At 52.8% G+C, this 68,064-nt stretch overlaps 5 protein-coding genes and 1 long non-coding RNA gene across 27 annotated transcripts in view; 4 read left to right on the top strand and 2 right to left on the bottom strand.

Moving 5' to 3' along the window:
- Asphd2 (aspartate beta-hydroxylase domain containing 2) overlaps window positions 1-9,644 on the top strand; it is an 11,017-nt gene extending 1,373 nt beyond the window's left edge. For 4 of the 14 annotated variants that reach the window (NM_028386.2, XM_030254840.1, NM_001357013.1 and 1 more), the window contains 5 exons: window positions 1-213; window positions 415-538; window positions 1,743-2,840; window positions 7,126-7,239; window positions 8,137-9,644. The exon at window positions 1-213 is cut by the window's left edge. In NM_028386.2, coding sequence (NP_082662.1) covers window positions 2,033-2,840; window positions 7,126-7,239; window positions 8,137-8,246 — 1,032 coding nt within the window. In that variant the 5' untranslated portion in view covers window positions 1-213; window positions 415-538; window positions 1,743-2,032 and the 3' untranslated portion in view covers window positions 8,247-9,644. Of the gene's footprint in view, window positions 2,841-7,125; window positions 7,240-8,136 lie in introns of all 14 variants that reach the window. The other 10 variants (XM_030254841.1, XM_011249572.3, NM_001357011.1 and 7 more) reach the window with 7 other exon arrangements.
- Window positions 9,645-15,573: 5,929 nt separating this feature from the next.
- Window positions 15,574-51,015, bottom strand: Hps4 (HPS4, biogenesis of lysosomal organelles complex 3 subunit 2). Of its 6 annotated transcripts, none has more exons than NM_001359853.1 (14): window positions 50,835-50,903; window positions 48,950-49,954; window positions 47,314-47,404; window positions 44,570-44,713; window positions 30,782-30,889; window positions 30,336-30,452; window positions 29,383-29,477; window positions 27,027-27,099; window positions 25,026-25,062; window positions 24,447-24,543; window positions 23,254-24,052; window positions 18,986-19,118; window positions 18,537-18,645; window positions 15,574-16,039 (listed from the first exon to the last, which is right to left on the bottom strand). In NM_001359853.1, the coding sequence occupies exons 2-14, from the start codon at window positions 48,988-48,990 to the stop codon at window positions 15,868-15,870; spliced, it is 2,016 nt and encodes a 671-aa protein (NP_001346782.1). In that variant the 5' UTR covers window positions 48,991-49,954; window positions 50,835-50,903; the 3' UTR covers window positions 15,574-15,867. The 6 variants fall into 6 exon arrangements, with proteins under 6 accessions (NP_001346782.1, NP_619587.3, XP_006534895.1 ...); NM_138646.3 differs by having other exon boundaries at window positions 48,950-49,457; XM_006534832.4 differs by having other exon boundaries at window positions 15,585-16,039; window positions 48,950-49,457; window positions 50,876-51,015.
- Gm20636 lies at window positions 18,641-19,629 on the top strand. The gene is made up of 2 exons (XR_880592.3): window positions 18,641-19,167; window positions 19,280-19,629. It is a non-coding gene; the product is annotated as a predicted gene 20636 (long non-coding RNA).
- Gm6583 (predicted gene 6583) lies at window positions 37,965-40,225 on the top strand. The gene has a single exon (NM_001039228.4). It carries the CDS (start codon window positions 38,162-38,164, stop codon window positions 39,569-39,571), a length of 1,410 nt encoding a protein of 469 aa, NP_001034317.2. The 5' UTR covers window positions 37,965-38,161; the 3' UTR covers window positions 39,572-40,225.
- Srrd (SRR1 domain containing) lies at window positions 50,958-56,607 on the top strand. 4 transcript variants are annotated; one of them, NR_153106.1, is made up of 7 exons: window positions 50,958-51,123; window positions 52,862-52,902; window positions 53,875-54,101; window positions 54,181-54,279; window positions 55,431-55,680; window positions 55,951-55,996; window positions 56,257-56,607. NR_153106.1 is itself a non-coding variant. In NM_001359388.1 (7 exons), exons 1-7 carry the CDS (start codon window positions 50,975-50,977, stop codon window positions 56,590-56,592), a joined length of 1,053 nt encoding a protein of 350 aa, NP_001346317.1. In that variant the 5' UTR covers window positions 50,958-50,974; the 3' UTR covers window positions 56,593-56,607. The 4 variants fall into 4 exon arrangements, 2 of the variants coding, with proteins under 2 accessions (NP_001346317.1, NP_081599.2); NR_153105.1 differs by having other exon boundaries at window positions 55,951-56,022; NM_001359388.1 differs by having other exon boundaries at window positions 55,526-55,680.
- On the bottom strand, window positions 55,925-67,629 carry Tfip11 (tuftelin interacting protein 11). Its single transcript, NM_018783.4, has 14 exons — window positions 67,525-67,629; window positions 66,328-66,513; window positions 65,816-66,036; window positions 64,479-64,632; window positions 64,095-64,251; window positions 62,780-62,907; window positions 61,978-62,130; window positions 60,507-61,034; window positions 60,317-60,423; window positions 59,513-59,681; window positions 58,895-59,138; window positions 58,283-58,425; window positions 57,818-57,983; window positions 55,925-57,012 (listed from the first exon to the last, which is right to left on the bottom strand). The coding sequence occupies exons 3-14, from the start codon at window positions 66,025-66,027 to the stop codon at window positions 56,657-56,659; spliced, it is 2,517 nt and encodes an 838-aa protein (NP_061253.2). The 5' UTR covers window positions 66,028-66,036; window positions 66,328-66,513; window positions 67,525-67,629; the 3' UTR covers window positions 55,925-56,656.
- Window positions 67,630-68,064: the final 435 nt, after the last annotated feature.

Here is a 68,064-nt window from a genome sequence, read left to right as displayed (position 1 = left end):
CCGGCTGATCTTTGAGATCTGAGGTTCGGGGCTGCATGATGCCCGTTCCTGATGGGAACTGATCTGTGAAGAGAGCCAGAAGTGTGTGTGTCTACCTATTATCCTGATGCCACACACTCTACCAAAACCAGAGTTTGTTCTCTTGTCACAAATCAGCTCTGGACTTGTGTGTCCCTCCCTGGGCGAAGGGGCCGCCAGCCTCCTGGAACTCAAGTGAGTGGCAGGTCCCAGCTCCTTCTCTTAGTGCTGGATTTGGTCATGTGGAGAGGTTAGGCTCTCTCCTTGCTGAATGTTTACTGCTCTGTCTAAGGGAGGGCTCTTGTTTGCTTTGTCCGGAGCAAGCAAGGCTGTTCTGAGGAGGGGAAGGGCTGGCAGTGGAGAGGTATCCTATCCATCTGCTTTTGACATGAGCAGGTTGGTGGGAACTCGGTTTCTTGAGTCAGTTATTACCACTGACTGGGGCTCAGGACATCCGAAGAAACCTGGCTGATGAAAGCAGTTTTGGAGTTACAGTTTCCTCAGAGTCTATGAACACCAGGTGAGAGTCTCACATAGAATCTTGGGAACCCTGGGCTTTCTCAAAGAGCAGGTGCCAAAAAAGGCACCTTTCTGGGGCTTTTCCCCTTTTTCCTAAAGAGGAAACCGTCAGGGCTGATGGTATCACCCATGGAGGAGGGTGGGTGTTAAGCTTAACACCGGCTCAGCAGCTCGAGAAGAAGCTGACTTCTCCTCTCCCTGTTCCTGTACTTTTCCTAGAAGCCTAAGAGTTCCATGAATATTCAGTGTGCGTGTTTTTGACTTCCTAAACATTATAGTCAAGTGATGCTTTATTCAGCCGACACCAGGATGGTGCCAGTAGGTGAGGCATGAGCACCAGCAGTTTTCCTTGACTCCAGGAGTGGACATCACTCTCAGTCAGGTTGCTTCGGCTTTGCCTTCTGCTTGGGGTGGGAGCCTTGGGACACCCTCCACCTTTGGTTTGCCTGTTGATCACACATCATGGATTTATTGTGACATTATCCCCAGCCAGCTGATAGATGAAAACACTGGACCTTTGAGAGTGGAAGTGCCCTGCAGAGGCAGGTGTGCACACCTGGTCTAGCCTGTGTCTAGTTAGGCTGTGTAACTTCTCTGCTATGCTGCATACTTCCAAGACCTGGCTGGTCCAGGCGGTGGGGGACATGTCTTGTTATTGTCTCCTTTCTCTCCAAGGAGAGGAGGGAGGAGCACTAAAGTGCTCCCAGTGGTGCTCCCCCAGGTGATGGAGTACTTTTAGGAGAACATAGACCTGACTGTTTGCACCACTTTGGAAAATGGAGCATTGTAGAGAAACTGGGGGACGCTCTTAGGGGGCACAATCAGGCTTGCATCGTGTTTACAGTGATTTGGGATCCACGTCCCATAAGCAGGATGGCTGGCAAAGCAATGCCAGCTGCTCTCAGAGGTGGGACACTGAATCAGGGGCTTGGAAGGCTTTCCCTTCCATAACCCCGTGGGCCAAGGCCACTAGGTCACCTCGCAGCTGAGTGGCAGAAAGAGCCCTGCCCCTGCCACAGAGGTCACTTCAGGGCACCTGCCTGCTTTTCTGACAGTGATATTAGCCCAACTTACAGATTGCTTGGGAAGAGGAGGGGGATGTGATAGCCCTCTGCTGTTTGAGGCTGGATCTCCATCTTCCCGGAACTGCTAGGCCTTTTCTAGTCTATAACATTCACGTTGCTGCTCTCTGGTCTCCATCCCAGGTTTGGACGTCATGAAAACCCTTTCACGGTGACTGATTGCATTTGCTAATGGGACATAAGGCAGCGCCCTCCACCCCACTGCGGTGACTTTTCCTAGTGGGCCCAGTTGGCAGGCCTCACTGTTCATCAATGGAGCCCTTGGCAGGAACCGAGGGACAGTGGCAGCCATGCCTCCCCCTGCCACCGCGGCTCCTTCTGCCTCCTGCTAACCTGCATGCCGTGGGTGCCCTGGAGACGCCCAGAGGACTGACCATCTGAGCCAGCTTGCCTCAAGCACGGAGTCCCTCAAGATGTGGCTGGAGTGGTTGGTGGCCTGGAGCTGGTCTCTGGATGGCCTGAGGGACTGCATTGCCACCGGTATCCAGTCAGTGCGGGACTGCGATGGCACAGCCGTCATCACCGTGGCCTGCCTGCTCATCCTGTTTGTGTGGTACTGTTACCACGTGGGCCGCGAGCAGCCCCGCCCCCACGTGTCTGTCAACTCCCTCCTGCAGGGCGTGGATGCCAACGGGCTGCAGAATGGGTCCATGTACTGCCAGTCACCAGAGTGTGCGCGCTGCACACACCACGAAGGCCTCAACCAGAAGCTCTACCACAACCTGCAGGAATACGCCAAGCGGTACTCATGGTCCGGCATGGGCCGCATTCACAAGGGCATCCGGGAGCAGGGCCGCTACCTCAGCAGCCAGCCCTCCATCCAGAAGCCCGAGGTCTTCTTCCTGCCTGACCTCCCCACTACGCCCTACTTCTCCCGGGATGCCCAGAAGCACGATGTGGAGCTGTTGGAGCGGAACTTCCAGGCGATCCTCTGCGAGTTCGAGACTCTCTACAAAGCCTTCTCTAACTGCAGCCTCCCTCAAGGGTGGAAAGTGAACAGCACCCCCAGTGGGGAGTGGTTCACCTTTGACTTTGTCAGCCAGGGCGTTTGTGTCCCCAGGAACTGCAGGAAGTGCCCGCGGACTTACCGCTTGCTCGGCAGCCTCCGGACCTGTATTGGGAACAATGTTTTCGGGAACGCCTGCATCTCAGTGCTGAGCCCTGGGACTGTGATCACGGAGCACTACGGACCCACAAACATCCGCATCCGATGCCACCTAGGTATGTGGAGGGGCGGAGTCCCAGCATGCACAGTCACAGAAGCCTTGAGTTAAAAGGAGCCTTTGCCTCTCGGGTGCTTTGATCAAATACCGAAGGCATTCAGCTGGGTGCAGTGCCGGCTCACACCTGCAGTCCAGACACTTAAGAGGCTGAGGCAGAAGGGTCAAGGCTTGAAGGGCTAGCCTGCACTATTTGTGTGTACTTGTATGCATGCATGTGCTGAGGCCAGAGGTCAGCCTTGAGTACTGTTCCTCAGGAGCTGGCTGCTGTGTTTTGATAGACTTTCAGTGGGACCTGGCGCTCACTGGTCAGGTTAAACTAGCTGATCTCAAGCCCAAGGGGCCTCTATCTCTCTGTCACTGACTCCCTAGCCCTGTGACCACAGTGTGTGCTGCAGTGGCTAGCCGGTTCACATACCAAATCTTCAATTGTACGAAAAGCACTTTACAAAACTGAGCCATATCACCAACCCTAGGGAAAAAAATTTTTTTTTTTTTTTGGACCAGGCAGTGGTGGCCCACGCCGTTAATCCCAGCACTTGGGAGGCAGAGGCAGGCAGATTTCTGAGTTCCAGGCCAGCCTGGTCTACAGAGTGAGTTCCAGGACAGTCAGGGCCACACAGAGAAACCCTGTCTCGGAAAAAAACAAAAAAACAAAACAAAACAAAAACCAAAAAACAAAAGAACGTTTTCTTGGGGGTGGTCCGTAAGTAAGGGTTAGAGTAGAATGTGAACCTTGTTTCTTTGTATCCTCTCAAACTTTGGTTCCTTCTCCTATGGTTTTGGAGATGGAGCCTGGACATCATGCATGCTCTCTGCCATAGGACCTCACACCAACCTAACCCTAGCTTCTGGCAGGAAAAGCTCTATCTGAAAGAACTTTGGAGGGGGAAGTGGTAACAGTGTTCTTAGTCTTTCCTGTCCATTAACATGAGCTGCTGGCCACGTGTGGCTGCCTAGGGCTTGGGCTGTGGTCAGTACAACAGCTGACCTAAAGCACTTGACTTAAGTTTGTGTATCCAGGTATGTCTGGTGGCTGCTGTGCTCTGTGGTGGCTATCACAGACCTCATGGGGCTTCTGGTAATGACCGAGGTCCCTGATGCTACCCAGGAGGCTGAGAGATATTTAAACTTTCTGAGTCACATGGATAAATGGTGCCCAGGATTCTGGTCCCTCTATTCAAACCTCAGGAGTCTTGCGCACTGTGTGCGTGGTATGGAGATTGAGTCTCAAGTTGAGCTGCCTCGGTACTACTACACTGAGCAGGCTGCCCCCCTGACCACCCCATCCTGCCAGCCCCTCTCTGAGCTTCCATTTCCCAATAGAAAGTGAGGCCAGAGACCTGGTGGCAGAAGCTCTCCCTTGGGTGTGTCTCAGAGTGGTCACCAGAGCTATTAGCAAGGAAGCAGACTTTTTCACAAGTGCATGGCACCTTCTTCCTGGTGAAGAAAGCTAGCGACAGGGGCCATGCACAGCCTCACTGGAGAACGCGCTGGAGCACAGCATGCTGAGCTAGGCGGCAGCTGTAAGAGGCGGCGCTGACTGGTTTCAGAAGGTGGGGGAAGCGGAGGATGAATGTCCTGTGCAGGCTGTGGTGGGGTTCCCTAGTGTGTTTTGCAGGGAGCCTGTGCCAGTTGCTAAGCCCCCCACCCACTCTCTGCCCAGCAGTTCTGCTCCCTCTGCTTTCTGGGTGAGGAGACGTGGGTGCTGAGAAGCAACCATGTCAGAGGGTGGTGGCTGCTGCAGAGGGGATATGACAGGCAGGCAGGACAGGGTGGAAGCTCAGAGCTGGAGTCTAGATCCGTGGGCAGCTGGGGACGCTGGGCAGGGTCTGAGTCTCCATTGCCTCTCTGCAAAATGGACTCCCGGCACCAGTGCTGTGGAGAAGTTTGGGGACACAACTCACTAAGTGGACATCTGGCAAAGTGCCTGACAGTCTCGCCCTGAGTGTGGCAGTAACTCTCACAACTACACGATGCTGTGTAAGGCACAAGCTCTGCCCCAGGAAACAGTGGAACAGAGGATCTAGAGGCCAGCAGGTCTGGAATCAGTCCCTCACCCATCCTCCAGGGTCAGGCCTTGGAGCCTAAGTAAGTATGCATGTGGAGTTCTTGGCAGGTGGAGGCCATCACTACTACCAGGGAGACTCTGATCCACATGATGGCTTTGGTTAATAAAACTGTGGTTGTAAACAAAGCTGGAGGGATCAGGTAGGACAGACCAGGAGGGAGCCAACACAGACTCAGGCCAGGCTGCAGCTCCAGGGCTAGCTGTTGGCAATGGGAGTAAAGATGTTCTTTTGAAAGGTGTTGCTTTGTGGGAGCTTTTGATTTACAGGGCACTGGGATGAACCCGAGTCTCCCGCATGCTGGGCGAGCGCTGAAGCACTGAACTGCAGCCTCAGCTACCATGCTGTTCAAAGGCTTTGGGATGCGGAGGAGGGGAAGGCCTTGGAGTTGATGTGGTAGTGATCCAGGTTGTTGAGTAGGCAGGCCGGGAGCAGGACATCTGGGCTTGGACTACGATGTTCATATCGGATGTGCACATGCCATATATGACGCCTGTGCGTGCTTGTACACACCCTGTATACACCCTGTAGTCTTGATCATTCCCTCAGGCCATCTAGTAACTTGAAGGAACCACCACCTCTAGAAGGTAATTTGATGATGTCATTGCACAGTGGAGGGGGGAAGGAAAGCATCCAGAACATTCTCTGCTCAGAGTTGGGGAGGGAAGCATCAGGCTTTGGAGCCTTTGCACTCGGGGTCTCAGCAGAGCCCCTCAGTGGGTCTCTGATGCCCCTTGGATGCAGCAGAAAATTGTCCTTAAAAAAAAAAAAAAGCCAGGCATGGTAGCCCATGCCTTTAATCCCAGCACTTGGGAGGCAGAGGCAGGCGGATTTCTGAGTTCGAGGCCAGCCTGGTCTACAGAGTGAGTTCCAGGACAGCCAGGGCTACACAGAGAAACCCTGTCTCAAAAAAACAAAAACAAACAAACAAACAAACCCCTGCAAAAACCTTTCCATGGATGAAGCCGGTTTGAACTCAGCATCCCTGGATTCCCATGGGTCCCAGGTATCAAAAGTTTTTGACATCATGAGAACCTCAAGCTATTAACGTAAGCAAAAGGGTCTAGGACCCAGGCCAGATGGAACCAGCAGAGGAATTTTGTTAAGGACCTTGGTGGCAGCCAACCCAGCCTTACCAGTCCCCTGTCCCTAGAAAAACTGACCTATCTGTTGGGATGTGGGAACAGTCCCCCGTGCTAGTAGCTCTCGTCGAACAGAAAGGGGCTGGGGAGATGGCTCAGTGGGTGAGGTACTTGCCTTACAAGCCCTGGAGCCCACAGAGGACGGATGGAATCACCTTGTGTTAAGTAGTCCTTAAGTGCTTGCTCACATGTGGCATCTGCACACCCCACATAAGACCGACAAGTTCAGAAAGAACAGAAACAGCTGCGTGGCGGTGCCTGTACTCAGGATGCTCAGGTAGGAGAATTTGAGAGTTCAAGGCTAGCCTGGGCAACACAGTGAGACTCCGCCCACCCCACCCCACCCAGCCCCGCTGCACAAACAAAATAATGCCCAGAGATGTACTTCTCATGGCTCTGAGGCTGGAGATCCAAGGTGGAGAGCCCTGTGAGGCTGAGGCTGTGCCGGTTGCTAGGTGGGTGTCTTAGTCAGGGTTACTATTCCTGTGATGAGCAAAAAAGCAACTCTGGGAGGAAAGGGTTTATTCAGTTTACACTTCCTCATTGCTGTTCATCACTGAAAGAAGTCAAGACAGGAACTCAAGCAGGGCAGGAACCTGGAGGCAGGAGCTGATGCAGAGGCCATAGAGGGGTGCTGCTTACAGGTTTGCTCAGCCTGCTTTCTTATAGAACCCAGGACCATCTGCCCAGCCCACCCTCAGTGTGCTGGCCCCACTCACAATGGTGCTACCATGTCAAACCCTAATTAAGGGAATGTTCTAAGCATGGATCTTAAGGAGACATTTTCTCAAATGAGGCTCCCTCCCTTCAGATGACTCTAGCTAGTGTGTCAGGTTGACAAAAGTTGCCCAGCACAGTGGGTGTGGCACCCTCTACTTCCCAAGGATCCCTAGCACCATCACCTCAGACTAATCTTAGTCTCAGGGTGGTCCCAGATGACGCACAGTGTGGACTCCAGGGGAGTGTGTGGAAGACTGAAGCTTGTGTGTGCTCCCCAGAGCAGCCCAGCTCCATCTTCTAGCAACCTTGAAACCTGGCCGTCTTCACCCTCAATCTTGTGGTTTTTTTTCCCAAGGTTTGAAGACTCCCAATGGCTGCGAGCTGGTGGTGGGGGGCGAGCCCCAGTGCTGGGCAGAAGGCCGATGCTTACTCTTTGATGACTCGTTCCTGCACACTGCGTTCCATGAAGGTAGGCGTGGCCTCCCCCGGAGCTTGCTTACCTGCTTGCCTTGTAGTTATTAGATTTTTTAAAAAGAAGGTTTAGAGTACCAGACAAAATTTACCAGGAAGTCCCAAGGCTCCTGTGTCACCTTCCCATGTACAGTAGTATCTCCACGTGGGTATTAAGGTGACAGTCACCGTCAGCCATCATGACCTAACAGCCATCATCACCAGGGTCACTCTCAGTGTCAGATGTTCTGTGGGTTGGGAGAACAGCATCCAGACTGTGTCTACTCTTGACAGTCTCACTACCCTTCGTCCAGGTGGGCATGGTGCAGGAGGAGCTGAGAGTTCTACATCTTTATCTGAAGGACACTATAAGAAGACTGGCTTCCAGGCAGCTAAGAGTACAGTCTTAGAACCCACTCCCACCCCACAGTGACACACCTACTCCAACAAGGCCATACCTACTCCAATAAGGCCACATCTACTTCAACAAGGCCACACCTACTCCAATAAGGCCGCATCTACTTCAGCAAGGCCACACCTACTCCAACAGGGCCACATCTACCCCAACAAAGCCACACCTACTCCAACAGGGCCACACCTACTCCAACAGGGTCATATCTCCTCCAACAAGGCCACACCTACTCCAACAGGGCCACCTCCCCTAACAGCCACTCCAACAAGGCCACACCCACTTCAACAAGGCCACACCTCCAAATAGTGCCACTCCCTGGGCCAAGCATTTTCAAACCACCAGTTTCCTTCACTTACCTTGTTCCAAGGCATGGGAGGCCTCGTGAACATATGAACATTCACCCTATGGGAAGGGATGGTCTTCCCATGCTCGCTGGCCCTACAGCTTAGGCCACATTGAGTTGTGCCAGGGTTAACCTGACCCCTTGACGCTCCTCCTCCCCAGGTTCCGCTGAGGATGGCCCACGGGTGGTCTTCATGGTAGACCTCTGGCACCCCAACGTGGCAGCTGCTGAACGTCAGGCCCTGGATTTCATCTTTGCTCCGGGACGATGAGGACATTGCCTGGGCTGGAGCCAGGCTGAGTGGATGGGTGGACTGTGGGATTGCCCACCCTGACTGTGCCCTGATCCATGCTGGAAGCATGAATGGCTTCCTGCCACTGTGGGGCGTCTTTCCTTTGGTTACTGGGAACTTCCTAGGTTTCTTTCCCCTTCTGGCTAATTGCTGGGACTTCTGGCCTACTAGTGTGTCCCTTTGGCTGTGACCAGAGGCTCTGTGCCTCTCCTGTCCGTGTCACTTTGCTACCTGGTGTCCTGTCCATGTTCTGGAATAGAGTAACCAAATGACTGTTTTGTCTAAATGTAATCATCCTAAATTTCTGTAGCTGTCTCAAGAGAGAGCAAAAACAAACAAACAAAACCAAAACAAAGCACCACAGACCAGAAGCCATTGAGCCAGACAGCTTGGCCTCTGATGCTGGGGTTCCTCACTGTCCCAGAGCAGGAAACAGCCTGCAGCCTGCCTGTACACCTGGTTGGTTTCATTATGGGCTTACCAGACACCCTCGGGGTGGTTGTGTAAGTCAACGCCCAGGGAATCCATCATTATTGCTGATAGACCCCAAAATCTATCAGAGCCCTGCTGGTGGCGACCTGGGCCTTTTCTTTAACCACAGCTTCCTCCAGAGCTGAAGGCTAGTGAGGGCTCTCAGGTCAGCCACAGAACAGGGATCCACTTAGCTCACTGCCTACTGCCGAGCCCGGCCTGACAGACGCTGCCGCTGTGGTTTCGAGTCCACAAGATTGGCAGGAAGCATGCTGGGCTGAACCTCTACCACCGACCATGTGACCGTAGTGCCTGTCCATCATGCTTTGCAGTCTGTTACCTAAGGGTTGACATTGATTATATCTGTGTGCAAACCTTCACACGCTAGACTCAGAGACAGCCAAGAGTTATGGCCATGTCTGTCAACCCGATAACCGGAGCCCATGGGTGTCTCTGACACCAGAGACAGCTGACTCTTCAGTCACCAGAGAAGACACACACAGTTCTTTTCCCAAAGTGAAGGCCAACCAGAGGCCCTGGGTCCAGCTGATAGGAGAGCGCAGTCAGCCAGGCACTCTCAGGGATGCGCTGGGAGTGGTGGCCCCATGGGCATGGTCCAGAGCAGGACAGAGTGGACAGCTTTTGGTACAAGTTTGATGTTAGGTCCAAATGCAAAACCAGTCACCTTTAGAAGGTAATTTGATGATGTCAGTCCACAATGGGGTTAGGGTGGGGGGAAGCACCCAGAACATTTCTCTGCTCAGAGTTGAGGATGGAAGCATCAGGCTTTGGAGTTTTTGCACTCGGGGTCTCAGCAGAGTCCCCTGAAGTGCATGATCCACACCTATCCTGACTGTCCCCACCACACACCAAGGACAGGGAGTAAATAAAGAGCTTTGCTGACAAGTGATGTGGTCAAGTAGCTTGTGAGAGAAGGCAGCGAGAACTGATGGGCTGGTGTGGGGCTGTGGCTTTTGGTTCCCGAGTGGCATCCCAGAGATGGTTGAGGCCATGGTCAACAGTGGGTGCGGACAAATGGCTGTCCTAACAGAGAGGAGCAGGATGTAGCTCAGAGTGGAGCACTGGCCTAGCAGGCCTGAGGTCCTGGGTTCCATGCCCACCAGGTACAGTATGGAAACATGGGTAGGAACAAGAAGCAGGTCTCTGTGATTTTAAGTCAGCTCAAATGCTTAAAATGGGCAATATTTATATTGTAAGAAGAACAGCCTGGTAGTGGTGGCACACGCCTTTAATCCCAGCAGAGGGAGGCAGAGGCAGGTGGATTTCTGACTTCAAGGCCAGCCTGATCTACAGAGTGAGTTCCAGGACGGCTAGGGCTACACAGAGAAACCCTGTCTCAAAAAACAAACAAAAAAGAATTACAAATTCTTACATTTTCCTGAAGAAAAAAAGTCTTCAGGAAAAGCGGACACAGGCTCAGCTCCTTGGAGTTTACTCCCCTGCCACTCACTACTGGAAAGCCATGTCCCCTCTCCTGGTCTCAGTTGGTTCCCTGCAGATAGGACCTGTCACAGAACAAACAGGTACTGGGCAGGTGTGGGTTGCCTCTGCATAGCAAAGCCACAAATCACCAAGAAGGGACGGAGGGACAGACTCCTGGGCCCCAGGCTACTTGTGTTTGTTTGCAGTGCTGGGGATGGAACTTGGGGTCTTACACATGCTAGCAATGAGCCAGCCTCACATAGAACCCTATCAGCTCACTGTAAGCCCATGGGTTTCAGGTCTGGCAAATCTCGACTTGAGGGCTGGACCCCTGACCCTGTCCAACCAACCAACCAGTCTCCTGAATTTCCATCCTGTTAAGTCAGGGTTGGGTGCAGCACCCAAGTCCTTATGCTGGGACCACTGAGCAAGAGACAGCTAAGAAGCCCATTCTGAAACCACAGGAGGCTGGCTGACCCCACTTGTGGAGTCTATCCACATCCTGACGCAGCCCTGCAGCCCTGCTTGAAGCCAGACCTGCCTGTTGATCGTTAGGCTCCATGGGCAAAGAGTCTGCACTGATTCCGGAGCCAAGTTTGAGTGGTGCTTTCTGTCCTGAGCCACCAGGGAGTCCCAACCCACTCAGTCTTGTCCTTGGCACGGGTCTCCTGCTTGCTTCATAAGCTTAGCCTGGCTTTTCCATCAGGCGGTATGATGTCAGCATTCCGAGGACAAGAGGGCCTGTGAGAGTACACACACACACACACACACACACACACACACACACACACAAGCCTGTTAATTCGAGTAAGCTTGCACACACACACACACACACACACACACACACACACACACACACACGCCTGTTAATGCGAGTAGGCTTGGGGCCGAGGCATTCCTAAGGCTTCCCCACTCTGCTGCAGGCACCACTGCCTGCCGGCTTCCCTGGCATTTACTCCTCAGCCGACTGCTGCTCACCAGATGTAAACACAGCAAACAAGGACAGAAATGAGGCCACGTAGAGCCACTGACAGATGGCCGTGGACACACTCAAGCTGACTGCGGTGCTAGGTGGTAGGAGGTGTACATATGGGACCGGTCACTTCCCTCCACGTTCCCAGGTGACTTCTGGTCACCTCCCTCCTACCTCTCTCCCTAAACCCACTTCCCACATGGGAGCTGACCCCCAAGTTCATGGTGACAGCTTAGGGAGTTTTTCTTTGGTTTGCTGCATGCATGCTCGGCAAACATTACTGTTGAGTTACACCCACTGATAGGAATCTGGGCAGCCAGTTCATCATTCAGCTACCTCCTAGTCCCTTGCTAGCACATCCTAGGCCAGTGCTCTTCCACTGTGCCTCCTCCCTCTACAGCCCCCCAGCTTCTAGGGAGGGGCTCTACCACTGAGCCACACCATCAGAGTGAAAACACAGAATGAGAGAGCGCGCGCGCAAGAGAGAGAGAGAGAGAGAGAGAGAGAGAGAGAGAGAGAGAGAGAGCGAGCTCCGTAATGCAGCTATGCTGGGGTGCCTGCCCTTTGTTTTTCTCCTCAGCAAAGACTCGCATAGCTTCCTGTGATGTGATACAATGTAGCCATCCAGAGGCAGCCTAAGGCACAAGGAGAGCTACACCACAGGGACTCTCCGGTTCAGATATGGATGTCCTGCTGGAGCCTGTGCTCTGCCAGTCTCCTAAGGTGTAGACACGGACCCTTGTTACTGAGGGCCCCAAACAGCTGATGTCCTAGACACTCCCAGAATGCCCTTTTCTGGGGTGCTGGGAGGGTCAGCATTTTCTAGGTTTTAGCAAGAGGACAAAGACACTGAGCAAGCTGAGCTGGAGTGGTGATGGGAGGATGGAGAGACATAAGACACGGTAACAGCTTCTAGCTGTCTCTGGTGATAAGTGCTGTAATGGGAGCCCAGGCTGACGCTGGCACCAGCTTGGAAGCTGGGGAGCGGGGTGGATGCAGTGCCTCCATGGGTCTCTGGCCAGAGCTCTGAGCCATTACCTTGGCATGTTGGGCCTGGCTGTGGGGAGGTGGGACAGAGAGGGACGGCCACTCAGCAGTTCTCAAGCCACCTCATGCCAGAATTCAAAGACACATAGGAGGAACACAGGGCAGTTCTCTCCTCACAGAGGATGGGGGTTGGGGTGGGGGGTGCCACTCTCCTCACGGGAGCCAGCCGTTGAGGACTGGGAGGTGTGTGTACTGGGCAGAAGGCAGATGTGGACTGTGAGTGTCCCGGGGCATGACTCCCCTGAGCTGCACCTCAAGATGGGGGTTACCTGTCATCTATCAAGTAGACTGGCTCCTTTGTCTACTACCAGGTCCATCCACTTACGGTGCATCCTCTCTGAGCTGTGGGCCACAGGTCCTCCCCCAGCGACGGCCAGCCACAGCCTTTGAGAAGCCCAACACCACTGTTCTCCCTGCGTCCCACCCCCTCGGAAGTGGTGACCTTCCAGCCAAGGACAGGCAGAGCCTCTCATGCTGAGGCTCCCTTGATAGACTGGCACCCCAGCGTCCTCACCAGGCCTGCCTCTCCCACGAGCTACCGAGCCCCTCTTCACACTCGGCATCCCCACTGTAGGTGTAGCAGAAACCGGCATCACCTGTGACATGACTGCACGTTGGCTTGGATGTCCATAGTTCCCCTTTACAGCTCTGGAGGGCAGGAGTCCATCTAGGCCCCTTCACCGCTTCCTGGAACCCAGTGACCACAGGCTTCCCCTTGTCTCAGAAGCACCAAGGACAGCACTCAGGACCTGCCTGGACACCACAGGCACCACAGGACTGTGCACACATGCCACTTGGAAGTGATGCGACTGGATTGTTTCCCAGGCAGCCCAGGTCGTTTCCCCAGTGGGAATGACGGACAGATGAATCTCTCCTGGGAACGTGGGTCCCACAGTTCAGAGTGGGGCAAGGAATGGCCCCAGAAAGGCTTGGTAACTTCTATCTATTCTCCTGTTGTTCCTGCTGTGGATGGTGTGTGGACTATGAAGCTGAGGATAGAGCTCTCCTTAAGACACTGCCCCCAGCACTGCCTTGGAGGGCCTGGTGCTCACCCAGTACAATGAGAGTCTGCCACAGATGGGTCTGTGGGAACATCCCACTTTTAGAAGGTAATTTTGAAGATGTGGGCTTGGGGCTATGCACAAACCATCCCATAAGGCCAGGCACCTAGGATGCTGGAGCAGGAAGCAGGGGGTGGATGCTCTTTCCCAGAGCCTCCAGGTCAGTCACTGCTTGCAGAGACTGCAGGAGCAGTATCTGTCATACTCCCATGACAGAGCATGACGAACACCTGCCTGCCTCAGTTCAGGACCTGAATTCCTGTGTTAGCCCTGGGGTCAGATGTGAGGGGCTCTACAGACCTGAGGGGAGTAACTCCCGAGGTTCTTTCTGGTGTAAGTGGCAAACAGCTTACACATAAAGCCATAAAATTATCATCATCATCACTGTCAATGGCAAGCAGTTCTCTGCTTCAGCTAACAGGAAGTCTGTCCATCTGGCTGTGATCAGGAATGGGGAGGGAGGAGTCTTTACATGAATAACCTCCCGACATTACCCATCCACACCCCAGAGAGGCATCCTAGGACCAGGGAATCCCTCCTACCTGAGATCCTGACCCACCATTGAAGGCAAAGAACAGAGCCATGGCCTTCTGTGACAACCTCTTAAAGCTGCACAAGCAGGGGGCACTGAGGCAGGGCAGGAGGCAGTTGGATGTCTGGGGCACTGTGGGTAGAAGCCACTGTGGGAGAGGGGACTTCTAGTGGAGACCAGGGAAGAACCCTTGAGTGTATCCTTCACTTCAACACACCAGCTTCACCTGCAGCTGCTGGCAGAGCTATCTGGAGCCTGACAGGGACTGGCAGATCCCCTCCCAGCAAGGTTCACAGGCTGCTGGCTGAGGCTACAGTTCCTCAGGGGGCCTTCCCATCGGGCTGTGTGTCCACTCTCCCCAAATAGCAGGCCAAGGGAGGTGTGTTACTGGTAGCTGAGGCCAGAGCCTAACCTCGGAGCTAAACCCCCAGTCCTTTCCTATTCTGAGGTATGGCCTCAGTAAAAACCATGGCTGGCAGTGAGCTCACACAGTAGTGCCAGCATCTCTGAACATGCGTCTTCCTGCCTCGCCTCAGAGCTGGGATTACAGTTGTGTACACCCAGATGGCTAAGCAGATGAGAGCAAGCATATGACACAAGTGTGAGGACCCAGGTTCTGATCCCAGCACCACATAAAGAGCTCAACCCACATGCACACGCCTGCAACTCTGGCACTCAGCACCCAGGTTGGTAAGACTGTGTCTCAAAGGAAAAAGGTGGGGAATGACAGAACATATATGTTCTTCACAAAAATGTCACACACACACACACACACACACACACTCTGGAAATGTCCATGCTACAGAGGGACTGTGTTCCTGATCTATGGAAAAGCTCCTGGGTCTTCCCACCCAATGGCGCTCAGGCCACACACCATCTCGTTACAACTGGAAAAGAACCAGCTAATGGGAGGCACTCAGCTGCCCACAGCGCTGGTTCTTAGAATGCATTGTTTTGAGTGGAAAACACGGCTGGGTTCAAAGTAGCCCTGCCAAGGTGGGTGGGAGAGGTTATGGTCTACAGACAGCTCTGTGTCACACAGGGGCAGGGGGAGGCCCGGCCTGGTGGCATTCCTTGAAATAGCTTTCTGGAAGGATCCTCAAACCCAGGTAGTTAGTACCACCATGGAGCAGGAAAATTCCATGCCTCTGCTCTCATGAGTCCCAAGTTGCAACATACCATAAGCTGTCCGCTCACCAAGGTTAGCACCAGGACTTGGCGCCAGTTAGCAGACGGGAGAGTGTGCTGTGCAGAGCAGCCCTTGTCAGAACAAGCTGGAAATTCATCATGAGGTTTCTTGAGAGCTGGCAACAAACTTGGGAGTGAGTTTCTTTCCAGAAGAACTGGTCAGGGGTGGAGATCAATATGCCCGTGCCTGGCTGGAAGCAGGATCCTCCTGGCAGGGAGATCGACCTCTGACCAGCCTCTGGAGGTGGGGGCGGGGGGAGGGTTCCTTAGGGAGAGGAAGAGACTAGAGGTCACTGTGGCTTATGTCTCTGCAGACAGACACACTGGTGTGTACAGTCCATGGGGAAAACATACAGCCAGCCCTACAGACCCCATGAGTTCTGTACCCATGAGGCCAGGGAATATGGGAAAAGAAATCACATCTTGTCACTATGCACAGTCTCAACAAGATATTACAGACCCTCCCTGCACAGCAGGCTGGTGGGACTGGTGCTGAGGTGAGTTCAGTGTATAGGTCTGTGTGGATGGGCACACTCCATGTCAAGTGTCCACAGTGACCTTCAGTCTGTTGCAGAAATAAATGCTAGCTGATCACTCAGAACTCACTTTGGTCATTTTATTTTTGAGCCTTTGGGAATCTGCTTCATAAACCTGGAACTGGGCACCATACGGTTACAAAGCACCATGGGTATCTCAAGTAAACGGTCAGCAGTGAATCCTGCCGCTGCATTCCTGAGCCTGCAGCCTGCTCTGCACCGCCCTCAAGGCTTCCACAGGACAGGACCTGAGCCCACTCAGTTCTTGCAGCTGCCACTGAGGAGCAAGGGCCCGCTCAACCGTTAGCATTGGGGACATGGCCCTCGTGATATGCAAGCTGCACCCAGCTCACAGCAGGTTTACCCCGTGCTTCAGCAGCTTCTGCTTGGCTTTGCCTGCGAGGCTGAAGGCGCAATCCTGAGGGTTTGGGAAGCCAGAGCTGCGGGCAGTGGGTGCCAGCTGCTGGAAGTAGGTCTCCTGGGCTGGGCTGCTGCAGGCGTACACGGCTGTGGAGGCGTTCCTGTTGGGGAGGAAACAGGACAACAGCTCAGGGGGCCTGTGGGCCCTGGCTGGCCACTCCAACACCCCTAATGCCTGCCATGGCTCTGACTATCGATTTGAACTTCAGGCCCAGGGAACAACTGTCCTGTCTTTTCAGCTCTGGGTCTGAGGTGGCTACAGCCAGGTTCTGAAGACCCAGTTACTGAGCAAATGAACCCTGAGGCTCTGTCAACACAACCACTGCAGCAGAGCCAGAGCCCTGCTCCTGCCCTTCACTCCTCTCAGCAGGAGGGACTGTCCCACCCACCAGCCAAGGAGCCTGGGGCTTGTCAGAGAGCAGGAAGCCTGGGCCCACAGGCTGACAGAGGGATGGTGTGCTGCACAGAGGAGGACCTGTGATGGGGATTCAAGAAGGTAGGTGTTGGGTAACCAAGGAAACCCCAGCTGCATCTTGGTAGCAGAGCTCCTGACAGGATGCTGCTCATCTGCACCACATCCTTGAAGCCACACTGCTCAGACACTGGGACAGAGGGCACTCACTGTCCCATGCCACACACGCATACTACCTAAGGGTCTGCACTCCCATACCAGTATCATTTGCACTGCAGATTAGATCCCCCCCCACACACACACACCCCTGTGCTCTTTCCCTAAAACATATAGAATAAATACCCTAAAGGGGAGATTTGGGGAGAAAAAGGGTTATCTTACTCCATGAATATGCCACCAATCCCGTAAAGTTTATAAGAATGCCTTTAAAAATCCACAACATGGGGCCAAAGGGATGCTTGACAACCTCAGTCCCACCCCTGAAACCCTCATGATAGAAGAAGGGCCCCGACTCCCGCAAGTTGTCCTATGACCTTCATTCTGTGGTGCACATGCTAACATATGTACACATACATGTGCACACGTCACACACAGACACGTGGACACACATGCAAACATGCACACACAGATATGTATACATACATCACACACACATGCACATCTCACACACATGCACACATATCACATGTACACTTAAAACTCCACAATCAGCATCCACCATGGTGCTCCCCCACTTTCAGGAGAGTCCGCCCCAACTTCTCTTTTCCATGTAAACTTCATCTTAAACTGTGTCTCAGCTGCAGAAACCCAGGAGAGGTCCTCACCTGCTAACATCCACCTGGTCACCTCTGGCCTCTACACTCTTCCTGCCTCAAGCCCACCAAGACTCAGTTTCCCTAATTCTATTTAATAAGGCTCCTTCCCTCAGCTGTCTCCTGCTGGATAAGGAGGAAAACCCTCCAGGCCTTGTGCACCAGCAGGACCTGGCTGGCATAGGGGATCTTAGCTCCTGTGAGACATTTGGAAGGTTACTCTCGAAGCTCAAAGGGAAACAGGCCAGTCACACCTGTGTGGCAATGCCAGCCCTCCTGCTGGCAAGCAGGCGGCTCCTGGTTTTATTAGAGTCCACAGGGGTCTGTGTGCTAAGGAGCTATGCCCCCATCACTGTGTTAAGAAGCCACCCAGCACATGCCCTGGGCTCTAACCCACACTGAACCCTCTTGGCTCTAGGAAGCTAGTGGGGGCAGATGTCAACACACAGTTGCTGCCGCCTCCCACGCCACAGCCACACCCCCAGCACACCAGATCTCAGAGCAGTGGCTGCAGGTGCAAGTCACGCTTAGGCTGCCAGCTAGAGGGGACAGGCTGTGCTATCAGCAGCAGATGACACCAGGGCAGACAGCTGGTATCAGTGTGGTGGGTGGGCTCTGTGTGCTCCCACTGACTCCAGACCCACAGTTCTCACCCAGCTACTGAGACCTGTGGGGGAAGGGTGCGTACCACAGAGCCATGGAGGCCTGGGGTCAGACCCTGGCCTTCTGCTCTGTGAGACAGTGACCTGGGATGTCACTGTCCCCACGTGTGCTCACATTCCTCACTCCGAAAGGAGTGAAGAGTCCTTTCATGGCCAGTTCCGAGAGCCACAGGCCACAGAGGGGCAGAGGAAATTCTTCCAGCTGTCTCATGTGCCTGACTTTCCACCAGCTCCAGAAAGCACAGAGAGAAAGGACACAGCTTGTCTAACCATCCAGTTTCAGAGACAGTCCCCAGACAGTGCCAGATACCTAAAGATGAGGTAGCATGACAACAGGGGAGGAAATGGGACCTGTGTCGTCTGCGTCAGCCACAGGTAATGGAAACCGAGACCCTGGAATGCCGCCACAAAAAAGACGCAGGTGGGCTCTGGGGGTGATGGGCAGTGGAGAAATGCCTGATTCTCAAGTTTCTGCACAGTGAGTTTTGCTTGTGATTAGAACCCTGTAATGTTGTCTGGCCCACCCTCAGGAAAGGTGTGGCCCTGTGCTCTGTGACAGGCAGGACTTAGGGTACTGCTGTTGTCGTAATCTGACCCAGGCACGCATGGAAGGCAGGCCTTCAAAGGGACCAACCACATTGGCCACCAGGCCGGAAGTAACCCAGTGAGTGGAATGGTGTGGGGCTGCTGGAAGTAGGGCTCAGAGGCTCACCTGATGGTCATCTCGTACAGCATAGGCAGCAGGGCAAAGTCGGAGTGCATGAGGTTGACGGCCTGCAGAAACCGGCGGTCCTGGGGAGCAGTCACTAGGGGCAGGTTGGCTTCAGAGGGAGACAGAGGTGGTGAGTGGGAGCCCTGCCTGACTCCTTGTGCTCAGACCTGAGTCTGGGGTCAGTGAGGCTGAAGCTCGAGTGTGGGCCCTAAGTCCAGATGCCCGCCCTTCTGCTGCCTCTGGGAGAAAGCAAGCGCTGCCGGCCCCACTGCAAGCCACACCAGCCCCTCCCTGGGGCCCGCCTTACCAAAGGTTCCAACTCGGGAAACAGCAACAGGAGTATTTTTCAGGGACCTCATGGGCCACTGCCTAGCGGAGCCCAGAGGGTCGTGTGCTGCAGTATTGCCGTGACTGGGGCCAGGTTCTCCCTCCACCCACGTGTCCCTTACCTGAGAGCACGCTCTGGATGCGGTCATAATGAAGGAAGTTGTATGTGCTGCTGGTGAGGCTAGCCTCGTCTCTGGGCAGCGTCTCCTTCAGGTGGACTTCCAGCCCATTCAGCGACGCCAGGCTGCTGTGGTACTGCAGAGGGGCCAGGAGTGGGTCACAGGTCGGCACACTTAGTTGAAAGGTAAGTACCCAAACAAAGCCTGAAAGGCCACCAGACCTAGCAAACACAGCCAGGCGGTGTCTCCTAAAGCACCAAGGTGCACTCATCTGCTGCTTCTCTTTGTTTGAGACAGGACTTCCCTAGGTGGAGCTGACTGGCTTGGAACTCACTACGAAGACCAGGCCGGTCTAACTGTGCAAAGCCTTCTGCCTCTGCCTCCTGACTGCTTGGATTATAGGTGTGCACCACCCTGCCCCAGCCCCATCTCTTCATGTGTTATGTGGTGTACATGCAGCTCAGAGGAGGACATCAGACCCCTTGACAGACCCCCTGCTGTTACAGGCAGCTGTGAGCTGTCCACTGCACTCAGGGCCTGGGAACATCAGCAAGCGCTCTGAACCCCTGAGCCATCTCTCCAACTCTGGGATTGTCTGCTTTAGCAATAAAGGTGGCCTGGTGTTCCAGTGTTTCCCAACACCAGCAGGGCCTGGGTGATGTGCACTGTGAGTTGATCTTGGAGACTGAGGAATGCTGGTCCTGTGGCCTGTGCTCAGGACTCTGGGAGGGACGTGCGCCGAGAAAGGCTGTAGGAATGGGCCCACACACTCTCGGGGCTCTAGCAGTCAAGTCGTGTGTGAACAGAATTCAGAGAGTGAGCCAATGGGCGAACACAGTCAGTGCCAGGCACTTGAGCCACTGGCTTCCCCTGAGAGTGCACAGCTGAGAAAGCAGGTGCAGGCAGAGCAACCTCTGCCGCTGATGGTCAAGAACTCGGCAATACTGGGTTAGCAGACATAAATAAGACTAGGTTTGAAAGTTGTATACGTCTGAGGGTAGGGGAGACACTGGGACACCCAGGGGAGCTCACCATGCAGCCACACAGCACCTTCTGGACCCCAGGGACCTGATTAACAGCCACCCTTCCTCAAGGTGCTGACAAGAGAGAGAATGCTGGACCAGAGAGTGAGCCAACTGTATCCTGTTCTCTCTAACATCCTACCTAGCTTGCAGTCAAGGTAGAGTTGCTTAACCACAGACCGGCACAAGGCCTGACATGTGGAGGAGGCTTCTCGCTGATGACCAGGTGCTGCTGCCATAGGTACAACAGGTGACCTGTGTGTATACAGCTTAGCAACTGCTATGGTCTTTACTGTGACACGTGACTCGTCTACGGGGTGGTCGTGGAAGGCCACAGCCTCTCTCACCACTTACACACTGCCTAGTTTTGAACCACAAAGGCTGCAGAGTTTGCAAAGCTGAGAATGTCTGCCTTTGGAGTCCATGAATAAAGAGCTGGATATGCAGCGTGATCTCGGAATGGCCTGAGGATGTAGGCATCTGACTTAAGTCCACACTGCATCTGGGGGGCAGGGGAGCGCTATTGGCCATGTGTGCCTGTGTGAATGCAGCCCACATGGTTGAGATAGGAAGCTTTTCCACTGAGTATCTCACCAGGAGCTCCTACCTTGACTTCAAGTGGGCATTGCCTCCAACCCAACCCTGATGCCCCCATGCTTGGCCGAATGCGGCAGAAATCCATAGGTTCCCTGCAACTGAAGGCCTATGGAACTATCTCGGGTGCAGAGCTGAAAGCCAGGCCCAGAGACGCTAAGCCCCTGGTGGGATCCCCCTGCACTTCCCCGAGCTTGACAGCACAGCTCCAAGGCTCAATTCTTTTCCCGATCACCCCCTGGGCTGCCTCCTGCAGACCCTGAGAGATCCATGGGGATTCGGCCTCTTCAAAGGGCTGTGCCACCATCCGCCATCCTGTGGGGCCACTCTGCAGAGACTCTGTCTGCCTTTCAGAAAGCAGCAGGAAAGCTGCAGAGAGGCCAGGTGAAGTTCTCTACTTAAGACAGGGACGATAACAAAAGTTCTCCTATAGAGCTGACTTGGGGTCTGTGGTTCAAATCCATCCTCTCATATAAGCTCACTGCTCAGCTCTTAGCTCCCTACTCTCGAAACCACTGCTAACTCTTGTCTTCCCTGCATCCCATTTCCTGGCCCTGACCAGCAACAAGCCTCCTGCACAGGCAAGCTGGAGGCTGTGGTCAGAACCATGCAGCTGGCCTTGACAGACACCTCCTACAGGGGAGGCTGCAGAGGGCTGGACACACTCCTCTCCCCTTTCAACCTCTCAGCAAGGACAGATTAGCCTGGGGACAGAGGTGAGGGCTGGGTGGTGAGAGGCACTCTGGACTTGAGGTCTCCACTTCATAAGGCTGTCTTCCTCCCATCCCAGGACAGGAGTTGTAGGGCCTGCCTCCCAGGACACATCAACCACAGCAAGCCAGCTTAGCAAATGACTATGCAGACTGCCCCTCTCCAAAGCAGCCTGGGCTGGGGCTCTTCGTTGGGGGCAGAGGCAAAGAGAGGGGCATTCTGTCTGTTTTGCTGCATCCAACACCAGGCCTTCAAAGCACCACTCCTGGGGTCCGGCGTGGTGAGATCTGAGGGGAAGGCAAGGCCCGGGGCTGCCCTGTGTGAAGCGGCAGCAGGACCCTCTGCTATGCTCAAGCAGAGGTGGACACAGCCTCGCTATCACAGATGCAGGAAATGGGGACACACAGAGAAAGCCTCTGCTCTGGGCTGCGGGCAGGGTCTGAGGAGGAGAAGATGCCGGGCGGGTGGGTGCCCTGTCCTGGCTCCAAGGTGACTGGCTCCTCAGTGAAGGGCCACATGGCCTGCATGCTGATGAGACCGCCTCAGAATGATGTGGGTTTAAGAAGAAAAACAAGCGGAGCCCCACAATGCCACTTGCCCTGCAGCAACTGTTCTCCCTGCCAACCACTGTGAGGCAGTTACCATGGCAACTCTATCGCCAGCTTGGGCCCAGACCCTAGAGCTCAGCTTACTGCTCAGGAAGATGGCTATTCAAAAGGAGCCCTGTAGAGATGTTTTTTGAGAATTCTGGAATTTTGGGTTAAAAAACAAAACAAAACCAAAACACAGAAATATTATAAGAATGTGCCTAGGTGCAGGGTGTGGGTGTGGGGCTGCTTCGGAGGGTCCACAGCAACTGACGGTCACTTGCTTCATGTTGTAGCAGAAGCATGCTTTTGTCAGCTGCAGATAGTTTCCGTGACTGTGTGACTTTTGGAATTCTGGCACTTTTCAGGGAGTACAGAAATGTGAAGGCCCTGAGAGGCAGGGTGAGTGGGTGGTTGTTGGTTATTTAGTTAGGAAGATGGGTTGTAGTTTGCTAGTAGCTGTGGTCAAAGAAAGAAATTAGATTCAGGAATCAATCTGTCTGTCTGTCTGTCTCTCTCTCTCTCTCTCTCTCTCTCTCTCTGTCTCTGTCTCTGTCTCTCCCCCACCATTCTCTCTCTCTCTCTCCTTGTTTCTCTCCTATCCAGTGTGAGGCAGTAAAACCAGGGGTAAGGGTGGGGGTGGAGGGAAAGGGTGGGAAAAAAAGAACCCAGAAAGTAGCAAAGATCAGCTACAGAGCCCTCCAGGGCCAGTTTGGATTTCAAACGTACTCTGGGAAGGAGCACCAAGTCGCCATGTGAGGCTGGGTCTGAGGAAGCTCAGGGTTCCTGCGGACCCCCACCCCAGGCTGCCATGTGCCTCAGAAGACAGATGCCTGGCTATAGTGCCCATGCTGCCTCAGCAGGAGCAGGGCAGCTTGGCCTTGCCTGCATGGCCTCGCTACCTCAGAATGAGAAGCTGACTGCTGCCTCAGGCCACTGAAAAGGAAACACGGCACCAAGGGAGAGCTGTGTGCAGGTCACTCACACCAGCTCTACCTTCTCCAATGGCTGTGCTCCATCAGACGATAGGAAGCAGGAAAGGAAAAGCACAGAGCCTGTCAGCCTCTGCTACAGTGATGTGACGCACGTGTGCTACAGTGATGTCATCCATGTGTGCTACAGTGATGTCATCCATGTGTGCTACAGTGATGTCATGCATGTGTGGCTACTGCAATGTGATATATGTGTACTACTATGATGTGGTGCACATGTGCTACAGTGACAACACTCATGTGTGCTACAGTGATGTGACACACGTGTAGCTTACACACCTTACAACACCTCACGGAAGTGGGCACTAGCTGGTCCACATTCCTAGGGGGAAAGTGAGGGTACAGAGGAGCCAGGGGACACTCACCACCTCCTCGATGGCTGCAGTGTCGCTGAGAAGAGTCTCTTCGGCCAGCAGGGACAGCACCAGTCCGTTCACACTGTGGGTGTAGAGGTTCATGGGCACGAGCCCTGCGTGGCGTCCAGATGGGGATGGCTTGAAGCCAGTTCTGTCTGCAGAGGGGCTGGGGCCCGGAGAGTCAGGTGAGCGGGAACTGCGTGGCAGGGCTGAGTGGCTCTCCTGGGCTCCATTCCCGTATGGCTCCACACTGGGCTCTACACCCACAGGATGCTGGGGAGGAAGTGCCACAGGCATGCTGCTGGGGAGAGGGTCTGTGCCAGGAACCTGGGTTTGGCCATTGGTGAGGGGCAGGTCTGCGAGCTGTCCTAGCCTTCCACTCTCAGGGAGCCTCTCAAGAGGGCAAGGGTGCAGGCAGCTGCAAATGGCTGTGTCTTCAGGTAGAGTGGGGGCACTGTGGCTGCTGTGGAGAGTCTCCAGATCACCCAGGGCAGGCAAAGGTGGGAAGGCTTCCTGAGCCTCAGAAACGTGCATTTCAGACGAGTCCAGTTCCTCCCGGGAGAGACACAGCTCCTTCTGCAGCCTGCTGCTGAGGCCGGAGCCCTGGCCACAGGCAGTGGTGCACAGTCCCGTGGGCCCAGCACACTCCTGCTCAAGCCTAGGCAAGCGTTCATCTGCCCCGCTGCCACTCGGACATGCTCCATCATGCGGCGTGGGCTCCGGGATGGCAGCTGATGCCCAGGCATCTTCTGCCTGGGTGGGGCTGCTTTGATCCCAGGGAGGGTATTGAACTGAACTTCCCTGGAGTCTGGCAAACAAAAGAGATGTCATGTCAGCAGCAGCCTGTGGGACAAAGGCCTTTATGGGGGCTCTGACCCTCTGAAAGACACAGGCATCAATGAAAAGTAAATGTCTGTGCCCAGACAGCTCAAGTTGCTGTAAGGTTAGACAGGGAAAGTAAAGAGACAACGGGTGGTCCTAGGGCTGGTCACAGTGAGGCCAGGATTGCCGACCAGAGGTGGCCAAGGCCACACAGTAAGTCACCCATACCTCAAGGGTCTCCTGAGAGTCTGGCTCCACACTGGGTCTCACACTATGCTTGCTGTATGCCCTGATGCCAGGACACCGCTGATCAACAAGACATCGGAGGAGACAAGGGAGGGTGGCACACTGTGAGAAGCCCCTGGGAACACCAAACCTACCGAGTTTCATGCTCTACTGGGAACTCGTGGAGGCTGGCAACTTCCTCCTCACTCAGAAAAACAGAGGTGATCTGCACATCCGGGGGCAACGCTGCTCCTGCAGAGAGAAGCAGCATGTGCAACCCGGGGATGAGGCTGGCCCTGGCGCGCACGCCACACCCGAGGCAGGCAGTAGCCCCCAGCCCAGAGCTGCGGTGCAGATGCAGTCCAGTGAGGGCGAGGGAGACATCAGACAATGAATCACAAGAAAAGGTTTCCAGCTTGCTAAGGACTCGACCAAATGGGGCTTCAGAATGAGGCCAGAGCCCCTCGGGCTGCCACTTCATCCTGAAGAGATGGTGGACACCAGCTTTCTTCCTCTCTCTCCATCACTACAGGCCGGACACGGACTAAGCAATGTCACAGGATGGAGTCACAGTGGGACATGCCCAAACCATGTCCTTAAACCTCAGGGTGCTACAGGGCAGCTGTCCTAGACCCTGCTGTCTGATGTGGAGGAAACCCACACAGGAGCTGGCTGAGTCCTCTCTGGCCCACCCAGCATGAAGGCAGCACACCCCTGCCCACCACAGCACGCACCTGTTTCCTGTGGGGCAGCTCCTGCTCCAGGCAGCCTCTGAAACAAGCATATACACAGGTTGGCACCAGACGCCACGCTCGCTCTCTTGACAACCATCAAGAATTCATGGTGCCATCTGCTCTCAGGACTCAGCCAAGCGCAGGGAGCTGGAATGACCCTGGCCCGAGAGCCCAGCAGATGGAGCAGGGCCACTGTCTCCTGAGAGGCCAGGAGGAGGCACGGGCTAGGTCTACTCAGGCTTCTTGGCAGCAGCTCGGAACTAATAAGTGTCTCCCACGAGAGACCCACGTGAGGATTCCCACTCCAGTCCACCGTGGGGAACCCACTCTAGAGCACAGTCATAGAGTCTGGGAACACAGTGGCAAAGCTCAAGTGGCCCTGGGCTCCAGTCCCCGCAACAGCGAATAAACAAACAAACTTAAGTTATCTCTCACTCTACAGCTAACAGTCCAGTAACACTTGGGAACTTCCCCTTTAAGTGAGTGTCTTTTACTACTTTGAGAAAATTAGTAAAATTTAATTTCAATTTAAAACAGAATAACCAATTGCACTCATTGTAAAATCTCTGGCTAAGACTAAAATTCTCTGAGGAAGTCTGTGGCAGCTCATGCAAACCAACCACCCTCAGCCACAGACTAGAAACCAGTAGTTCCCCTGCACAGGTGAAAAAACGTTCCCACTCCAGGGGCCACGAACCTCTGTCCCAACCACAGATCGGTGCTTTGCACTGGACAGCAGCAGCCCACGGCAGCATTAGGACCCAGAGTCCGTAGCATCCTCAGGCAGCCACATCCCACATGTTTTCCCCTTTACCAGTAGGATGGGAGCCTTGTCCTCCCTCAGTGTGGATTCCCAGAGGCTGAGTCACCGGAGACAGACAAGAGCGTCCTTAAAGTTCCAAACTGCCAACCACAACCACGGAGGCGGCCCTGCAGACCCACCACCCACAGGGAGCCAGCGCCCTTCCGGGCTCTACATGGCGGCTCACTCTCTGGGCAGGAGAGAGGTCAGTGGACCATTTGAAACACAAACCCACAAGCAAGACAAGCGTGAGGCTCAGCCTAGGATCCCAGCATCAGGGAGATGATGCAGAGGGATCCGCAATTCAACCCTCTGTGTAGACCAGGCTACCTAGTGAGACCCCGTCTCCAAAACCCAACAAACAAAATAATGAAGAGTGAGAAAGAGAGAGGGAGGGAGGGAGGGAGGGAAGAGAGACAGGCAGGCAGGCAGGCAGGCAGGCAAGATGGCAACCATGGTGAGAACTGTGGCACCTGTGCTGTTGTTGTCTGGGGTTTTTCCTCCCTTCCCAAAACAGGGTCTCACTGTCTAGCTCTGGCTGTCCTGGAACTTGCTTTGTAGACCAAACTCACAAAGATCCACCTGCCTCTGCCTTTGGAGTCCTGCTGGGATTGAAGGCCTGCTCCACTATGCCACCTGGCTGCGGGCAATTTCATTCTCAACGGTTGTGTGTGCTCTTCATACAAACACACTGACTGCACATGAACTCAATGTTTTCCTGGGCTCATCTGCTCTTTCTTCCTTCCTTCCTCCCTCCCTCCCTCTCTCTTCCTTTTTCCAGTTTTTGAAACAGAGTCACGGCAGGAAGCCCGGGGTGGTTATCTCAGCTTCCCAGGCTGGCATGGGAAGCTACAGTGCCATGGCCAGCAGTCTCCCTGCCTACAGTGCCATAGCTGCAGTCTCCCTGCCTACAGCGCCATGGCCAGCAGTCTTCCTGCCTGCTTAAGGATATATTCTTTACATGTGCTCACTGCCGTCAAGGCTATGCTGATGGAAACCAAGTGCACACAGCTCCGCTTGGCTAGAAAGAGCCAGTGCCCAAGCCCACCACACTGGGCAAGTGCCATACCAACAGATGAAGAGTTGTGACAGAAGCTGTGAACACGTGCCCTAGGCCTGTCCGCCATGTGGAGCCTGCCCTGCACGGTAGATGGCAGGTGTCTGCTCAGCCTCCCACCAGGCTGCAGGCCATACTGTACCTGGTCTGCAGGTACAGTCTGATGAAGCAGGACCTTAGCAGTGAGGGAAGGCAGGAGCTGGGAATTCACAATCCTGGGGGTAAGACACAGAGGAGACAAGAAGGCCATGAGAAGACATGTTGGGACCTCTCCGCTCCAGAGATGCCAGTGTCCCTGGATGTGGAGGGTCTTGGGGTGTGGTTGGCAGGGAGTTCGTCTGGTGGACTCTTGGTGAGTCTTCTGTTCTGCAGGCCCCAGTGAGAGCCAAACATTAGCACTCTAACCAGGCGGGGATGAGCTGCCATGTGGCTGCTCTTCACAGAGATGGGAGGCATGTTAAAAAAGCACAACCACGCCACCTGTGTGCACTCAGAGCACAGGGACGAGCACCCACCATGTCTGTCAGAGGGAGGGGCTCCTCTCTGAGCTCTGGGCCAGCCCAGGCTGGGTGGACGGACAGTAAGACTGTCAGAACCCGACAGGAGCAAAGCACCTGCACTGCACGTGAGTCCTGAGAGCTTTGCCCCACAGACAGCAGAGGGAGTCAGCATGGGGATCTGTACAGAAGTGCAGTGTGGAACATCTTGCCAGGGGGTGGCCATGGCAGATGAAAGCCAGGTATAGAGGAGCCTCTACTTTCAGCAGTTGGTACACAGAGGGGTTTGGACATGCTTTTAATCTCAGCACTCGGGGGGGCAGTCTATCTCCGTGAGTTCTAAGCCACCTTGGACTACATAAATAATTTCAAGGCAGATGTACTGGCTGGTTTCATGTGTCAACTTGACACAGCTGGAGTTATCACAGAGAAAGGAGCTTCAGGTGAGGAAATGCCTCCATGATATTGGATATTTTAAAAGGACTGAACTTTTAATATGTAAAAACTGGGACTTCTAAATGTTATTTAGATCCCGGGGATGAATAAGAAAGTAAGGGTTGGGTAGGGGATTGGGGGGGGTGGGTATGGGGGACTTTTGGGGATAGCATTGGAAATGTAAACGAGGAAAATACCTAATTAAAAAATTAATTAATTAATTAATTAAAAGAAAAAAAAAGAAAGTAAGGGTTGAGGCTTACTAGTGATGTGTTTGTGCGTCAAGTTGACAAGGGGTCAATTGTACTGGCCGGTTTTGTGTGTCAAACTTGACACAAGCTGGAGTTATCACAGAGAAGCTGGAGTTATCACAGAGAAAGGAGCTTCAGGTGAGGAAATACCTCCATGAAATCCAGTTGTAAGGCATTGTCTCAATTAGTGATCAAGGGGTGGGGGGCATTGTGTGTGGTGCCATCTCTGGGCTGGTAGTCTTGGGTTCTAAAAGAGAGCAAGCTGAGCAAGCCAGGGGAAGCAAGCCAGTAAATAACATCCCTCCATGGCCTCTGCATCAGTTCCTGCTTCCTGACCTGCTTGAGTTCCAGTCCTGACTTCATTTGGTGATGAACAGCAATGTGGAAACATAAGCTGAATAAACCCTTTCCTCCCCAACTTGCTTCTTGGTCGTGATGTTTGTGCAGGATAGAAACCCTGACTAAGACAGCAGCCATGGCTATATGGTGAGAAACTGTCTCAAAACAAAGTGTGTAAGTGTGTGTGTGTGTGTGTGTGTGTGTGTGTGTGTACAAGCATGCATGCACAGGCAAGTGCTATGGCATGTGTGGAGGTCGGAGGACGACTTGGGGGAATCAGTTTTCTCCTTCTGCCATGTGGGTCTCAGAATGGAACTTAGGTCACCCGCCAGTCTTGGTAGCAAGCACCTTTACTCACTGAGCCACCTTGTCTGTCCACAAACTCTCTCTGATGCCATCTATGTCGAAGTGACATACAAATTCATACCAAGGATAACGGGGGAAGAGGAAATGGATGATGCTTATGAGGGTCTGTGCTTCGCTCTCCACACCTGCCCACGCCTTTCATTCTCCAACGAGGGTCTCCACATCCTAGGAGGGACTGGGCCCAAGCTACTTGTCCAGGATGGCAGAGCAGAGAGGAAGGGAACCCAGGGCTTGACCAGTTCTAGCCCCACCTCTGGAGAGCACTGGCCGAGGTCCGATCTGCCTTGGCAGTGAGTACGGATGCTCCGTGAGGAGAGGCTGTCAGGCCCTGGGGCTGTGTGGAAGGAGGGCTGGAAGGGGAGCTCACGCAGCACTTAGCACAGCCTCTGCTGGCTGTGGCTCCAGCAGGCTCTGCACTGCAGTCTACCCACTGACACTCTACACCCAGACTGAACATCTCTAAGTGCATCCAGTTGATGCACACCCTGGGCCAGCCTACATGACCTGGTCTTTGAACTGCAGACACTGACATGGAACTAGAGGGGGGAGGGAGGAGGGAGCTCAGCAGGCAAAGGGGTTGGGGGTGGGGGGAAGGTGGAGCACTACTCACAGTCCTTTATAGAGGATGCAGCCAGCTAGCACATGAGGTGAGCGTTGGCAGGTCTGTAAGATGAGAGCTGCCTTCAGCAGCAGCAGGGGCTCCACCTGGGGAAGACAAGACGCGTGAGCATGTTTACAAGTGCTTGGGGCAGCTGTAAAGCAGGCTTCAGAGCCACAGAGGGGATTACAGCCCAAGGCAGCCCGTGGTTCTTGTAAGGAATTAACTGCCCAGCCAGGAAGATCACATGAGCCTGTCCAGGACTGCCCAGACACAGCAGCCTCCCGCCTGGCCGCCAGCACCGATGAGAACCAGGTGGCCAGGACAATGTAAGAGAGGCAGACATAGGCAGAGTGATGTCACTCCCACCGTTGTCCCCACCCCATGCGCAGCACCCTGAGCTCTGGGGATGTTGAGTCCCAGCCACTTTCTTCAGCTTCGAGAGAAAAGGTCAGAGCTGAGACACAGGCCAGCCACACAGCAGACAGCGCTCACTGGGTCAGTGCGAGTGGGAGATGGATTGGTTCAGAAAGAGAGCTTCCCGCCTCTCTCAGATGCAAAGGAGTTCAAAAGGGAGCCAGGCACATTGCTGGAGTCACCAAGGCTCATGCAGTTTGTATGGAGAGAGCAGGAGCCCTCAGGCTTTTGGAGCCAACCCTTCAGAGGCAATGATGACACCTTACACTCTGAGAGTTTGCTTGGTCCCTGTCAGTGCAGCCTCACTGGCCTTCAGTGGTCCAGGAGGGCCCTGACCCATCAGGAGACAGCAAGGCTCTGGGAGGCAGCCCGCTTCACCCACGGCAGCATGGAGACTGCTCAGCTGCTGGAAAGCATACGCCTCTCACTCCCCTAGCTGACACAGGTGACACAGATGTTCTGAAGCTCCCCACACCCATGCCACCCACACCCACACCCACACCCACAGCCCCAAGGCTGGCAGTGAGCAGGAGCGCCTGCAGCCTTACTTTGGTGCGGTCCAGGTTCCACAGGGCATTGAAGATCCTGTGCGATTCGCTGGTGCTCCTGAGGACTTGTGTGATGGAGGTATCCCACTGCAAGCTCAGCTCCTCCTGAGGATGGCTCTGAGAGAAAGGCAGAGGAAGTTGGTGCCTGAGACCAGGACACAGGCTCTAGGTTATGGTGGCATTTCTGCAGGGGGCTTCCTGGGTCTGTCTCATCCTGTCCCTGTCTGACCAGCCCTGTTACAGAAGCACAGAATATACTGGTGAAAGGTGAACCAACCCAGGGAGGAGGGGAGAGCAGACAAACGGGCACACAGGCATCCCTAAGGGGCTCTAGGTGTGCCAGGTGACATGGAACCATGGAACACACAGAGACAGGCCCAAGGAAGGCCCAGTCCAGCAGTGCTGATCTTGAAGGGCCCAATACCCCTGACCCTCTGCACTCTTACCTTGTAGGCCAGGGAGACAGGGCCCATGTAGAAATGAAAAAATCCAATGAGCTGATCCAGAAACTGCCTGCAGCTGGCATCAGAGATCTCCACACCACACCCCAGAGCCTGCAGAGGGAGACCAAGCAGTTCTTGTGGCTTTTCTCTGAGGCCAGAATCAGCATCCAGGTTGTCTTTGGCACCTGCCACAGGCCATTGAGGTCACTTCCTAGCTGGGCATGATAGCCTAAGCTCGAAGTCCTAGCAGCTGGAAGACTGAGATATGATGATCAGCCTGAGCTACAGAGGGAATTCTAGGTCAGTCTAAGCTACAGTGAGATCTTCTAGAGAGTTTCTCAGTAGGGGCCTGAAGCATGGCTTCTCGGTGGAGTGTTTACCTAACACGTGTGAGGTCTTTGTTGGCAAAGAACAATCACATTGTGTGAACCAGAGAGGACGAGTCCCTAGATCAGTGGACTTGGTCTCAAGGTAGAAATAGGGAAAGACCTTCAGAAATCTACAATGAAAGGGAACTGAGCAGGAACCCAGAGAGGTAGCAAACACACTGAGCTGCATAGGTCACAGGTGAGGATCAGGGTAAGAGAAGCCACTTCCAACAGGTGAGCAGACAAAATCCAGCAAGTCCTGCCTCCAAAACAAGCCCACAGCCCTCACAAGGGAGAGAGGGATTCCTCAGGACAAGTCAGTGGCAGAGGGAAATCCTACCTTCTACAGCAATTAGAACCCTGCACCTCAGAGGGCAGCTCCTTAAGACCCAGGGCATATACAGAGGGGTGAAGCAGCAGACAAGCTAAGGGGGTGAAAACCTCCATCCTTCAGAGAAGATACTTAGGCTCAGGAAGGAAACAACACAGTTTCAGGAAGTCCCTGAAGCTGAACAGATTCACTAGGCCCTTCTCTCCCCAAGAGGATATAAGTGGTAAGGACTGCTAAGAATCACTCTGAGCAGCCCAGCTGCCTGGAAGAGGCTTGTATCAACTGAGGCACCAGGAAAGGACTCTCTTCAATCTGCTGAGCTGCCTGCAGGCTGTGCAGTGTGCCAGCTTCCTGGCTTTGTGAGCTGCCACCCGTGCTGGCTGGGATTTAGTGAGGTAGCCATCTTTGAGTTATTTCTGCTCCTGTTAGAACACCATCCTGTCAAGAGCTTTCAAGGAGAAGCTAAAAACTAACAGGTGATCTTCCTAAGATGGTTCCACCATGGACTATAAAGTTAATGACGAGTTTGCTTCTCTAGGCAAAGCTGAGATTACATTTTAGGAAAGATTCCTGCTATTAATACACTTTTCCGGGGGCTGGAGAGATGGCTCAGGGGTTAAGAGCACTGACTGATCTTCCAGAGGTTCTGAGTTCAAATCCTAGCCAACCACATGATGCCACACAACCATCTTTAATGAGATCTGATGCCCTCTTCTGGTGTGTCTGAAGACAGCTATGGTGTACTTATAATAATAATAATAATAATAATAATAATAATATTTTAAGCTGGGTGGTGGTGGCGCACACCTTTAATCCCAGTGCTTGGGAGGCAGAGGCAGGCGGATTTCTGAGTTCGAGGCCAGCCTGGTCTACAAAATGAGTTCCAGGACAGCCAGGGCTACACAGAGAAATCCTGTCTCGAAAAACAAAACAAAACAAAACACCCACCAAAAACAAATATGCTTTTTCTGTTATTATTTATATTACTATCACTAGGCATTAGCCTACCCTTTTGAGCAGATCTCTGAAGAACAATGAAGATGTACTGTCTTGTCATGATGCTATGTAGACAAATGATGATTTCTTAATTATGAATCCTTAAAATTATATTAATCATTAAGTTCTTTTATAATAGGATGGCTATTAAGTCCTTTCTGGTGTCAAAACTGCAAAGAGAACTCTGCCCGTCTTTAGTGTCATGAATTAATTACTTCTGAGAAAGCAAGCAGGTATCTACAACTTAGAGCACATTCCAAGAGGTTGCAAAACCATTACACAAAGGTCATAAAAAGAGAACTAAGGATTTACTATAGGTGCTAAGGACAGAAGATAAAGTATTGACTTAGTTTATCTATACAAAACTTCAATGACAACTTAGGTTGTTAACTCTCCACGAACCTGTAGAGCTAGTGACAGATGACAGATGTTTAGCCAGATAATTACTCTTTTTTTTTTTTTTTTTTGAGACAGGGTTTCTCTGTGTAGCCCTGGCTGTCCTGGAACTCACTCTGTAGACCAGGCTGGCCTCGAACTCAGAAATCCGCCTGCCTCTGCCTCCCAAGCACTGGGATTAAAGGTGTGTACCACCACTGCCCGGCCAGATAATTACTCTTAATGGATATGTATGTAATGTAAACATTATTTGTTGTAAACTTACTATTCAACTTATGATTTGAATTTATATGTAAACTTATGAACTTTTAATCATGTGATCAGGTATTCTGAAAGAACTTTTTAAGCAGAACTGAAGAATTTTTTAGAGAGAACCTTTTAGAAGAACTTTCTTAGAAAACTTTTTAGAGAGAACTTAGGATAAAAATTGAAAAACACTTTCAAAGCATCCCTCTTTTCTCCCCAAGACTTGAACAAGCAGGCTGGATTGGAAGTTGGAGCCAAGCAGCTCCTGAACAAAGGCCACTTTACTTAATCTCCTGCTGTTTTATGATGAGGTGCTGAACACCAGAGACTGCAGTCCCTGGCCTCAGGGAAACTCAGACAGGTCATCGGCTACCTCAGCAAAGTGACTTAGACTTAAGACAAGTAACACCAACAACCCTAAATGTCTCACAAGACCTAGTCTTAATGCCTGCTGAGGCTCTTCACCCCTCCATTACCTCAAGAGAGAACAAAGAAGACAGAAGAACAGCTGGGGCCACCTCCCTACACCCTCCACACTACCCCGCCACCAAACACACCTGTTAATAACTCCAGTAAAATTCCTTGGCTAGTCAAATTGGACTTTGGTGGTATCTGGACTTTGGCCTGGCATGGCCTCCCCATCTGGGATGAGTAGACCCTGTGGTGACTAAGTTTACGTCATCTTGACATAGGCTAGAGTCATCTGAGAGACGGGGACTTCAATTGAGAAAATGCCTCCATAAGATTGGGCTGTAGGCAGCCCTACAAAACATTTTCTTAATAAATGATTGATGGGGGAGGGCTCAGCCCATTGTGGGCAGGGCCATCCCTGGGCCGGTGGTCCTGGGTTTTATAAGAAAGCAAGCTCAACAACCCATGAGGAGCAAGTCATTAAATAGCCCCCCACCACATGGCCTCCTGCCTCCAGGTTCCTCCCTGCTTGAGTTTCTGCCCTAACTTCCTTCAATGATGAGCTGTGGTGTGGAAGTGTAACCCGAATTAACCCATCCCTCCCCAAGCTGCTTCTGGTCATAGTGTTCATCACAGCAATAGAAACCCTGACTAGTATAACAACTATTCCCACCTCCCTAGGAATACAACATTGACTATCTGACATGGAGGGCTGTGGCTGTGGGAATACTAGGAAAGAAAGCCACAGAGCCTTATCTTAAGTTGCAGCTGCTTGTACAAGAGCTACCAGCGTGGTCTGCTTCTTGCTCCTGTGAGCACTTGCTGACAGAAACCCTCTTATGGTCCTTGTCAGTAGTCCCTTATGGAGTTCAGTCACATAGCCCGAAACTGAAACCCACCAATGAAGAGAAAGATGAAGACTTATGCCATGCCACTTACAGACACCCCGAGTGACTGCAGCTGGGCACTCTGGCACTTCAAGGCTACCCGAGGCACTGGTGTGAATGACCACATTCTCACGCAAGTCTCAGGAGGCTTGTTCTGGGAGCTGGGTTACCCACAACAGCTGAGAGCTACCTTGTTGGAAAGTGAGCTAACTTGGACCTGAGGTCATGGAACACTCTCAGGTTGGGAGCATTAGTGTGGCTCATACAGCCCACAGGGCACTGAGAAGCTAAAGGTGGAGGCGGTGGGCAAGGCTAGAAAGTGCATTAAAGACAGAGCCCTGTCCTTGACCAGGAATAGCCCTCACTGACTGGAGTGAAGTTGAGGATAGCTCGGAGCCCAAGCGGAGTGTGTCGGTTACATCTGTCTATTGGAGCTGTTCAGCCCTAAAACTATGAAGTTGGGAGGGAGTGCATGGTACCCACAGAAGCATCCTTCCAGCGGGTAATTAACACTCAGCAGGTCTTCAGAGTAGGAGACTGTACACCTAATCAGTGAGTGCTCCCTCAGTAAGTGCTCCCTAAGTGAGTGCTCCCACACTCCCACGGCATGTGTGTGATACCCTACACTAGAACATAAGCCACCTCAGGGTGAGCAGGACCCAGGGAGGGTGAGAGAATCTACCTGGACATAAAGCTGCATGTGGCCAGCACACCAATGAGACAGTATACTTGTCTACTAACCCAGACTGGGCAGCAGCATGGGCCACAGGAAAGCTTTGCCTGCCCCTTTCTCTCAGCTCATGGAGACTAGAAAGGGAGGAGGCTGCAGTGCCATGTGGACTTCTTTTGGGGGTTATTTTTGGCTTTTTGAGCACAGGGCATCATTCAGTCTTCCCTATGACACCACCACCACCACCACCACCACCACCACCACCACCACCACCACAGTTTCCATATAGGATTCCCGCCAGGACTCTTGCTGAGTTGAAGCTTGTGGACTTGTGCTTTCATCTGCGGTCTCTTTGCATATTCCTCCAGCCTTCCTCATCTGTGTTCCCACGATTGGTCAAGGTTTGTGATTACCGTTGTGATTTCTTTCTCTCTGAAGCCCCTTTGCTTTCTCTGCTGTTCCTCTGCATTCCGAGGCGACAGGAGGGACAACAGAGCCTTACTGCCTTCTTGGTAAGATCACCATGTTTAAGGCAGGTTGTGCAAGCAGGACCTGAGCTTAATACCCCTTTCTCAAGGACAAGGCAGCCATGGCAGTGTGCACCAGTCATCCTAGCACTGGGGAGGTGGAGGCAGGAGGATGGATCCCTGGCCAGTTACCCAGCTTATCTAAATCAGGAGGTTTCAGATCAGTGAAAAGACCATCTCAAAACAATTGGTGGAGACAACAGAGGAAGACTGACTTCCAGCCTCTGCAAGCCCACAGCCACCCACAGGAACATGTGCGTGCGGTCTTTAGCTCTTCCTCCTCCCATGATTCCAATGCTGTGAGCATTTTCTTCTTAACTGTGCACTGTTCCCACAGATGCTTGCACAGGTCAGGCTCAGCACAGCCCTGCCGGAGGCTATGCTTCCCTCTAAGTGTATTTATGTCCTGCGCACAAGGCTGCTGTCTGTCTCTCCTCCCTATAGCTTCAGAAAGACCTCTCAGGGTCAAACACCCACTAAAATTCTTAAGTGTTCTACCGACCAACAGACGCAGGAAGCACAGTGACAGAGCCAGGCAGTGTGACAGAGCCAGGCAGTGTGACAGTGACAGACCCAGCCTCAACTACTGGGCACAGACACTCAACCAGGAACATTCCCTTGTGCAGACTAAACAGTTTCTACTAAAGAAAATAAAAGCAACCGAGGACGCTGAGTGCAGACGCTGAGGGGCAGGCTAGTCCAGTCCACTCCAGAGCGGAAGTCGGTCAACAATACACATGAGAGTTAGTAGCATGGAGAAAATGAAAAAGTGAAACTAAGGCTCTGAAAGAAACCAAATGGAAACTCTGAAAGCAAGGCCTGGGGGACAGACGAAAATGGGAGGCTTCAGGAGGGGCTTGTGCAGAGTCAGAGAGAGAATATCTCCATCTGTCAGTGTCTAGCCCTGCTGTGCGGAGAAGCTTCTCCCTGGCAGCAGCAGAGGAACCTCCAGATGCTGCCATCTTCCTATCCCAACCAAGCCACAATGTCCCATGGAAGAGAAAGGCACACAGGCCAAGTATGAGAGACTTTAGTCAGTTTTTTTCAGGGAAACACAATTCCTTCAGCCATGCACTGTGTCAGGCTGCAGGCTAGGAAGCAGGGCTGGAAAGGCCCAGACAGCATATGGGAACAGGACACACTGCTCCCTCCCATAAACACGACAGGCAGATCTGTAGACATCGGGATGGGTTCTAGAAGAGACCTTTATAAAGTGGCTCTCCCTAGCTGGGTCTGTGAAGCCAAACCCTGCACAGTAAAGGGGGCTTCACCATCCCATTAACAGCACTGTTTGATGGTGCAGTGGAGTTCTGGGCACGGGGAAATGTGCTGGGGATGTGCCATGGTCTTTCTTCTTTGATGCAGAAGATGCTGAGCAAAGGTGGTGAGGTCCCTGACATGCCTGTGGTTCTCCAGGCCCTGCTGACCACAGCCTGCCTGTTCACAGGAGAAAGGTGAACTTCTCCTCATTCCTCAGAATCAACAAAGTTCTCCCTTGTGTGAGGGACAGTGAGGTGACTGCATCTGCAGGACAAGGCCTGTAGGGTCCCAGTATCTGCAGGCCTATGCTAGCACCTCCCAGTCGAGTCCTTCCTTTTCCTGCGGCTTCTCTTCTGTGTCTTTCCTTTTTCTTCACCCCCTTTTCACATTTCCCGGGCACCGAGTTGCTGTCTGCACCCACAGCAGACCTACAGCTGGGCTGAACTGACACCCAAGCTCCGGAGCAGGGCGAGAGATGAGGTCATTGGTGGCACACAGGACATCAACTATGCATGGCCTATCTATCCCAGAAGCCTCCTCGCGTGTCTCCAGACTGACGGACACCTCTCCCTGCTTCCTGCTGCTCCCATGGGTCTCCTGGCCAGGAAGCATTGACACTTCCTGTGCCACAAGGCAAGAACCCTCTCCCCGGGGAGGGGCTTCCTCAACTGCCCTTCCTGGCAGGGAGAGCCAGCCAGTGTGGTGGCCATGCTTTGGGGGAGGGGTCCTCCGCTCTGTGCAGCTGCTGAGTGTGGAAGGTTTTCCTCCATGTCCTTGCCTAGGCCATTCGCTCAGCTCTCGGGGCACACTTCTCAACACTGTAACTGCGGCTGAGAAGCAAAGCCGAGAGCCTGGAGCCTCCAGGCCCTCGGTACCTTTCCTCCCTTCCTCCATCCCTCCCAGCCGACACAGTGTAGGTCACGGGTGCAAAGGGTCTTCAAGGCAGGACTGAGGAAGCCCAGATGCTGTCCACCACAGGCTCTACAGACTCCACAGGCTCCAAGCCTAGCATCTATCCAGGCCCCGCCCCCTTTGCACAAGCCCCGCCCCCTCACCAGCCCCGCCCACCAGAGTTAGTGACTAGGCTAACAGTCCACATTCTGCTCTGCCTGCGCCAAAGACGCCTGTACCTCCAACACTGGAAAGACGTGCGGGAGGTGGTTACCTGTGACTGTAGAGCCCTGAGGACGAACAGAAGAGACTGCTGTAGCCAGGAGAAAGTGCTGAGCTTCTGAGCCCCTGGTAGCAGGATCTGGGAGGGGCAAAGCCCTGTATCCAGAGGGGAGGAACTATGGAGTCCCAAGGAAGTAGGCGAGGTACCCTTTACCCTCAGAGACAGGGAAGTGGAGCTACTCTTTTGCCCAACAGACAAAAAGGCGGGACTGCTGAACCACCATTACTTCCTGCAAAGGATGAGACAGTTCGGATACGTGAAGACTTCTCTTACAGAGCTACCCTGGCCAGGAAAAAGGCCATACATGACTTCCGGGTGAGGTGGCCAGAACTGATTCTCCTGGAAAGGAAGAAAAAGGAGGAACTCCCCGTACTTGGCCAAAGCTCATCTGACTTCCTCCCTGTTGCCAGCAGCTGCTCTTCAATGGTCAGCATCATCAACACAGACCTGGACAGCACTCCCAGTGAGCTCCTGGATTCTAAAGTATTGGCTGCTGACTCCCAAGCCCCTCCTTTACAGACTCCACATATGACCATTCTCAACAGCTATCTGAAGCCAGAGTCTCTGACACGGCTGGAGAAGAGGGTGAGGAGGAAGACCCTGGCAGCCATGGCTGAGCTGGAGCAGGACATGGAAGCGGTTAAGAGACGACAGTCAGTGCTCATAAGGGACATCAAGGACATGCAGCAGGACATTTTATGTGAGAAAGCAGACAGCAAGCTATTCCTTGAGTACCTACAGCAGAAGAAGGAGGAGAAACAGAGGAAATATGACTCCCTGTGGAAAGACTACATCCAGCAGTGTGAGGAGATCGAGGACAGGAGGCGAGAGCTGGTCTCTACCTTCACCTCCCGCACGGCAGGCCTCCAGAAACAGCTGGAGCAGGGCAGGAAGCTTGAGGCCAGCTTGAGGAAGAAGATGAAGGCCCTGGAGCCCGTGGCACAAGTGAAGGAGCACCAGGAACAAACGATCCAGGCCTTAGAGCTGGAGAAAGCCAGCATAGGAACTGACCTCTCCTTACTGGACCGCGAGGCACACCTTCAGTTCCTGAAGGAAAGGGCCGCCTTGGAGAAGCAATTGGAGGATCTGAACCTGCTGGAGTCTGGAGAGCAAATCACCAGAAAGCTGAAGAAGAAGGCCAAGGCCTTGGATGCCATGGCCAAACAGGCTCACAAGGGCTTCTGGGAGGGTATTAAAGCTCAGAACAGGGAGCTGAAAACACAGCTCTGGCAGCTGAATCAGGAGTTCTGCAAGCTGGAGGCCGGAAAGGAGAAGCTGGAACGGAGAAAGCAGCGGTGGAAAGAGCAGCAGTGGTACCTGGAGGCTCTGGCCCGGGGGAGAGAGCGCCTGCAGCAGCAGGAGTACCGCAGGCAGCAGCAGGAGAACCACCACCCCAGACCACAGACAGCTCCTCCACCAGCACTGAGCCGTCTATTAAGTGCCAGGCCAAAAGCCAATCCTAAGAAATGGCTACCACATCCCAGAAAGCAGACTGGAGCTGAAGCTGGGGCACTACACAAAGAATGAGGATGCTATCTGATAATGCAGAGGACAGAGGCACCAGGGGGACAGAGGGCTGAGCTTCTTAGAGGGGCAGAGGGGTCCTGGGCTGTTTCTCAGGCTTGGCTCCCACGCAGTAGCCCGAAGGGCTATTCTAACTAAAAGCTTCCCTGCATTGGGAAGCTTTGTTCTTCAGAAGCTATACCTCCCGTGCTCCCTGTTGCAGACTTTGGTGCTCAGTTCCTGCTCTAGTGTGGCCCTCATGATGACAGGGTGCATTTGTAACAGGTACCTTGCACACAGTCAGCCCATCTCACAGTAGGAGCATTGGTGTCTTAGGTGGGCGCAGGGTGGCATTTGGGGAACTGGGTTCTTTATATTTGTGTCCGGCTGAGGCCGGATTCTTTACAGAGCTGTGGGGCGTGGTGTAGAGTGTGGCCCCGTGTTTGGGCCGTGTGCTCCTGTGTGACAAATTACAGCCAGCTTTTCGAGTCCTGGGCGTTGCTCCAGGCAAAAAGCCTCAGCCTTACATTGGAGAATTTTAGCTTTTACTTAGCTGTAATAACATAAACTCATTTAAAACTGTGCCAAAAAAATGAACTGCTGAACATACCTTTGATTTACAGAGTTAACTTACACATGAAATGTTATTTAAAAACAAAAGCTTGCCTGTGATTATTCATAAGAGAAGTAGTCTGCTGATCATTACACAAAACAAAAGCCTATTTGTGATTTTTCAAAATAAAACGTGATGGTAAGTCTCAGAGGGCACAGACAAGAGCCAGAGGGCACAGACAAGGGGTCAGAGGGCACAGACAGCAGAAAGGAAGGTGGAAGGTAGGGGTGTGACAGGGAAGGACTTTAGATCAGAGTTTCAGTGTTGGCTGTCCATCTCACTGGGCACTGGGCACCTGGAGGGTCTAAGAGGGAGTGGCACATTGGCTTCCCCAGCCAGAGGCCACGAGGCCTGGCAGGTAGACAAGTGATGTGTTTGAAGCTGATGGACAACTGTCCCCCCCGACCCCATCTCCTTCCAACTCCCTGTGTAGTGTTTACTGCTGTGTGTGCCTAGTCTAGTGGTCAGAGCTGGGCAGCAAAGAACCAAAAGGTTGTTGGCAGGCCATGTGATACCGAGCAGTGCCTCGCCCTGCGCTTGTCTCAGCACTTCATGAAGACTTAGTCCAGTGTGGTGGCTTTGGGGAGATTCCGGTCAGTCTTCCTCATGCCCACCAGTTTCCTCCACACCACCCCAAGGCAGCCTCTCCTGGTAGCAGCTGTCTGTCTTGCATGTGAGATAATGTGTGCTGCTCAAGAGTTTCGCAAGGTAGATAGAGGCGGACACCACCCTTCACGACACCAAGTCGGGATTTCCCTGACCCAAAGCAAACAAGGACAGCAAAGGAAGAAATCACAGTCCAAGCTGGGTGGTGGTGGCACACACCATTAATCCCAGCACTTGGGAGGCAGAGGCAGGTGGATTTCTGAGTTTGAGGCCAGCCTGGTCTACAGAGTGAGTTTCAGGACAGCCAGGGCTACACAGAGAAACCCTGTCTCAGAAAACCAAAAAATAAAAATAAAAATAAAAAAAGAAATCACAGTCCAGTGTCTCTCATCAGCACAGACATAAACATTTCCAAGTCTGGTAAACTGTAGTCAAGAACACAGTGAAAGCTGCTCACAGTGATGCAGGCAAGCCTTTGGTTCCAGCACTCGAGAGGCAGGGGCAGGCGGGTTTCTGTGAGGTAGAGGCCAGGCTGGTCTACAGAGGGACTTCCAGGACAGCCAGGGCTGTTGAGAACACAGTGAGAAGATCATATGCCGGGGCCAGGTGGGTGTCATTCCTGGGCTACAAGCTTGGTTCACCAGGCAGAAACAAGTCCCGGTTGTAAGTGTAGGTGTAACTCGGGACTCAGAAAGACCCAAGACAGAAACTCATCTCAATTGGCATAAAGAAGGCCGTCAACAAAGTTCAGGAACACACACACACACATACACATATGCTGAAAAGGAGCATAGCTCTGGTCAGACAGGCTATGGGTCAGGCAGCGTTCCCTGGCAGATGCAGGAGTCAGAGGGAACGCCTCCACATTCCCTCAGTCTGGTGCTCAGAGTCTTAGCTAGAGCAATAAGAGAAAGAAAGAAAAGGGACAGCAACAGAAAATAAAGACTAAAGACGCCAAGTCATCCGTGCTTGCAGATGGCATGGTTCTCCGTTTCAGCCTCCCTGCAGACTCCAGCAGACTCCGTTAGACTTGATAAATACCCCACTGAGGGAGCACGACACAAAACCAACCTACGAAAGAATTGTTTTCTCTGTGTATCAATAACAAATTTGCTAGGAAAGGAAAAAAATTGGGGAGGAAAAATCCCATTCCTCATAGCTTGAAAAATAAACAAACAACAAAACTCCCAAGTGGAGGAGAGCAAGTGAGGAGGAGAAGCCTAGCTAAGGAGGAGGAAGACTGCCATTCTGAAAACTAAAACACAGAGGAGCCGATGGTAAGGAGCACAGGGAGACAGGATGGCTGTAGAGCTCAGGGCACCTCACGTGCAGTGTAGAAGTAACAACCGGCATGAAGCAGTCCACAGCCAACAGAACCCCCATTAAAATTCAAACACTGTTCCTCACAGAAAAAGAATCTTATCACAGGAAGACTTGATGTCAAATCACAGCGCAGAGCCCCGGTCAGAAAACCAGCGTGGCTGTGGCGCAAAAGCACACCTAGGGATCAGTCAGAGAGCAGAGGGGCCAACGTTGACCAACACACCCACAGCCACCTGAGCTTCCAAGAGGCTTCCTTAACCAAAGAACACGTCTGGGCCAACAAGATGGCTTAGTGGGTGAAGGCTCTAGGTGCCGAGCCTGAGGATGAGAGTTCAATCCTAGAGATCTCCATGGTGGACAGAGAGAACCAACACCAGCAAACTGTCCTCTTACCTATACACACCAACCATAGCACTTGCGCACACACACACACACACACACACACACACACACACACCTGCTCGGGCTCACTCTCTCTCTCTCTCTCTCTCTCTCTGTCTGTCTGTCTCTCGTAAATGAATGAACAGCAACAGGAGTTGATAGAACGTGATACCAGGTGTGGTGGTACAGCCTATCATCCAAGCACTTGGGAGGCAGAGGTAGAAGATCAGGGGGGTACACAATACACAATGCACCCATAAATCGTATCGAAACCAGGCCATTTGCAGAACGGATGGAAATCAGGATAGCAAGCAAACTAAGGTTCGGAAAGATAAACACTACATGTTTCCTGTAGAGGACTTAGATGTAAGTCTTTGCGCTTTGGGAAGGTGGGGGTCACAGCACACATGTGGAGGCCAGAGGAGAATTTCCAAGAGCAGGTTCTCCACCATATGGATCTTAGGGGTCAAACTCGGGTCACGAGGCTTGGTGGCAAGCACCCTTCCCCATTTAGTCATTGCCAGCTCAGGATCTTAAACTTAAATTTATACTGTGCGTGTGTGCATGTGTGCATGTGTGCAAGTCATGTATTATTTTTTTTTTAATGAATGGGTGTTTTGCATGCATGTCTGCATACCATGTATGTGCCTAGTACTTGATGAAGCCAGAAGAGGGTGTCAGATCCCCTGGAACTGGAGTCAGAGATGGTTGTGAGGTACCATGTGGATGCTGAGAATTGAACTATGTAGCTCTGGCTGTCCTGTGAAACTCAGAGTCATCCACCTGTCTCTGCCTTCTAAGTACGGGGATTAAAGGTATGGCCACCACGCTGGGCCAAGAAAAATCCTTAAGGGATTTTGGAAATAGCAGGTGATGGAACATGGATATTAACAGCGGAGCAGAGAACAGGTCATCACACCTGTGCCTGAAGACGCCATGACAGAACCTGCTGCTGCCTGTGCTGACATGAGACATTAGCTTAAAACTCTTCTTCACTTGAGCCTAGCCCACTGCAGCCAGGCTGACCTCCACAGACACCAAGCACTTTCTGTCCCCCCAGGTCTGGGCTGACCTGAAGTGTTCCTTCCTGCTCCCTCCAAGGCCTCGCTCAGCTCACATGTGTACTGCAGATCCTGGGGACAGCCTAGGCCTGCTGTGAGCTGCACCTGCCCTGTGGGCTGCACCTGTGCTGAGGCCGTGCTGTGACATTGCATAGTTAACTGGGCTGCCATTACAGGCATCACAGAGATGGAGGGCAATAGGTGACAGGGTCATGACAGCTCTAAGTGAGAGATGCTGCCCCCACCCCAGGATTGCTCTTCAAACGCAGGACTCCCAGACACACTCACAAACTAGCCAGAGCCACTGGGCATGGGACTGAATTCAGGAGAGACATTGTCTACCCCAAGACTCACATGAAACTATAGATTTCACGGCATGCAGGGTTTCCTGGACCACTCGTGCTCACGGTCAACTAACTTAGGACCTAAGCAGGTGCTTAGGGAACTCAGCAACAGTGCAGGGATGCTGGGTAACCAAACGGGGAAAAACCACCCTTGATCTCCAGTTACACCACCCACTCACAGAAGCCCAGGTAGGGTTACAGACACAAATTTAAAAGCAAAACCAAACAGCTTCTTTTTAAATTGAAGACCAAAGTAGTAGGCAATAGTTTCTGGGGCTACAGAAGGCACCACCCACAGAAGATAACCCTGAAAAGACACCATCAAAACAGAACACAGTTGCTCATCAAGGAAAGTAGGCATGCAACAAACAGCCTCCACATGTACATGCACATATGCACATACGTACACGTGCACAGATATGAACATACACGTGCACGTATCCATCTGACACATACAAACATAAGTAAAAATTCTGCCATGTTCAGAGCAGGGCATCCGTGAGGTGGACTGGAGACGGGCTGAGTGTGGCTCAGGGCCAGAGCACATGTGTGACATCATGAGGTCCTGGCAGAGGTCTCCCTTGCACCACAGATGTGTTCAGAGGACACTGAGGTCTGAAGAGCAGCTGCGGCCCGGGGAGGAACACATCTTATCATCGCAAAGCTCCAATGCCAGCTCTGCCTTCAGACTTACCCACAGGTAGTCCCCATCTGCCCTGATGGCAAACTTGAGGTTCCGCATACGGATGAGCATGGGCGGGGTGCCAGAAAGGTCCCACAGGCAGCGCACTACTCCAGCAAGCTGGCCACAGAGCAGTTCCTGCTGGTCTAACAGGGTCTGTGGGAGAAGCAGACAATGTTTTACCAGACTGTTCTACATCTGCACTCGTGTGTATGTGTGAGTGTGTGTGTGTGAGTGTGTGTGTGTGTGTGTGTGTGTGAGTGTGTGTGTGTGTGTGTGTGTGTGTGAGTGTGTGTGTGTGTGTGTGTGTGTGTGTGTGTGTGTGCGCGCGCACGCGCGCACATGTTATAAGATATTTGAACCTGTTTCTGGTTAGGGTGTAGCTCAGGTCCTTAGCTCACATCTCTAATCCCTCTGGCTGGAATACAGACACACTCAGTACTCACCTTTAATCCCAAACAATGAAGGTAAAGTTATTTTGTGGAAGGAAGCATTCATGTTTGAAGTGATGTCTAATTGAGTGGCAGGAAAAGGGATGAATCAGAAAAAGACTTGACAGAGTAGGATATGTCCAACCCTCACGAGAAAAGAAAAGAAAGCGAGGCTACTTAAGGGAGAGACATCACAGGAGGAGGAGAGTGCAGCACAGGAATACAGTAGAGCCCATGGAGAGAGCGCAGTAGAGTTGAGAGGGAGAAGGAGGCAGTGTTACCTGGAGAGTTTTACAGAGACAGATTGCAGAGAGAACAAGCTAGACACAGGTGAAGACAGAACACGCAAGGGAATGAGAAGGAGCCAGAAGATTAGACCAGAATGCTAGAGTTAGTTTCAGGCCAAGCAGAGCAATTCAGAGGCTGAGAGTAGAGCCAGATTGAATAAGCCAGCTGGGACAGGAGTTTGAGCCAGAAGAGCTGAGTTGAACCAGCCAGTTAGAGTTCAGAAAGAACTAGGAAGGGGTGAGCTTATTCAGAAGCAAGTCTCAGAGGCTGAAAACATTCTAGGGCTAGATAAGATTGTACAGAGGCCAGAAGCTTCCAGGACTAGGTTAGCAGATGGAGACAGTAAGTGAGCCTCCAAGATGACAATTACTTCAGGAAAATAAAAGTGACTTTTACATGGCCTTTTGGTATGTGTTTAAGGATCATAACAGTGACGCCTTGGCTTGGTGATCTATGCCTGTAATCCTGCTGCCCCGAGAAAACCTAACATTCGAGGTCAGGGACCAGAGAGGCGGCTCCTCAGGTTGGAGCACTTGCTGCCCTTACAGAGAACACAACACTGGCGTTTGCTTCCCAGTACCAATATAATGGCTCACAGCCATCTGTTAGCACTCGATCCCAGGAGATGACGTCCTTCCCTGCTCTCCAGGGGCTCTGGGCACGCACATGCGTGCAGACAAAACACTCATAATAAAATAAAAGTGAAAACCTAAGTCAAGAGCAACCTAGGTCATAGGGCCAAATACTGTTCCCAACTCTCTCACAGCCATGCAGAGTGTGTGGCGGGGCCCTGTTGACTGCCAAGGCAAGCTTTCATAGTGGCTACTGGGTGAGGGGCTGCTCGAGAATCCCACACTGAACACAGATGGCAAATCAGGGCTTCACCACATGGGCAACCACACACATGCCCTGGACCACGGCACAACCACACAGGACAGGATGTCATGGGAAGTGCAGCTACCATCCTTGATGGCACCCTGCCTCACAGGATGGATCGCCAGCCTCATCCGAGATCTAGTACCCACTACGAATGGAAAGTAAAAGGAAATCTGTGAGCAGATGTCACTACGGGGAGGTGACCGTCCCAATCCAGTGTTCTGGAGACAAGGAGAAGACAGGGTGGCTGGTGTGTGGGGAATGTTAGTAAAAGGGGGACTCGGACTAACACGCAGGCTATGGGTGTGGTCAAGGTCCCGGCTAGGAGATGAGTGGGAGAGGGAGGCAGGCATGGTGATGTCTAAGAATCAGCACTAGTGCCAGTCCCGCTGCGGCACCTGCCTGCACTAAGAAGGGCTGTGACTCGGGGTCATTCCTACCAGGTGTGACCCTGACAGGATAAACACTGGTAGGTGAAATGGCACAATGTCTAAGACTTGCTTTAAACTTCTCTAGGAAAAAAATAAGAGGGATCTTAGGGCTCACAGGATTTGTAGCATTCATAGAATGTAAGAGTTTGTAATAGTCCCTACTTCTCTGTTTGAATAAAAGCTTGTTTGTTTGTTTTTTAAAGAGACTTTTTTTTTCTTAACATTTATTTAGCTACTGAACGTATGTATATGAATGCATTGTAGCTGTCTTCAGGCACACTCCAGAGGAGGGCATCGGATCCCACTACAGATGGCTGTGAACCACCATGTGATTGCTGGGAATTGAACTCGGGACCTCTGTTAGGGCAGTCAGTGCTCTTAACCGCTGAGTCGTCTGAATAATCATCCAGACCCATGAATAAAAGCTCCTTAAAATTAGCTGACTGGGAGCAGGACACAGACAAAAAATAAATAAATAAATAAAACTCCTACGGCTAAGAGAGCCAACAGGAGCCTTGGGAATTTAAGATCCAGACAGGAGGACAGCCTGGAGCCACTGGCCTGTCAGCCCAGCTGCCACAGAGGCTGAGAACTCTGAGAACCTGTCTCAAAACTTCAAAGATAAGTAAGTCAAAAGGCGGCTGGGGACAGAGCAGAGCAGGCATGTGGCCCCGCGTTTCATCCCTAACACGTCTTCAAAGAGGCCATGTGCACAAGAGCCCCCGCTTACCTGGGGCGGATAGAAGTAGCAGATGCCAGCTCTGGTTGGGTCTCCTTCTCCCTTTACCTTGGAACCGTCATACAGGAAGAAGTAGTTCCACCTGGCAAGGGAACAGAATGAAGCCATGGGTCCCCCAGGCTAGTGACAATGACAAGCTCGGGACACTATTCTCTCTAGTTCCTGGCTCTGGGAGGGCTTGGTGCTCAGTTGCCAGGAAGAGTCCAGCAGCCACAAGCAGCAGATAAAGCCACGACCAGCGCAGCACAACAGGCTGTGCACAGCTGTCAGCCCATCTGCCGGAGGAGGCAGCCGCTCCTGCAGGAACCAGATCACCCACCCAGGGCTGCTGTTTGAAATCCTCACCCCTAGTGGCCCAAGCACATGGCCTGTGCTTTCCTGCCATGTCTCTAGGTTGTGGTAACAAAGTCAACCCCCAAGCTTCTCCAGAGCATGCTGGAGGGAAGCGGCCCTTCGGAGGACTCGTGGACTCACTTAACAGATGTGTATGGAGGGCCTGCAACAGATGTGCTCATGCATAACAGGAAGACAGCAAAATACCAAACTCCTCTCGGACTCTCAAACCTTACCAGTGGCTTAACCTGGCTTCCTCCCACTTTTCCAGGTTCCTCAGTGTAAAGGAATCTTTCTTCTGAGTTCCCAGCACCTTCTGCACTGTGCTAAAGACCCAGACAGGTCTCGCTCTGCATCCCAGGCTGACCTTAAACTGCACTGCCTCCTGCTTCTGCCTCCCTCCCAAGTTCTGGGGTTACCACTCAGCCAGGACTGGCTTGGGGAGACTCTAGCTCTGAGGTAGTCATCACCTGTCTGCACAAGGCAAACTACGCAAAGCCTGGGCTTCAGTTGTACCCTCAGACTCTGAGAGGACACAGACCAGACCAGAGTAACCCACTTCACTCTCCTCCTGACAGACACCCATCTCAACATCATCCGCTAAAGCCCCAAGGCTCAGTGTACAATTGGCCGTACATTACATGGTGATCAAAAACATTTGTGAATTTTCAAAGCCCTCAGTGGACCACCAGCCACCCCAATCCCCTCCCATACTCTGAAATCATACACTATACCTCAGGCACTATTTAGAATGGCTCACGTCATCAATTGCTAGGTCTGCAGAGTCTAGTCAAGCCACCCCTATCACTGTCACCTCTCAGGAGCATTTGTTGAGCCAGGTTATGAAAAAGGACGAAGCTACAGAGGGTGAGTGAGGGAACCCAAGTTTGAGACACACATTGCACAACAGCCTAAGAGCCAGACTGTCCAAACCTCAACTTCAGCCCTCCTGCCTCTCCACAGACACAGAAGACACACCCAGGCAATCAAGACTGGTGGCACCCTCCCAGTCATCTGCCTGCAGTGCATGAGGTGGAGTTGGCAAGGTGTTCTGGGTTTTGCTTATTTTTGCTGTGCCAGGGATCAAACCCAGGGCCTCTTGAGTGATATGTGAACACTCTACCACTGGGCTATATCCAGCCCTAAACTCGCAAGGTTCAAATACATACGCTCTGGAGAAAAATGGCTTCCACATTTAATGAGGTTGCTCTAAGAACAGTAAGACTAGCCAGCTGAGGCTTCCGGTTCACTCAAATGATCCTGGAAGCAGCTCCAGGCAGGCCTGGACACTCACCACGCTGCTGACTTTGTCTCTGGGGGAGTGGTGGTGGCCATTTACTCTCCAGATGGCTTCATCCTCTTCATCTGGTGTTCTTCCTAGAAGCAGTTCTCTGTCCCCCAACTGGTGTCCCCAGCTCAGTGATGCCAGGTGTGGACCATCCAGGTGGTTTCTGCCTCTTGTTCACTCTTGAATCAATATGAAAAGGCAACTTCCCTTCGGGGCAGGTTCCTTTCCAGAAGTATCTCTGCACTGCTGACAAGTCCAGGAGGACTGGAGGTGGACTAGATTAACTCAACCATCTGTGAGCTGCTTTCAGGAGCATCTGTATGGCTGTCTACACTGGAATCTGTTCCAACTCCCCCCCAGGGAGTGCCACAGCAAGGAGAAGCATGCTGGATGGGCAGGGCAGCTTCTGATAGGATCTCTGACTTTGTGTACAGTCCAAAGCCATCCAGTGAGTTTCTTCAAAAGGTCCAAAGTTCCCAGGTCACACACACACACACACACCAGTATCTCAGCTCTGAGGAAAAACAAAGAATCAATTCTTTCAGAAACCTGTGACCACTCATGTGACCCACAAGGTTCAATAAACACTTGGTTTCAAAGCAGCCTTCAGAGCTTGTGTTTTAGAATAAAAAGAGTTCGGGTAGCAGATACTTCAAAGGCCTTTTTTTTTTTTTCAGCAGAAAATAGCTTTGCAGAAGGGAAACCAGACGACGAGTGTAGAAGGTACTGGGTGTAAGGGACCACACCAGTCAAATGGTCCCAAAATTAAGGAACTGGCACTCAGGAGCCTAATCAGAATGTGCGCAGCCCTTCAGAGTGCAAGAGAGAACTTTGACAGAGGGGAAGACAACTCAGTGTATCATGGAATACTCTGCCAGAAAAGAGTCTTGGCCTCACTCTGATTCTTCGCTCCTCCAAGAGAACTGTCCAGAAACAGGTGGTACAGGCATTAAAATTACTATCCACGAGGCTGAAATTTTCTGACAGTCTTATTTCACTGTGTGGATAACACTGGGAGGAAACACAAAAATAATTTAATCCTTTTCCTTGACAAGCCTTCCGTCATTTTCATCTATAGTCTTTGTTTTGTTTTGTTTATTTGTTTGTTTGTTTTTTCGAGACAGGGTTTCTCTGTATAGCCCTGGCTGTCCTGGAACTCACTCTGTAGACTCAGGCTGTCTCTGCCTCCCAAGTGCTGGGGTTAAAAGTGTGCGCCACCACCACCTGGCTTCATTAAGACTATAGTCTTAATCCCACTTTTCTGGTTAATTCCTTCAAGGACAGGATCTCTAAAGCTGGCCACAATCTGCCACCTGTGGAAATAGTACGTTGAAGTCTCTTAGGGAGGGAGCCAGGCATGGTAGTTTAGGCCTTTTATCCCAGCGCACTGGAAATAGACAGGCAGATTGCTGAGTTCCAGGCAAGCTATGGCTACAAAGCAGGACCCTCTCTTAAAAGCGAGTAAACTCTCTTAGGAAGAAGGAAGTGCCCGAGGGGCATCCCCCACGAACCCGAAAAGGCCTCTTAAATATCAGTCACCTCAACTACACACACCTCGTTCTGCAGCAAACACAGGGCGAGCACACTGTGCAGGGCATCTCTGTTCCTGGAACCACCCCTCCCATTCCCTGAGGCCTGCTCGGAGGACCTAACAGCGAGTTCTCAAAGGTCCCGATGAGGTCAGTGATTGTGTAAGGGACCTAAAGAGGCCATGACACCCTAAGAGTACAGGCAGGGGGACAGTGCGGGTGCGCGCGGGGACGGAGGGAAGTCCCTCGCTGGTCAGGAGCCCCGAACCCTGCGGCCCGATCGCGTGGATCAGGCTCGCCCGCCCGCCCGCCCACCGGGACCCCGGGCTCTGTCTGGCCGCCCGCGGGAAAACCCCCGATACCTGCGCCCGCCCGGCAGCCCCGCGATCACGCGCGGACCCACCTCCCGCCGGTGGGGGCTTGGCGATGACGTGAGGTGTGACGCAGCCTGTGACGTCGGCGGCACGGCGGCCGCTCTGGCGCACTCTGCTGACGTCAGAGCATGGCGGCGGCGGCTCTCGAGCCCTGGAGCGCGGTGGCTCCGCGGAGGAGGAAGCGCGCGGCGGGAAGGCGACCGCGGCCGGGCGAGGGGCCCCGGGCCGAGCCGGAGGCGGACGGCGAAGCGGTGCTACGCCGCCTGCGGGAGGCCGAGTGAGTGCAGCGCCGAGAGGCAACTCCAGCCTCAGTGTCCCTAACCTGGAAATGGGTGTGCCAACCCGCTGGGAAAGGCTGAGTTCTCCCTCCGGTGTCACTGTAGCAAGCTCTCAGTAAAGCTGCCATTCCCATTCGCTGCGGCTGCGGCAGTTTATCATCCTGTGTCCCTGTCTGCCACCTTTGAGATGGGGGTTTAAGCATTACGTAGGGATGCTCAGAGGATTGTGTGATGTGACTGTAGAGCACTCCCTGGCACCCAAGCTCGAGGTGGGGGAGGAGGGTGTCAGAAGGTGCTCAGAAGACCTCTGCTTTCACTGCATAGGTTAGGACAATCAAACTCAAATGTGAGGCTTGGTGGCAAGAACCTTTACCCTATAAATCATCAGCTCTGGATTTGGAGGCGGGATCTTGTACTATAGCTTAGGCTAGCCCAGCAGCCCTGAATTGGAGGATATCCCGTCTTTGCTGTGGGCCACACACCACATTGGTTATTATCCGTATTGTAAATCGAGGTTGCAGCAAACACAGATGTCAACATTTGCATCAATGGTTTACTGAGCAGCAGCTGTGTGCGCAGACTTTTGCAGCCTATGTATTTCACAGGCTCACTGGAATCCTGGGCACTCCGAGAGACATACAAAGATCATTGTTTCAGGCCCAGGCCTTGGTGACTTCAAACCCCATGCTTCCACCTAATCATTATCATGTACTCTATTATGTTACATCCATCTCCCCAGCACTTGGTCTGTACCTTCTTACAGGGCACATAGACGGTGCCCACCATACACAGGCTACACCGTGTTCTTGCCTTTTCTAGTTTTGGTCTTACAGGGCTAAGTTAGAAATGTTGGTAGCATTTTGTATGGGTCAGAAGGGCTGTGATGAGGGGGGCAAGTTACACTTAAAAAGCATTGGTGACCCAGAAGTTACCTCTGAACATAAATTACTGGCGGTGCAGCTGAGAGGACAGATAGAAGCAAGCAGTGCCTTAAAGTCTCGAGATTAGTGAGACATAGGTGTCTAGGACCTGAACTCTTCAAGGCGCACACCAGATAGTCATTGTTTCCTCAGCTGCTTCAGAATCTCCCAGAATGCCCTGCTTCTCCCAGCATCCTTCCAGGGGTGTGGTTATCACTCCTGAGCATAGAGAATCTGATTCAGGGCTACTTAGAATATTACAGAGTACTTTGATTTATCGGGCACTTCTTTCCTTAGAAGAATGTAGGTCGCCTGGGGGCAGTTTCTCTCCTCTTTGTCCCTAAACATTGCCTCTGGCATACTTAAATTCACTGTTGATTGTTCTGCCTTAGGCTGTGGAAACCAGCTGACCAGACCCTTGGACTTCCTCTTTGACCTTCTTTTTACCGTTATTTATAGTGGGGAAGCTATTGAGTTCCTGCTGAGTAGCTCATTCATTTCCCCCTGCTACTCTCCAGTCTTGAGAGGACACTCCCATCATAAAGGGAAAGTCTGAGGACTTTATTTATTGAACTGCATCTCTGCCATGCCAAAGTAGTAGAACACACCCAGACCATCCCTTGGCAAACCAGGGCCTCTTGATGGAGGTCCTTTTTATAAAAGGACTCAGCAATCTACATCCAGGCCATGGGAATGTCTTTCAGTAAGGGCTGGCTCTGTATCAGAGGGTCCTCCATCCCCCGTGCATCTGGCTCATGGTCGGGGCTAAGATGGCACAAAAGAGAAGGGAGATGAGCAGGCCATGTCTTCTCAACAGGGAGGACCTGCGGATCTCTGATTTCTGCAGTTCGGCACTGGGTGAGTAGGGGTTAGTAGGGGAGGTGTGGGAGTGGAAGGGGGGCTACCTGAAAGTGGACAAAGGACACTCTCCATCCAAGGACATTTTGCTTCACAGTCTTGCTTGTGGTGGGTTCTGGTGCTGACTTCCTCAGAGCTGTGTCTTTGGCACTGAACACTGCAGTGGAGGTGGTGGTGTGTATATCCTGCAGTGTAGTTGTGAGCATTAAGTAAGGTGGGAAGTGCATGGCTCTCCTAAGTGCTATTAGTCATCAAGATGGCTAGATTGTATACGGATCCCACTTTCTCCTTTACAGTGTAGACCTTTCCCCCTTGCAGGTGCTCTCAATTCGGTTTCTTCAGCATGGTCCTTAGGGATGAGCAGGCCCTGGTTTACACTGTATCCAGGGATGGACAGGCAGTGTTTACACTGTATCACAGGCTCCTGTTTCAATAACTCAGTTAAGCCTCACCTGTAGGCTGCAGCCACCCCCCCACCCCCACCCCACTCTGGGATTTGAGGTTGTTAAATGAAAGGCAGCGTCTACCATCAAAAAAGGTTTTAAGGGTTCTCTTCCCGACAAGGACTTTAAAGTTTCTGGAACAGCCTTTCCTCACCTGCGGCAACTGTACAAAGGTGGCTTTGCCACATCCGTGAACAAAACCAGCTTGCTTAGTGTTCTTTCGTTTAGGATGGTAACCTAAAAGGAAGGCCAGGAGGTGATGTGGGCAGTGGTTTTTAACCTAGCCATTCAGTTGCCTTTATAGAGGTCTTCAGAATTCAAGAGCACAAACACCTCAGACACATGGCTTTAGATGAAAACCTTTTAACACAGTCTTGGGTTCTTAGATGTAGAGTTAAGGATCCGGCTTCTAGTGGCCTGGACACAGGTCTTGGGCAGCTTCACTCCGGGTGTGGAGGCTTCTTTCACAGTCCTGGCTCCAGGGAGCAGAGTATGGGATGTGACTAAAATTGGGGGAACGATCTTTCAGAAACCATCACCGAGTGTCTTAGGAAACAGTTGGAGCAACTGCAGCCCCTAACAGAAGCCCTTGGAAGGCTGCACCTTGGCTCATCGTTGCCTAGTGCGTCACAGGAGCCCTTGGCTTCAAGCGCCTCCCATGTGAAGTGTGTGTGCTACGGTCTTGGGACCTTTGCCTCCTGCCCCACTGCTCGGATCCAGCTTGCTTTTATGCTTCTCTTTCTAGAGAAGTGCCAGGTGAGCTTTGTCTTCCTCTCCCACCCCTGGCAGATGGTGCATGTGCGCCCGGAACTGAAGTGCCCCTCTTCCCTTCCAGGTCCCCAGAAGTCACTGCTGGGTCTATGACCCTCTGTTCAGTCAGACTGAGGTTTCCGTTCTCACCTCCCTCGGCGTGACTGTCCTCAGTGAGAATGAGGTAGGTGCTTTCATCTCTTCCAGACCACTCACCTCTGCTAGCAGACAGGCTTCCTGTGACTCGGTGCCCCACTGGCCCTGCCATGCTGGCCTTCTTAGAGCCCAGTAGTCACTCCCATTTTGGACTGTTATATACTGTGGAAACTTGAATCAGCAGCATGAATTAATGTGTTAGGCTTACAAAACTCTCGAGAGCCTGGAGAGATGGCTCAGCTGTTAAAAGCACTGACTACTCTTTCAGTGGAAGGTTCCCATGTGGAGGCTCACAGTCTGCTCTAACTCTAGTTCCAGAAGACCTGATGCCCTCTTCTGGCCCCTGCAGGCATCAGGCATGCATATGGAAAACTCATAAAAAAATAAAAACAGAAACACGCCGGTCGCGGTGGTGCATGCCTTTAATCCCAGCACTTGGGAGGCAGAAGCAGGCGAATTCTGAGTTCAAGGCCAGCCTGGTCTACAGAGTGAGTGCCAGGGCTGCAGAGAAACCGTCTCAAAAAACCAAAAAAAAAAAAAAAAAAAAAAAAAAAAAAACCAAAAAAAAACAAAGAAAACAAAAAACAAAACAAAAAAAACAAAAAACCAGAAATGGGTATTTGTGTGTCCTTTCTGGGTTTTGTCTGAGTTCTGGGAATCACTGAGGTTGGACTGGCCTGGTTAGGTGGCAAATACATTCACCCCTCCCCCCACCCCTCCCCCCACTTTTAGGGTCTCTGTAGCCCAGGATGGTCTCAGCCTCATGATCCTGCTGCTTTGAGCAATAGTGAGACCCTATAGCACTCGCTTTTGTGTGCTGGCTCTATGCAGAGAAGAGCAGATAGGTGAGGCCTGAGGGCACCTTTAATTTATAGAGACCAAGTACAGTAGCAGGGTTGGCCTATGCACTGAGAGCCATCAGAAGGTGGTGTCCAGTACCACAGGCAGATCCTGTGGAGGCAGCCATAGGACACCAACATGGGCTTGTGCCTGACAGAAGCTGCAGGGAGAGGCACACACAGTGGAGGTGTGGCCAGACAGCCATTAGGTGTCTATGTCCCCACTGTGGTAAGGATCTGTAGTGAAGCAGGGTATCTGGAAGACCCAGAATGTAGGACATGGGGACAGTCATCTCACGAAATACCTTTGGTCAGCATGGGTTCCTTGTGTCCCTTACAGACGTCCAGCGTGCTTACACTTACTAATATAGCTGTGCCACAGAAGAGCTGGGCTTTGCACTCTGCTCCTTAGCACCCATTCTGCTGGTTCCACAGGAAGGCAAGCGCAGTGTCCAGGGCCAGCCCACTGTCTTCTACATGCCACACTGTGGGACAGCTCTATACAACAACCTGCTGTGGAGCAACTGGTCTGCAGACGCCCTGTCCAGGGTGCTCATCATCGGGAACAGCTTCCGAGGCCTTGAGGAAAGGTGAGCCAGCAGGAATGCCAGGCCTAGCTTCCCTGTGAGGACCTGTGTAAATGGTTTAGGGGTCTAGCTTAAAGCACCTAAGGAGTCTTCCAAGGGCAGAAGTGTTTGGGCAGCCATGCTTTAAGTGCAGACACTCCTGATCTGCTTCACAGCATGCCTGTGCTGCCCTCTTGCATATCCCTCAACCTTTCTGAACTAGTTTTTACCTGTTGAAAAAGAAAGCAAACACCCATATACTTCCTAATTGTGTATGTATGTTTTTATTTGTAGGTTGTTGGCGAGGATTCTGCAGGAAAATTACCCCTACATTGCAAAGGTGTCTGACAGAATAGCTGGGCCGGGGTGAGGGTGCAAAGCCACACTGTCCATGTTTCTAAGCACAACCAGCTGGTGCCTCTCCTACTGTGTGCCAGTGGCCTTCATCCTTAGGGCGAGCCCAGCAGTCTCACTGGCATGGGACTGAAAAGTGCTGAAATACAACCCCCCCATCCCTTATTTCTCAGAAGGACGGTGGGGTGGCCAGGTGAAGATAGAGAGGGGTGTACCTAATGCCCGTATCTGGTCCTCTCTGCTCAGATTCTGAAAGGCCTGGAGGAGGTCCCACTGCCGCAGACTCCCCAGTACACTGACACCTTTAATGATACATCTGTCCACTGGTTCCCACTATTGAAGCTGGAAGGACTGCCTGGGGACCTGTGGGCATCCCAGGAAGAGCCTGACTACCAGGACTGTGAGGACCTGGAGATCATCAGGAAAGCTACAGATCGCTCAGCTGGAGTAACAGGACAGTTCTCTCCACCTGGGCCAGGAGCCACGGTGCACACCACACCAGATCCTTTGCCCGGCCAGGAATACAGGCCGACTGGGGACACTGAGTCACATCCTGCCCTGGTGGCCTGGTCTCCCAAATAGAGACGTTATTCATCAGCTTGGTTTACAGTGCTGTTTATTCACACCGGTCTGGTGTGGCCGATGTCTACTTGGCCATGTCGATGAGGCTCTGCAGGGAGGTGGGCACCCACGTCTTCTCGCCCTGCACAAACACCACACCCCGGTCAATGTAGATGACGATGCGGCCGAAGGTGTAGAGCTGCTTGCCCTCGTGCCGCTTGCCGATGACAGGCATGAACACAATGTTGTGCTCCTCTGCCTTAGTCTCGATGAGGTCCTTAAAGTTCATGGGCACGGAGCTGGCGGCCACACCGATGCCTCTCTGTGCCATGTTCTCAGCCTCCCGGCGCTCCTGCATGGCCTCGTACTGGAAGTCCTTCCTGCGCTCTGTGTGGGTGAGGTAGGCAATGTTCTCTCTCGCACCCGGCTGCATGTAGGCACCTGAGAGAAGGGAGGACAGAGATGAGATGTGACCCCGGGTATGCAGAACCCCAGGATGACATGCTGTGTGTGACCTGCTGCTGAAGGGCCCAGGTACCACTAACATGATCAGTGCATGCTTGGGGAGAGTCACTACCACAAAACTGGTCTGGGAGCTGAGTAGCTAATATCAGGTATCAGAAGTGATTCTCTCACTACTAAGAGATGTGGACAAGGGCTGAGCCCACACATGTGGCCCCCTAAAGTCACCATTTATGAGGTCACCTTGTAGTCTAGCATGGCCTACATTCATTCTACTATCCCTTGCTTCAGAGGCCCCTCTGTAGAACAGAAAATGGGGCTCATTGGTTAGGAATATGTATGTTTTCAGAGAATCCAGTTTGATTCCCAGCTCCCCCTTCACATGGCCCATAACTCTCTAACTCCAGGCCCATGATACCCTCTTATGGCTGTCCACCAGGCACATACATAAACATATAATTTAAACTTTACATGGAAAATGCATTTGGGGAGCTAGAGTATGGTGATTAGTGGATCACAGGGTGACCCAAATGCAAACTACTGTGGTGGTTTGAATATGCTTGGCCCAGAAGTGTGTCACTGTGGGTGTGGGCTGCCTGAGAGTCAGTCTTCTGTTTGCCTTCATAACAAGATGCAGAACTCTCAGCTCCTCCCTTGCCATACCTGCTTGGATGCTGCCATGCTCCCACCTTGATAAAGGACTGAACCTGCAAACCTTTACAAGAGTTGCCTTGGTCCTGGTGTCAGTCACAGCAATGACAGCCTAACTTAGATATCTACTCACCAACATTGGAGGACACAGCCCTGTTCATTATGTCGAGCGCTTCGTTGAACTTGTCCTTGACAGAAGGGTGGGCCAGCACCTGGTCTGAGAACATAGACTTCCAGCCCAGGTACCACTTGGTGATCTCCTCGTAATTGGGACTGTTACTGAGCCAGGAGCACAGCACCTGCCAAAGGACACAGGACTCTGAGCTGATGATGTACACACTGGACCACGGCAGGGAGGGCAGAGTTCCCGGGGCTACTGTTGTGTTCAGTGTTGCTCCTCCCAGCATCCCACACTACAGGGCACATGAAGCTGCGGCTTCTAGCAGTTACCAGGAGAATCTGGAGCCAGCCTGTGGCCTAAATGTGCTAAAGCCTTGATCTCCACATCCCCAACAGGTTCTCTGAGGAGCTGAGCTGAGGCAATTCTGTGACTGGACAGCAGAGGGCACTGGGGACCCTCCTGGACCACACTGCTCACCTGGAGCCACTTGGGGAAGAAATGCTTCTCCAGCAGCCCCACCAGGCTGGAGACGGAGATCATCCCCTCCCAGTCCATCACCCAGTAGAAGGCGTCCATGTGCTGCTGGTGGGGGTTGATGACAAGCTCTCCCAGGCACATGCCTGCAAGAGAGACAGCAAGGCACACTCTTCAGTCTCCACCCACAGTGAATCCCATGAGTCACAAGCACTTAAGAGGCCAGGGCTGGACAGATGGCTCAGTGGTTAACAGCACTGACTGCTCTTCCAGAGGTCCTGAGTTCAATTCCCAGCAACCACACGGTGGCTCACAACCATCTGCAGTGGGATCTGATGCCCTCTTCTGGTGTGTCTGAAGACAGCAACAGTGTTCTCACATACATTAAATAATTCCTTAAAAAATAGGGGGCCAGAGGCTTTCTGGTTCTGACATTCAAACCAGCCCTGTCAGACAAAGCACAGAGAGTCCAGAGTCATGACTGCAGACCCTGGTCAAGCTATGAAGGAACAGCAGGAAGGGCCTGCTTCCAGTCCCGTCCACCTCTGCCCTAAGGAGTATACCTCATAGTGGACACTGAGGCTGCACTCGGCCCGCAAGTCCCCATGTCCTTACCCAGCTTGGGCACGATGTTCCTGAGCATGAAGGCCTCCCAGGACCCAGGGGTGAGGACCTCTTTCCAGGGCTGCAGGATGAGCTTGGCTGAGGCGTCGCTGGGGTGCCATTTCTGCAGTGCGCTGGACAACTTGCTGCGCACAGGGGAGTAGAGTGGCTCCAGGCGGGCCTGCATGAGCGGCAGCCACGGGTGGATCCACGAGTGGATGGGAACGGTGTCTGTCAGGGGGTTCCAGTTGTCCACCTGCAGGATGAGTGGGATGACCATGATACAGCAGTGCTGTCCTTAGGGAGAGGCCTTTGTATCCTGACCAAGGGTCACAGTCCTCAGTGTGTGTGTGTGGAGGGGGAACCCCACTGAGGAGGTAAATAGGTATTCTGTACTCTAGGTCCCTCCACAGAAGGAAATTAAACACTCATGCCACCAACTCAAGCCTCAGCACAGCTCAAGGTTCAATAAAGGCCTTGAGAAAGGCCATGCCCACCCGAGAGAGGTAGGAAGGGGGTACTATGGAGAAGGCTAGAACTACTACTGCAGGCCACCCAGCCATGCTGGCAGTCCTTCAACCTCTGGGCTCTTGTGCACAGATAAGAGACACTGTCAAAGCAATGCCATACCTCCTTCTGCAGCTTAGGGAAGATGAGCTGGTCCAGGATATTGTCCAGGATCCACACGGGGATGATGTGTGCCCAGCTGTCCAGGAAATCCACCATCGGCTCACAGTTCCGTGGCTGCCACTGGGCGACGACATTCCGAACGAAAGGCATCCAGACCTCCCACATGAGCCTGTTAGAGGCATGGCAGCCTCTGGTCAGCCACACTGCTGCCTTCACGGTGCTCAAAGTGTGCCAGCCCACACACCCCCACAGGAAACCTCAGGCCAGTGCCCACAGAGGCTGCCATGATGTCTTGGCTCTCGGCCTTGGGCACCTCAGTGGACCCAGCACTGGCAGGACTGCTACAGGCCCACGTGCTGACAGTGACAGCACAGGGCAGCAGCTGCTCTCCCACCAGGAGCCTCAGTTCACAGTTCTCACACCCGAGGTCACAGCTGGAATGTCCTCTCTACATCTGGGTCATTCTTAGTTCTCACTAGTTCTTGGCACTGCCTTTTCCAGACTGGGTGAAAGCTGCTCATGGTCAGGGTCAGCCCAGCTCCTGGACACTCGGGACACTCGTGCACACATGGGTGAGCCCAGTTCCTGGATGCTCGGGACACTCGTGCACACATGGGTGAGCCCAGTTCCTGGATGCTCAGGACACTCGTGCACACACGGGTGAGCACATCTCCACACCCAGAGCAGATCCGGGGTGGAGCTGAGTCAACAGGGCCAGAATGGCTTACCCCCCAGCCTTTAGCACAACTCCTGCTCCTTGGGGGCTGAGGGGATGAGGGAATACAGTGGGGTAGGGCCTGGCACCTGTGGAAGGCATCGGAGGACAGGTCCTGGCTGCTGTGAGACAGCAGCTGGTCGTTCTCCAGGAGGCTCTTCCACTTGGAGATGATCTGGGTGCCATAGCTGCCGTCCTGCAGAACACCAGCATCATCAATCAGCCTGCCCACCTCAGTAGCCATGCCCCAGCCCAAAAGCAGGCTGCACCCTAGCTCACCTCGAGGGGGTGCCAATCCTTAAAGTAGTCCTTCACGAGCGGGTAGACAATGGCCACAGCGAGGTCTGCGCGGTCCGCCAGGCGGTACTCCTCATAATACTTGTCCTGTAGTGTCTCAAAGATGCGGGCACACTCATCCAGAGTGAGGGGGTCGGCGCCATGGGGCTGCATGCGGCGCTCACATTCCTCCACCAGGGCCAGCACCTTGCTGAGGTTAGAGATGACACGCTCCTCATGTGCAAGAACCTCGGCCGTCTTCTCCAGCTCGTGTGACAGGCTGACCACCATGTCCCGCTCATACTGGAGCTGCCGGTCGCTCTGGATGATCTCCTGCTCCGTGCGCTCAATGAGCAGCTGCAGGTTGTGCTCCAGCTCAGGCAGTGCAAAGCCCGGCATCCTGGCTTCCTTGCCGGCTGTGGGGGGCAGCTGCGCCAGCAATGGCACCCCTTCATCGGGCACGCTGTGCTTGTGGCTGATTTGGCTGTAGCTGTAGTACACCTTCTGCTCCCGGCCTGTCATGTCGATCACCTTGGAGAGAGTCAGGTTACCACCTGTTAGCACCACTGAGCAGGGGAGATGTGACAGAGCTCTGTGGATGGACAGAGCTGCCTACCACAGGCTTGAGCTGTCAGACCCACACCATCTTACACTAACCGGTCGGTGACACGCAGCTGCCACCACTGCTGTCTAGCTACTCGGAAAGTGATAACAACACCATGAGTCCATCACAGAGAGGGTGGCCTTCCCCAAGATCCTAGCTACCCCACTTCATGCACAGCTATGACATGCCTTACACCCGTGGGCCAGTCAGAACTGTACATCAGAAGTCCTTAAAGGAGAGAGAGGTCTTGCTCCTGGCCCATCGGCAGGCCTTCCCTTCCTGCTTACGGCACTCCCAGAAACCCTCTCCTTGATCTCAACAGAGAAAAATTTACCTACAAGTGAATCTATGCCAAACTCACCGCAAAGCAAAGGAAGCTTCAGGCTGCGCAGAGGCTCGGGGTTGGGAGCTATACTTACCACAGTCAGCACGGGGAGGTGTCAGGCGTAAAAACCAGGGCCTGGCATGTGCCGTGCTCAGCACTCACTCAGAGTACTTACCTTAGAAGTGTTACTGAGTTCACTGGACATAAAGCACATCCACACCCGGTCACACAGACATACAGACACACCCACATACACTCACATAGACACATACAGATACACACCCACACATGCTTACACAGACACATACACAGAAACACCCACACATGCTCACACATACACACACCCACACCCACACACGCTCACAGACACATACGGACATACATGCTCATACAGACACACATAGAAACACACCCACACCTGCTCGCATACACAGACACACACACACATAGTCACCCCCCCCCATACACACACCCCAATAACCTACTTATCAGACAAAGCCCTCAGAGGATGGACAGGGGGACGGACAGATGTGAGGCCCTCATACCTTGACCTGAGACAGTTCCTTCTGAGGTGCTGTGAGCTTCTTGCTGACCCTGCCCTTGGCCTTCAGCTCCTCCACAGTCTTGTAAGAGTACTTTGGCTTCTTCTTGCTCCCGCTGGGGTCTTTCCTCCATTGGCTCAGCTCCTTCTGAAACTCCTGAGGCAGAGGGATGCAGTCAATGACAACAGGAGGGGCCTGATGCACAGCAGCCAAGGCCAAGGCCTTTAGCATGCCTGCAGCCACCAAATACCACTCGCCTACATCCGTGTATAGTAGCTGGATGCCAAAGGCAGGCCCAAGAGAAGGGAGAGGCTCTCACAGAACTTAGATATAGCATAGAAAATTAGAAAACACTGGCCCCACTCAGCAGAGCTCCACAAGAATGGTGAGCAGAGGGTAGCATGTAAGGACACGCCCGTCCGCCCTACAGGTCAAGTCCGACCTGGCTGCCATTTTATTCTCACACTGACTTAACCAGTCATTTCTTTTCTTTCAAGTATGTGGAGTTGCAGCTGTTCAGGAATCATGGCGCGTGCTCTCCCGGGCCATCTCTGAGCTGAGAGAGCCTACCCTGCAGTCACAGCACATGTACCTGAGTGTCTCAGTCCTCACCCTGTCTTACTGTCCCACAGCTGCCCACCTCACAGCCCTAGGTCCAAGACACCGTGATGGCATCAGGTGAGAGGTGAGTTCCAGCAGGGCCTGCCGCATAAGTGGGTGTGAGGACACGCAGAGGCCACACAGCACGTAGCAGCTGTGTGAAATGGTCCAGGCCCTGCGCTGCCCACACAGAGGTCATCTTTACCTCTTCTGCCTCCTCTTCCGAGTCGGCCACGGGGAAGTCCTGCAGAGACTGAGTGGTCCTCTCCGAGCCATAGGCCCCCACGGCTCCCTTGCCTTTTCTCTGTTTGGCTTCGATGGGGTTGATGATCCCTGAGTGAGGGCAGGAGAAAGACAAGAGACTTTTCAGATCCTGGCCACCAGTGTGAGGACACCAGGAAAAGAGCACTTCCTGCTTCATACCAACAGGAGTGCCTTCCCTGTGCTCGGGACACAGCCACACTCCCTGGGACTCAACAACTGAGACCACCTCTGAGGATTCTGCCCTCCTGTGCTGACCAACATAGGCATCAGAAGCCTGTGTGGCAAGCACAGTAACTCAGGAGGCTGAGCGGCTGAAGGACAGCTGTGGGCTGGGAAGGGGCTCACACTGCTCACAGCTAACTTATATAATATGGCTAAGCCCTGGCAATCAACAGGAACAGCATTACTCCCCCGTCCAGGATTTCCTTCCACCTTCTCACTCAGCACTGTTGAAACCCCAGGGATGCTCTGCCACGCTCTGCCCAGCATCTCAGGGATGCTCTGCCACGTTCTTCCCAGAAAAATCCTCAGCACTACCTGAGCCGCATGTGGGTGGCCTGGGATGTGAATTACAGAGGACACTTCTGATTGGACCCGTCAGGCTCAAAGAGGCTAAGTGCTTGCTCCTTGTGGCTCTGAGCCAAGGTGGTGAGCTGTGTGTGCAAGGGCTGTTTCTCAGTGAGGCTGGTTGGGGGAGCAACGTGGGTTTGGGTCAGCCAGCAGCACAGGCATGTCTTCAGTCGGTGAAGGCCGCTGTGCACTGGCCTGCCTGATGCTGAGTTGCAGACTAAGAAGAAGCAGGGACTACGCAGCTGGCCTAACAGCCCAGGCAGGCTCACACACTGACCACAGCAGGGCAGGTGGCAGGTCCAGGAGGCTGAGGACACTGTGTTTAGAAGAACACACTCTGCCAAAAGGCATCTGTGAAGCAGCCAAACTAAATCTAGAGTTCTGGGTGAGACTGTCTGATTCAAAAATATTAGCAGTTACTTCTCTAGAGACACAGGCCAGGTTAAAGCAGCTCTGCGTCTGCAGCCACTTTAGACCCTAGCAGTTTCCGTCTCACTTAACCAAGTAGTTACTGAATCTGGGTTCTGAGAAAGCCAAGCAGCTGGAGCACAAGTGGCCCATGCAGCCACACCCAGCTGCAGAGTAACAGCTGCTTTGGTTGGGTTTTGAGCTTATGAATCCTTCCCAGGACCTGTCACCCATACTTGCCGAGCTTCCTCCCGGAGCCTCCCCTCCACCACACTCACCCTGTGCGTTCTTCCCCAGGCCACGCCCAGGGACGTAGCCCATCTTCTGCAGCAGCTTCTGCCCGATCCCTTTCGTGTGTCTCTCCCAGCTGCCAAAGTCCATGAAGGACTTGGTTCCTCCTGAAAAGCCTTTCTGGCTGGGCTTAAAATTGCCACCCTGCAAAGAAGGCGAGATGAGTTTGGGTGAGAGAGAAAAATGGAGCAACCCAGGGAGCTCAAGCCTACAGCTACACTGTATCATGAAAGGCAGCATCTGGACCACAGCCATCAGTGACTCGGAGGAGGGAAGGAACTGCAGATGCTCACCAGCTTCTCCCTGTGGAAGAAGCCACTGCACTGTGACCTCCATGGGGTGCCACCAGGAGACTGTCCTGTGAGGCCTACCGTCTTTAACTTCTTTGGTCCTAAATCCTTCGGGAAGTCCTCCTGCTTAACAGGCTTCTCTTCAGCATCAGAGTCCTCGGAGTCCGCTTCCTCAGCCGCCCCTTTCTTGAGCCCCGCACTGATGAAGTTGACAGGTGCAGAATAGTCTCGGGCCCTACAGACACACACAGAGCCTCCAAGTCCATAAAGAACGCTTCTGCAACACCCTGTCCTGGAAGCTGCTCGAAAGAGAATTCCTTAGAGAGAGAGGCCCTCAATAATCTTACATTTAACATTTAAAAAATATTATATGGGGGGGGGGCCTAACCACATGACACTGTGGGTGCCCGATGAGCCAAAGGCTCGATTCCCTGAAGATGGAATTAGAGGCACTTGTGAGCTGCCTGAGGTGGGCACTGGCTGGGAGCCACACTCAGGTCTGCAATAGCAATTGAGTTCAATCTCAATTGCTCCTGGGTCCTCTTCCAGCCCACATTTTACACTCGTGGGGTCTGTTCGATTCAAACTATAACTGAAGATTTGCCACTGTCAGTAGGGTTGAGTATAAATTCAGACTAGGATGTAATAATCTTACTTCCTTTGGACGCTTTCAAAAATGCCATTATTGCTCTGTGCAGACAATTTGTAGAGCATCTCGTCCCTTTCCCCTTCCCTGTAGGAATCTGGTGACTGAACCCAGCTAGCCAGGTGTGCATGGCAACAACCTCCGAGGCATCAAACTGGGCCCCCTTTTACAACTGAAAAGACTGTGTTAGCTTAGTGTCTGCTTTGCTTTAGAGTGGTACAGCACTTATCTAGCATGCCTGTAAACACACACACACACACACACACACACACACACACACACACAGTGTTTGTTTTAGATACTATTTCAAGGATAAAAGTCAGAACAACTCAAACAGATAAAAATCCTAAGTAAAATTAATCAAAACATTCTGAGTGTAGTTAGGTGGGGAGACTTGAGACAGCATCTTAATGTGGACCCCAGGCTGTACTACCACTCTCCCCTGTGGACCTACTCACTTTTCTACCTCCGTTTGGTCCAACAGCGTTTTCTCCAGAGCACCCTCTCTAAACTCCCTGTTCTCTAGTGCCCTGTGAGTGCTCCCTGACACAGCATGGCCCCACAGCTGCCATGCCTGTGGTGGGTCAGCACTTCCCTATCCATAAGTAGCCCTGATCCCATCACACAGTAACTGCTGAGGGGGAGCTCGCCACCCCAGCTCAACAACACATAGCAAGATGCTGTAGCACCCGGACTCTACAAGGGCAGAAAACTCTTCTGGGATGCCTTCCCGATCCTCCAGACCCAGGGCATGCAGCCCAGCACACAGTACCTTTTGCCTCCAAAGCTGGGCCTCTCCTCGTCCGAGTCTCGCTCCGCCCACACCCCGTAGGTGGCCTCCTCTTTGGTCTGCCAATGGCGCTGCCGGTTGGGGTTGAACTCATTCTGGAGATCCCAGTCGGTGATCTCAAAGTTCTCCCTCTCATCGTCATCGTCATCATCAAGGTGGCCTTCGCCATCCCGGTACAAGTGGGACAGAGACATGGCCAGTCACTAGAGGACGGTGACAAGAACAGCACTGTGAGAACCTGGGGCTAGCAGAAGATCCGCCAGTGTCAAAAAGCTATTAATGAGCCTCATGATCCAACTCAGTAAAGCAGCCATTAAACAAAGGGCAAAATGACCAGCTCCGTGACAAGTGAGACAAGTCAGACCCAGCCATCCGAAGGGGGCCTAACGCACAATGCCTTGTCAGAGTCAATCACCATGCACGCGTGGGGCGGGGCCACAGAATGACAGGCACATATGCCACAGAAAGGAAGCAACAGCTCTAAATGTTATTACCTCAGAAACCAGGTTGGTCTTTTTACTTCTCCAGGAAAAGTTGTATCTAGCCAATTTGCAGTTCCAGGGAAACTTCAGAGCATTTTCTGAAATACTATTTCCACGGGACTGAAGGTTTCCTTCCCTGAACGGCTTCTACGGTACTGGAAGGTTGCAGTCTTTCTGAATGCCACTTTGCAGTCACTCCTAGAGGGTAGGGAAAAAACAGTGTTCTACCCAGGTAGCTATTCATCTCTCTCTCTCATAACTGCATTCATTCAGTTCCAGGAGAAGCTTGTAAGGACTGATTAAGATGATACTTTCGAAAAACAAAAGCTCCAACACTTTGGAGGCAGAGAGGCAGATCCATCTCTCTAAGTTCAAAGCCAGCCTGGTCTCAAAACCGACAAAACAACAACGAAAGCTCCGCTCCCAGTAGGTGCTCAAGAAACAGCACCCTTACATCTTTGACTCTAGCAGTAGGGAGGCAGAGACCAGGGGGGTCTGAGTTCAAAGCCAGCCTGGTCTACAAAGCAAATTCCAGGGCAGCCAGGGCTGGCTGCTAAAGAGAAATTCTGTCTTGAAAACAAAAACAAAAAACAAAACAAACAAACAAACAAAAAACAGAAACGGGGGGAAAGGGAGGAAAAAGGAAAAAAAAAAAAAAGCATCTTCTTCCACTCCATGATCGGGTTTCAGGTTCACACTCATTACAAGTCAGGACTGCGAAGTGAATCCTTCAAAATGATTGTGAAAATCATTAACACTTAACACCCCAGCCTGAGTCTAAATCGCGCCTCTATGAACACCTGTGAGTGTGGTTATCACATTCAAAGGTCCCGACCCGACACTGTGTGCATTGCACAGTAACATCCTCACTATGTGACACCAGTGACTGACAGCGTGAAAACGGCTCCGCGGTGACTAACAGCTCCCCCCCCCCCCCGCTGCTCCTCCTCCTCCTCCTCCTCACTATGCACCGGCGAAACTCAACAGGTTCCGACCCCAGCAACCAGCACATGTTGAGTTTCCTCAAAGGAGCAGGAAGCCCTAGGCCCACTCAATTACAGCACCGCCACCTCCCCAGCACAGGGGACAGGAGACGCTCAGCTCAATGTCAGCAGCGGGCCCGGAGCGCAGGGAAACCGTAAAGCCGTCGTCACGGAGCCTCGGAGCCTCAGCCCGCGCTCCCGGGACGCCACCCCGCCGCCTGCTCACCTCGCTCAGCATCCGCGAGAGCCACACAGCCTTCGCCCAGCGTCCCCGAATCTGCGAGGGTCCCGCCAGCCCAAACCCGGATGTGGCCTTTACCGGCGCATCGGAAATACGTCATCGCTCAGAGGCGGAAGTGGCGCGCTGTTGCCCCGGCAGCGACTTCACGCCGGAGGGGGCGTGTCTGCAACCCGGAAGGGCCGGTGATCCCGCCTCGCGCTGCTTCTGGTTCCCATCGGAACTGAGGCTGAGTGGCCGTCTCGTTCCAGGGCGAGCCGTCGCCAGGCACTGGAGTCTTACTTGGCGTTACCAGCGTCACGAGGACACTGAGAGATTAAAATGTCCTCGCGACCCCATGTCGAGTTCTCTCCAGGAAGCAGTTTTATTGTTCTCCTCTTTGCTCTAGTTATTTCTCTGTCGCTGGGAAAGAACGGAGTTGGGGTTTCTTGTTGGTTTGATTTGGTTTTGGTTTTGTGAATTTTCAAGACAGGGTTTCTCATCCTGCCGTGGTGGCGCACGCCTTTAATCCCAGCACTTAGGAGGCAG

Source organism: Mus musculus, chromosome 5 (genome assembly GCF_000001635.26).
Source record: "Mus musculus strain C57BL/6J chromosome 5, GRCm38.p6 C57BL/6J".
Taxonomy (NCBI): Eukaryota; Metazoa; Chordata; class Mammalia; order Rodentia; family Muridae; genus Mus; species Mus musculus.
This window is presented reverse-complemented; position numbering and strand designations above follow the sequence as displayed.

Bases quoted from the DNA above. Each gene is read 5' to 3' on its own strand.
- Gm6583 (NM_001039228.4), top strand. From the start codon at position 38,162: ATGGAGTCCCAAGGAAGTAGGCGAGGTACCCTTTACCCTCAGAGACAG.
- Hps4 (XM_006534832.4), bottom strand. From the start codon at position 48,990: ATGGCCACCACCACTCCCCCAGAGACAAAGTCAGCAGCGTG. The intron at 24,053-24,446 runs GTAGGTTTGGTG...TTTGTTTGCCAG, and splicing joins CCAGTAGAGCATGAAACTCG to ACTCCAGGGAAGTTCAGTTC. The intron at 16,040-18,536 runs GTGAGCCTCTGA...CCTCCCCAACAG, and splicing joins CTGTACGAGATGACCATCAG to GAACGCCTCCACAGCCGTGT.
- Srrd (NM_001359388.1), top strand. From the start codon at position 50,975: ATGGCGGCGGCGGCTCTCGAGCCCTGGAGCGCGGTGGCTCCGCGGAGG. The intron at 54,102-54,180 runs GTGAGCTTTGTC...CTTCCCTTCCAG, and splicing joins TCTTTCTAGAGAAGTGCCAG to GTCCCCAGAAGTCACTGCTG. The intron at 54,280-55,525 runs GTAGGTGCTTTC...CTGGTTCCACAG, and splicing joins CTGTCCTCAGTGAGAATGAG to GAAGGCAAGCGCAGTGTCCA.
- Tfip11 (NM_018783.4), bottom strand. From the start codon at position 66,027: ATGTCTCTGTCCCACTTGTACCGGGATGGCGAAGGCCACCTTGATGAT. The intron at 62,131-62,779 runs GTAAAGATGACC...CCTCTGCCTCAG, and splicing joins CGGAAGAGGAGGCAGAAGAG to GAGTTTCAGAAGGAGCTGAG. The intron at 59,139-59,512 runs GTATGGCATTGC...CTCATCCTGCAG, and splicing joins TCCCTAAGCTGCAGAAGGAG to GTGGACAACTGGAACCCCCT.